Source organism: Staurois parvus, unplaced genomic scaffold (genome assembly GCF_062004578.1).
Source record: "Staurois parvus isolate SC_StPar_1 unplaced genomic scaffold, SC_StPar_1.0 ptg001345l, whole genome shotgun sequence".
NCBI lineage: Eukaryota > Metazoa > Chordata > Amphibia > Anura > Ranidae > Staurois > Staurois parvus.
The window spans coordinates 1-59,412 of record NW_028319141.1 but is presented as its reverse complement, the minus strand read 5'-3'; the positions used below and the strand labels follow the sequence as shown (position 1 = coordinate 59,412).

The 59,412-nt window shown below is 48.3% G+C and overlaps 2 protein-coding genes across 2 annotated transcripts; one reads left to right on the top strand and one right to left on the bottom strand.

The window, feature by feature from the left end:
• Nucleotides 1-3,389: 3,389 nt before the first annotated feature.
• On the bottom strand, nucleotides 3,390-6,067 carry LOC149436760 (uncharacterized). The gene has a single exon (XM_089661473.1). The coding sequence runs from the start codon at nucleotides 6,001-6,003 to the stop codon at nucleotides 4,624-4,626; it is 1,380 nt and encodes a 459-aa protein (XP_089517599.1). The 5' UTR covers nucleotides 6,004-6,067; the 3' UTR covers nucleotides 3,390-4,623.
• A 29,342-nt stretch (nucleotides 6,068-35,409) lies between these two features.
• On the top strand, nucleotides 35,410-48,140 carry LOC149436759 (uncharacterized). The gene is made up of 6 exons (XM_089661482.1): nucleotides 35,410-35,421; nucleotides 37,416-37,640; nucleotides 37,710-37,916; nucleotides 38,017-38,158; nucleotides 40,310-40,420; nucleotides 46,550-48,140. The coding sequence occupies exons 1-6, from the start codon at nucleotides 35,410-35,412 to the stop codon at nucleotides 47,683-47,685; spliced, it is 1,833 nt and encodes a 610-aa protein (XP_089517608.1). The 3' UTR covers nucleotides 47,686-48,140.
• The last annotated feature ends 11,272 nt before the right edge of the window (nucleotides 48,141-59,412 follow it).

Below are 59,412 nucleotides of genomic sequence, written 5' to 3'. Positions count from 1 at the left end.
GATTTGGGGTGTCACCAGAACAGGATCAGGAAGAGGACTCCCTATGACACCATTGTATGTAGGGGGCGCTCTGCAACTAGATTTCACACCATCGTATATAGGGGCAGCTTTCCAAATATATTATTACACACTGTACAGTATTCTCTCTCCACCCTCTACATTGTAACCCCCCCGGGACACCCCCCATGTGTACATCTGGAGGTCATCTTTCCAGAATCATTCCAATGATAAAACACACACCACCCGATTAATACAACACGTGTACTGGTGGTCCAATCAGAACCCTCCAGGCCCCAGCAGTGCACACCCCCAGATTAATACAACACGTGTACTGGTGGTCCAATCAGAACCCTCCAGGCCCCAGCAGTGCACACCCCCAGATTAATATTACACGTGTACTGGTGGGCCAATCAGAACCCTCCAGGCCCCAGCAGTGCACACCCCCAGATTAATATTACACGTGTACTGGTGGGCCAATCAGAACCCTCCAGGCCCCAGCAGTGCACACCCCCAGATTAATACAACACATGTACTGGTGGTCCAATCAGAACCCTCCAGGCCCCAGCAGTGCCCCCAGCCCTGAATTCTCACCAATGGGACTCTCCAGTGAAATCTCCTCTCATCAATTACTAGCCGGATTCTCTCTATTACCTCCTGTATGTACAAAACTCCCCCAAATCTCTCCCCTCCTCACCATCCACTAGAAATTGGAGGAATTGTTTCTTCTTCCTGAAATCCAGACCTAGAGAGGAATAGAAAAGAACCAACAAACCCCACAAAGTCTTTTTATAGAGATTTATTCCATCAAATCCAAACTATTCTACACATATTTATTCCATGGAATATGAAGAGATTTTTCTATCAATAATCCCATCAAATCTGCGTGTTTATTGGACTTTATTCCCAGCAATAATCAATCAGGAATCCATGCCAGCAATCATCAGATCAATAGGAATGTTTCCAATATCCAGTGATCACGGTTTGATCCCCCAACATAACCAGTGCACAGAATGATAAATCTATCCCATGAAATGGATCTTATTGATTGGTTGATGTCCTTTATTGATCTATTGATTCCCTTCTATGATAGAATAGATTGATTTCTCCATGTATTGATCATCCTCTCCATATATCTCTTCACCTTGTCTAACATCATACAAATCCTGAATGCTATAAATCTCAGTCCTGTCCATGAATTGTATGTGACTCGGGTCTTTATAATACCATATACTGGACTGTTACTTCATTCCCTATTTTTATATCGTCTTCTTACACCTGTCCTGATGAAGTGACACTTTGAAGCCATGAAACGCGTTGATGGTGTATTTTACATTCACTTGTCCAGTAAACACCGACCTTCTGAAGAAAACATTTCAGAGTTTCCTCCTTTACTATGGGGCTCCTCTGCTGACCTCACCCTCATTTTTTATTGGGGTGAAAGTTCTCCACCGGGATCCAAATCCTGCTTAGTATATGATGATCCGGAATTCCCCCAAAATTACCAAAACTTTATTCTCCAGGGCCTCTGCTAATAGATGTTTGGGGGTTTATCTCATCTTCAGGCCTAAAATCTGCATTTTCCCATGTGTGCAAAATCATGCAGAAACAGCTCTGGCAGTGAGAGGGTTAATGTGGGCTAGATGGGATCACTCTGCTGGGGTCACACTGTACACATTAGAGCGCCCCCTAGCTGCAGCCTGGTAATAACATTGCTGGGAGGTCTATTCACTGCTACATACTTCCCACCTTTATAGAAACATATTCTGCAGCACAGTGGCTCAGTGGTTAGCACTTCCTCCTAGCAGCACTAGTATCATTGGTTTGAATGCAGAACACTGACCTACCTGCCTGGAGTTTGCATGTTCTCCCTGTGCCTGCGTGGGTTTCCTCTGGGTACTCCGGTTTCCTCCCACACTCCAAAGACATGCTGGAAGGTAATTGGCTCCTGTCTATATTGGCCCCTAGTATGTGTATGTATGAATGTAAGGGACCTTAGACTGTAGGCTCCTCGGGGGCGGGGACTGATGGGTAATAAATATGTAAATTGATGGCCCTATATAAGTAGCTGTAATCATCTAGGAGTCTGTTCATAAAACAATTGCACAGCAATACACCCGGTGAATGTGCCTGTCATTCCCTCTGTGTGAATGGGATGGGGGGAGTAGAGGGATTAGGCTCTGTGCTGGGCGGGGTGAATGGTTTCCATGGATATAAAATGGAGAATACCACATTTGGCAATAAGATGGTTCTAATTTCTATGATACTTAGCGCCATCTAAAGGCCAGAAAAGTATGACATTTATTTATTGACTTTGTAAAATCATCCTTGCCCCTAGGTGGATGCTGCACCCATCCCCCGCTGGCTCCAAGTGTGAGAACTCAGCGATCATGTGATTGCTGACCATGAGTTCTCACAGCCATTCTGAGCAGAGAGTGACGACTGTCAGTCACCGCTCTCTGCCCTGCCCCCCCCCAGACTCACTGGGCTGTGGAGGGGGAGGGTGCAGCTGGTCCAGACTCTGATGTCGGGATCTTTCCCCAGACTGGACCGGCTGAGTGACATCAGCTGACAGCGGGCTTCACCTGAAAATGGGTCACAGGAGATCAGAATGAACTGCACTCCTCTGATCCACAGGAGAAGTACAGACAAAAGAGCTTTGCCTGAACTTCTCCTTCAAAGAATATGTTCCTCCAACATGTCCTATTCCTGATCTGTGCCGGCTGTCCCATGTCCTGGTATGAAGACGTCTCCTCTTCTCTCTGTATTGCTTCCTTTGTGTGAGATCCCCGGTGATCCTGCCAGTCCTTCTGATTTCCTATTAAACCTGACCACACTAGGCATGAGAGATCAGCGTGGTCAGTTCTCTAACTGTGCTGGGAGCTCAGTCTGCTCTCCTTTAATCATGAGACTTGTCCTGACATCCCCCCTACCCGCACAGCCATTCACTGGGAAGACCAGTGAACTGAAAATAAGTGATCACATGAATAGTAGTAATTAGAATGTCACTTCCTGATATCATTGCTGACTATCAGTGAAATCTGTGAATGATCACCGAGGTCACATGGTACAGGGCTATTCACAACAGACTTGTATCATGTGACAAGCTGAGACCAATCACAGCTCTCACAGTATTTCTCAATGGCTGCAGGAATGCAGCCGGAAAGAAGGAGAAATTATTGATTTTACAACCTTTATGGGTATAAAAAAACATAATAATATAAAAAAAAAAAATGTAATTTTTTTTAATTATATCTTTTGGTTATAAACTAATTTTGGTTATTTTTTTTTAATAAAAAGATATCTGAATACATTTTGGCCGATTTATGAAGAAAGATTATTTATTTGCAAAATTTTATAAGGAAAACACTTTTTATAAAAATCTTTTTGACATTTCCATTTATATAGCAAAAAAAAAAAAAATTCCAGCAATAATTAAATACCACCAAAGAAAAGTTTTATGGGTCTCAGAGTGCGGGAGTGTGACCTCAGAGTGCGGGAGTGTGACCTCAGAGTGCGGGAGTGTGACCTCAGGGTGTGGGAGTGTGACCTCAGGTTGCGGGAGTGTGACCTCAGGGTGCGGGAGTGTGACCTCAGAGTGCGGGAGTATGACCTCAGGTTGCGGGAGTGTGACCTCAGGGTGCGGGAGTGTGACCTCAGGGTGCGGGAGTGTGACCTCAGAGTGCGGGAGTGTGACCTCAGAGTGCGGGAGTGTGACCTCAGAGTGCGGGAGTGTGACCTCAGGGTGGGGGAGTGTGACCTCAGGGATTAGTATGGGGGCGTGCCTGATGAAGGAAACCAAGGGCTCTATTTATAGAACATTCATTAGACCAATGAGACAATCATTCCTCCAGCTGTGACAACATCCAGCCATATGTTAAGTAACACAGTGATTTCCTATGATCACCGGCTCCATCTAGTGGCCACAATGAGGTGATTTTTCTGAAATCTCTCCATCAGTAAAACTGGCTCAATATGATATTATGGCCACTAGATGGAGCCAATGATCATAAGAAATCAAATAGGGCCAAAACTCCTCCCAGCTGGAGAATGCAGGTCACATCCGTTCAACATTGTTCTCCATAGACCTCCAAGTGTTTGTGAAATCTCCCACCACAAAATGTACTCAGCCAATCACAGGTCAGGACTCCATTTTTATTCTTCTCCTGCTATCAAAGGCCAACCCGGTCCCACACTTCATCCATGTCTTTGGGGACCTCTGATCTCCTTATGAACTGTTTCTTCCATGATGAAGATCAGCCATGGAGTATATCTGAGGTGTATATCAGGGTGTGCTTCTTCCCCACATGAGAGCTGGGATGTCCAGCAACATTCATCTAGAAGACATTTCCCGCACTCAAGGCACTAATACACCTCCAGGGTTGTGTGGGACCCCTGATGTACAGGAAGACAGGACTTCAGTGAGGAACATTTCCCTCACTCAGGATAGGAAAGAGGCTTCTCCCTCGTGTGAGATCTCTGATGTTTGTAAAGATTGGACTTTTCAAAAAAACATTTCCAGCACTCAGGACAGGAATACAGCTTTTTCCTTTTGTGAGACCTTTGATGCATGACAAGATCTGCTTGTTTTACAAAACATTTCCCGCACTCAGAACAGAAAAGTGACTACTTCCCTGTGTGCAATCTCTGATGTGTGTAAAGATAGGACTTCTGTGAAAAACATTTCCCACACTCAGGACAGGAATATGGCTTCTCCCCCGTGTGCAATCTCTGATGTGTGTGAAGACTGGACTTCTGTGAAAAACATTTTCCGCACTCAGGACAGGAATACGGTTTCTCCCCCATGTGAGATCTCTGATGGCTGTAAAGACTTGACTTCTGTGAAAAACATTTCCCGCACTCAGGACAAGAATACGGCTTCTCCCCTGTGTGAGATCTCTGATGATTATGAAGACCGGACTTCTGTGAAAAACATTTCCCGCACTCAGGACAAGAATACGGCTTCTCCCCTGTGTGAGATCTGTGATGTTTGTGCACACTTGACTTCTGTGAAAAACATTTCCCGCACTCAGGACAAGAATATGGTTTTTCCCCCGTGTGAGATCTCTGATGCTTCTGCAGCCTGGACTTCTCTGAAAAACATTTCCCGCACTCAGAACAGGAATATGGCTTCTCCTCTGTGTGAAATTTTTGGTGTCTGTAAAGATAGGACTTCAATGAAAAACATTTCCCGCACTCAGGACAAGAATACGGCTTCTGCCCCATGTGAGATGTCTGATGCCTGGAAAGATGGGACTTCAGTGAAAAACATTTCCCGCAATCAGGACAGGAAAATGGCTTCTCCCCCGTGTGAGATCTCTGATGTTTGTGCAGACTGGACTTCTGTGAAAAATATTTCCCACACTCAGGACAAGAATACGGCTTCTCCCCTGTGTGAGATCTCTGATGTTTGTGCAGACTGGACTTTTGTGAAAAACATTTCCCACACTCAGGACAAGAATACGGCTTCTCCCCTGTGTGACATGTCTGATGCCTGGAAAGATGAGACTTCACTGAAAAACATTTACCGCACTCAGGACAGGAACATGGCTTCTCCCCCTTGAGAGATTTCTGATGTTTGTGCAGACTGGACTTCTCTGGAAAACATTTTCCACACTCAGGATAGGAAGATAGCTTCTCCCCTGTGTGAGATCTCTGATGTCTGTAAAGACTGGACTTCACTGAAAAACATTTCCCGCACTCAGGACAGGAATACGGCTTCTCTCCTGTGTGAGATCTTATATGCATTTTAAGACGGTATTCATGATGGAAACATTTCCCGCACTCAGTACAGGAGAACCTCTTCCCTGTTGGAAGGCCGGCCCGGTCCCACACAGTCTGAGGTTCCTCAGGATACGAGAACTCCGATGGTCCATCTACACTGGGTGGTGCCGGATGGACATTGGAGGGAGCCGGGTTTTCTCCTGGACTATACTGTGTGATGTCCTCATCTTCTACTTTCCAGTCTGGAGACAAAGTGAGACAATCCTCGGAGGTTTTCCTCATCTCCCGGCCATGGACTAAAATACAAAGACAAAGAGGATTACTAGACAGGAGCTGATTGGTTCAAATCCCCCCAAATGTCAGGACGGTACAAATCCCCCCAAATGTCAGGATGGTACAAATCCCCCAAATGTCAGGACAAGACAAACCCACACAAATGTCAGGATGGTACAAATCCCCCTGTAAGGGAAAAATGTCTTATTAATTGGCATCCATTGTAGATGTGTGAACAAGTTAGTTTGGTGTTTATATGTCACTTGTAATGACTTTTTGTTTCATGAATTCAGTTTCCATTCTGTAGATGGAACTGCCTTATATGGTGGTCTTCAGTCATTTGTGGTTGTTATCTTTCCTGATAAGAGTGCAATATATCATTGGTCATTACAATAATTCGTTGGTCATTACAATATTTTGTTGGTCGTTACAATATATTATTGGTCATTACAATATATCATTGGTCATTACAATATTTTGCTGGTCATTACAATATATCATTGGTCATTACAATACATCATTGGTCATTACAATATTTTATTGGTCATTACAATATTTCGTTGGTCATTACAATATATCGTTGGTCATTACAATATTTTGTTGGTCATTACAATATTTCGTTGGTCATTACAATATTTCGTTGGTCATTACAATATTTTATTGGTCATTACAATACTTCGTTGGTCATTCTGCATTTGTAAAACCTGCTCGCACGCATTAAACGTTCAGAGATTTAGTTTGCACACTTCGGTGTCCGGAGCTTTATTCCTCCTGAGCTCAGAGGGCAGAAATTACCGAAGACATTTAAAGGGCTACAGACACAGGTTGAATCCTTGCAATCTGGTGTCAGAAGTCGGGATTAAAGGTGAGGCTGGTCAGGTAAGCTGAGCTATTTTGTCTTAGTTTTGCCGGATCAATTCCCTTTAAAGACCCCGGGACAGCAGCCAAAGTTTCTGTTTGATATTGTTGGATCTCACGGAGAGTCCTTGAGGTGGGTCCTCATAGGAAATTCAGAGGTTTTGGAAGCCTCTGGGGAAAAATTGCCTCGGCAGATGTATTGTGAATTCACAGGAGTCCTCGGCTATTTCTGCCATTTTAGAAGTAGAAGTGCCTATTTGCTGTGTGTTATGGAACTGCTATGTAGTATTTGTGTTTCTTCAGAACAGGTTTATTACAAGGATTTGTACTTTTAGGGGTTAAACTCCTGAACTGTGGAGAAGGCTTTGCTGACATGACAACCTCTCCGCTTCAGGGAATAACTACTGATATTGTAATCATTTATTGCTTTGCCTAACAGCTGTTTCCTCTTCCAGTATGGGAAAGATCCAAAGTAAGGGATCTCTGACAAAAATTCCAAGGCTTCCGCATAAAGTGCTAAGTGATATTGCTGAGAAAAAGAAAGAAAGACAAGAGAATCCAGAATTGTGTAGGCTAACTTGTAAAGAATATGTGATCAGAGTATCACCATGGGACGATTACTATGTGGTTCCTTTCATAGACAATATTGCAGAATGGTCCCTGGATATGAAAAGCAGTGGTCCTTTCCTAGAGATGGGTCTAATGATAAGATTCATATGGACATGAGAAGGGGACTGTGTTTAGGAGATAAGACATCTTTCAACTTGCCCGAGCTGGGACTATAAATACATGAAATCTGCGGGTATTCACTGGCTCAGATATGAGTCTGGTTACGCTCCGGAGCCCAGGAATTTTAATCTCCACTCTTTAACCCAGCATCTGCCCCGCCAACTTCTACACAAGTATATCCAGCATTACCAAAGACAGAGGATGATGATTTCCTCATATCTTTGAGAACAGATAGACCACTACAGCCTCCCATAGAACAAGCAGCGGAGATACAGAGTCCGGATAGTACAGTACGGGAGGAGGACGGAGGGGCTGTAGGAGGAAGAGAGAAAGGAGACAGATCAGATGGCGGTCCCGAGGAAGAGAGGAAGGAGACAGATCATATGGCAGTCCCGAGGAAGAGAGGAAGCAGACAGATCGGATGGCAGTCCCGAGGAGGAGAGGAAGGAAACAGGTCAGATGACAATCCTGAGGAAGAGAGGAAGGAGACAGATCAGATGGCGGTCCCGAGGAAGAGAGGAAGGAGAGAGAACAGATGGCAGTCCTGAGGAAGAGAGGAAGGAGACAGATCAAATGGCAGTCCCGAGGAAGAGAGGAAGCAGACAGATCAGATGGCAGTCTCGAGGAAGAGGAAGGAGACAGATCAGATGGCGGTCCCGAGGAAGAGGAAGGAGACAGATCATATGGCAGTCCCGAGGAAGGAGACAGATTGGATGGCAGTCCCAAGGAAGAGAGGAAGGAGACAGATCGGATGGCAGTCCCGAGGAAGAGAGGAAAGAGACAGTTCAGATGGCAGTCCCGAGGAAGAGAGGAAGGAGACAGATCAGATGGTGGTCCCGAGGAAGAGAGGAAGGACACAGTTCAGATGGCAATCCCGAGGAAGAGAGGAAGGAGACAGATCATATGGCAGTCCCGAGGAAGAGAGGAAGGAGACAGATCATATGGCAGTCCCGAGGAAGGAGACAGATTGGATGGCAGTCCCGAGGAAGGAGACAGATTAGATGGCAGTCCCGAGGAAGGAGACAGATCGTATGGCAGTCCCGAGGAAGAGAGGAAGGAGACAGTTCAGATGGCAGTCCCGAGGAAGAGAGGAAGGAGACAGATGAGATGGTGGTCCCAAGGAAGAGAGGAAGGAGACAGATCAGATGGCGGTCCCGAGGAAGGAGACAGATCGGATGGCAGTACCGAGGAAGAGAGGAAGGAGACAGTTCAGATGGCAGTCCCGAGGAAGAGAGGAAGGAGACAGATCAGATGGCAATCCCGAGGAAGAGAGGAAGGAGACAGATCAGATGGCGGTCCCGAGGAAGAGAGGAAGGAGACAGATCAGATGGTGGTCCCAAGGAAGAGAGGAGGGAGACAGATCAGATGGAAGTCCCGAGGAAGGAGACAGATCAAATGGCAGTCCTGAGGAGGAGAGGAAAGAGACAGATCAGATGGCAGTCCCGTGGAAGAGGAAGGAGACAGATCAGATGGCGGTCCCGAGGAAGGAGACAGATCAGATGGCAGTTCCGAGGAAAAGGAAGGAGACAGATCAGATGGCAGTTCCGAGGAAAAGGAAGGAGACAGATCAGATGGCAGTTCCGAGGAAAAGGAAGGAGACAGATCAGATGGCAGTCCTGAGGAGGAGAGGAAAGAGACAGATCAGATGGCAGTCCTGTGGAAGAGGAAGGAGACAGATCAGATGGCGGTCCCGAGGAAGGAGACAGATCAGATGGCAGTTCCGAGGAAAAGAAAGGAGACAGATCAGGTGGCAGTTCCGAGGAAAAGGAAGGAGACAGATCAGATAGCAGTTCCGAGGAAAAGGAAGGAGACAGATCAGATGGCAGTTCCGAGGAAAAGGAAGGAGACAGATCAGATGGCAGTCCTGAGGAGGAGAGGAAAGAGACAGATCAGATGGCAGTCCCGTGGAAGAGGAAGGAGACAGATCAGATGGCGGTCCCGAGGAAGGAGACAGATCAGATGGCAGTTCCGAGGAAAAGGAAGGAGACAGATCAGATGGCAGTTCCGAGGAAAAGGAAGGAGACAGATCAGATGGTAGTCCCGAGGAAAAGGAAGGAGACAGATCAGATGGCAGTTCTGAGGAAGAGGAAGGCGACAGATCAGATGGCAGTTCTGAGGAAGAGGAAGGAGACAGATCAGATGGCAGTCCTGAGTGGCAAATTACCAGAACAACACAGAGTCCACTAACCATTACATTTACATCTACAAAGAGGACTGCAGCCCCCAATGACAGGACTTTGATAAGCAATGTAAAAGGCAAAAGTTAAAAAGGGAGAAAATTTAGCTTTCCCATATATTGTGATGGGAAATGATATCGTAATTAAACCCATGGATATGACCAAATGAATGACATCATAAAAAATAATCCAGACCCCAGAAAGAATCCAACTGCCTGCATAAATTTTTTAAAGAGAGCCACCTGAGGCAGAGTGTTCACAACAGGACATGAAATTAATAATTGACGGAATTTTAGGATATAACATGGACTCGGGGTTTGACTGGACAGTTGATTTAGTTCATCCTGGAACCCTGGCAGCCACTCATACATGGCTGAAAGAAGACATTGTCATGGAAATTTTGTATTTACAGGTTGAACTTTAAATGTGTCATATTTTAGTGTTATTCATATGTCTCTCATGTGGCTTAATTAAGGCTCTGAAGGCTGCAATTGGGCCATGCGCATGTACAATGTATGTATTACAGTACTCAGCTTGGTAATGGATGAGATGGCAGATCTGCGCTTATAGACCAGCGTGTATACCACCACAGCATTCGATGCGAATGCCGCCGGCGGTAGGCCACGGGCCTGTATCCACATATCAGCAGCATAGTACCACATGGACTTCGTACCGCAAGGCGCCAAGCGGTGTGAACTCCGTGTGTAGGCTCATGGATATCTCACAAACCATTACCAACCTGAACTGTATCTGGATGGATGTGTTTTAATAAAGATCGTATCGGGCCCATTCAGATACAGACTGTCACTGTTTAATCTAGGGGATGCTTGTACAGAGAATTTACATACCACTATGAGCTAATAGGAGGGGGAAGGTTGCTTCCCTCAGAGAGCTCATGGGGGGAGGGGAGGACTGGTGATAGATAATAGGAAAGGCTACGCTCCAATCGGAATGTACATCCTGTGTATAGGCACTCCCCATTGCATTGTTCTGTGGGAGGGGATTGACCTGACTCATGTGGGGGGGGGGGCGTGTGCGTGTGTGTAATAAAACCAGAGGCTGAGAATGAAAACTTCCTCTATGTGAATTCCAACAGCAACCTGAGAGTGTCGCCTGATCATTCCTGAGTATAGGGAGCTCCATTTCCTCATATCTCAACAGAGCTAAATCAGTTGGAGGCGCAAGAATCGTGTAGTTTAGCTGCAGTCGTGGTAAGCGAGATTCGCACAGCTTTATGGGGGATTTCTGCGCATCCAACTGCGAGTACTCACGGTAAGGAGAAATTTGTTTAAAAGCGAATTTCCAAGACAACACTCAGAAAAAAGTATGGGAAGAGGTGACAGCCGAGATGGAGAGAATATGGAAAAGTAGGAAATCGTTAGCAACTGGTGTTACTTGTAAGCAAGGGACAAAAGACGGTGACAGAGCATGTGAAAAGATTTAGGAAAGTTTGGAAGGAAGAAGCTGGGATGGATATGGCTAGTGCAGAAATGGGCATTATATATATATATATCCAAACCTTGATGGCAGGATTCACACCTGAAATTACACTGGTAATAAGACAGCTTATTTCAGACTGGATAGAGATGGATGCAAGTAAGTTTGAAAAGCAAATGATGGAGAAAGACGCCTCTGGATGTTTTGAGGTTCCTAAATCCACCAACAAAGCACATTTTCAGGGATTACAACATAGTTACAATCCCAGAGAAAGAAGTAGAAATGGAAACAGGGAGAGAAAAGATATAAAGGTAGAGGAGGTGGGAGACCCAAAGATGACAGATGTTTTATATGTGGACAGGAAGGTCATTGGAAGAAGGATTGCCCACAACTTAGAGGGAACAAATCCATACCACAGGAGACAAAGTGCAGAAATCCACCCGTCAAGTACTCGATCAGTTGGCAGAACCAAGGTCCACAATAGATCTGCCCCGAAGGTAATAGCTCCCTCACATGTCCAGTTGTCTCACATACTCCTGAACAGGAACCTTTAATGGTTCTAAGAGTAGCAGGAAAAATATTAGCATTCGTAGTTGACACGGGTTCAACTCGTTCAGTTATAAAGGAAGAAAATGATGTGGAACCTCTCTTTTTATGTGAACCTTCAATGGGAATTAGTGGAGCAGTTCTCCCAACTTTTAAGACCCCCCTTTGCCTGTGCAAGGGGACCCTGACAAAAGAGGGAGGAACAGATTATTTGACATGAATTTACTGTAATCCCTGATTGCCCAGATAGTCTGTTAGGAAGAGATTTACTTAGTAAAATGAATGTTATCATGGCAGTCAATGAAGAAGGTATATTTATGATTACACCTTTTTTGGCATTCCCCCAACTGACTGCTAGCCATGATCAGCGACCCAAATTACACTAATGGTCGAAGGCACAAAAATGGATTTCTTAACTGACATGGGAGCTAGAAGGTCCAGTTTAAGGGAGGATCATTGTGAGAGAACAAGAGTAGAATGTGAACCTTCAATTGGTATCACTGGGACATGTGCCAAAACCTGGGAGACTCCCCCTTTGTGTGTTTCTGATTCTCATGGAGAAAGTTCCATAGTGAAACATTCTTTCAAGATCATATCAGGATGCCCTGTGAATGACTTTGGTAGGCAGAGTATCCTCTGATTTGGTTACCGGAATAGCAGGCAGAGCAGGTTTTGGGCAATACCCAATGTGCAGCAGGGCAATGTAGGTAGCCAGGACACAGGACAGGAGCAGGGTCATAGAGTAGCCAGGGTCATCAACCGTCGGGCAGCGAGGTACAAAATCAGCAGGAGAAGCCAGAGTCAAGAACAGAGCCAGAGTCAGGAACCAGGAGCAGGAGAGTAGTCGGAATCGGGTCAGAAGCAAGTCGGGTCAGCAACAAGGAAATGTTCAGAAGCAAGCAGGACACGGGGGGGAAGCTGAAGACCAGTCAGCACTGAATCAGCACCCAGGTACTCTTTAAATAGCCCGCCCAGCGCTCACAGGCGTGCCTGGCTCCTAGTGCCTGCCCGGCACCATCATTGGTGACAGGTGCGCCTGGGTCCTAGTCCCTGCCCGGCGCCATCATTGGTGACAGGTGCGCCTCGCTCCTAGTGCCTGCCCGGCGCCATCATTGGTGACAGGTGCGCCTGGCTCCTAGTGCCTGCCCGGCGCCATCATTGGTGACAGGTGCGCCTGGGTCCTAGTGCCTGCCCGGCGCCATCATTGGTGACAGGTGCGCCTGGGTCCTAGTGCCTGCCCGGCGCCATCATTGGTGACAGGTGCGCCTGGCTCCTAGTGCCTGCCCGGCGCCATCATTGGTGACAGGTGCGCCTGGCTCCTAGTGCCTGCCCGGCGCCATCATTGGTGACAGGTGCGCCTGGCTCCTAGTGCCTGCCCGGCGCCATCATTGGTGACAGGTGCGCCTGGGTCCTAGTGCCTGCCCGGCGCCATCATTGGTGACAGGTGCGCCTGGGTCCTAGTGCCTGCCCGGCGCCATCATTGGTGACAGGTGCGCCTGGGTCCTAGTGCCCGCCTGCCTGTATGCCTTGTCGGGATCCTGCACATGCACAGATTCATGCGCTGCGGTGATCTCTTTCGTGCATGCGCATTCCCAAACGCAATTCTTTTAGCCGGAAATCCCTTACACTCTGGGACATAAAACCATCCTTCACACCACACATCATATACTACATGTCCTTAAGAACCTCACTACGCAGCACATGACAGCACAAAGGGCAAGCGGTTATCAAGTGATTTTGACATCAACTACAAATTTGGAAGTGAAATATGTAGGTTCAAACTCAGGTCCCTTAGCTATGTTAAATTGTTTGCTAGGGATAAAAGGTGAAACTGACAACCCACCCGAGGAACATGATTGTGTTCAGGTCATACATGAAGATACCTCTCCCAGAATAGACATACAACAAACACCCATTCCGGAAGCTCTGGATATATTTGTAGATGGTTCTTGTTCCAGACCTTCTGATGATACCTTTATACCAGGGTATGCAGTGGTCCAGTTACCTGACATTGTTCATGAGGCATTACCCCTCACTCACAAATCGTCCCAAGCCGACAACCCACCCGAGGAACATGATTGTGTTCAGGTCATACATGAAGATACCTCTCCCAGAATAGAGATACAACACCCATTTTGGAAGCTCTGGACATATTTGTAGATGGTTCTTGTCCCAGACCTTCTGATGATACCTTTATACCAGGGTATGCAGTGGTCCAGTTACCTGACATTGTTCAGGAGGCATTACCCCTCACTCACAAATCAGCCCAAACTGACAACCCACCCGAGGAACATGATTGTGTTCAGGTCATACATGAAGATACCTCTCCCAGAATAGACACACAACAAACACCCATTCCGGAAGCTCTGGACATATTAGTAGATGGTTCTTGTCCCAGACCTTCTGATGATACCTTTATACCAGGGTATGCAGTGGTCCAGTTACCTGACATTGTTCAGGAGGCATCACCCCTCACTCACAAATCAGCCCAAGCTGCAGAATTGATTGCACTAACAAGGGATTGTGAACTTTGTGAGAATCAAGATGTAAATGTTTACACAGATTCTAGGTATGCTTTTGGAGTTGTCCATGATTCTGGTAAAATATGGCAGAGAAGGGGATTCTCCACTGCAGATGGAAAAGGAGTATCACATGCGGACCTAATAAACAATCTTTTGGAAGCCATTCATATGGAAGACCAGGATGCTTCAATAGCGGCCTTCAGCTCTTCTGCATTGTTCGGTCTCATGTCTCTCATCTTTCTCTTGACAATGCCCCACAGATTCTCTATGGGGTTCAGGTCAGACGAGTTTGCTGGCCAATCAAGCACAGTAATCCCACGGTCATTGAACCAGGTTTTGGTGCTTTTGGCAGTGTGGGCGGTGCCAAGTCCTGCTGGAAAATGAAGTCAGCATCCCCATAAAGCTCGTCTGTGGAAGAAAGCATGAAGTGCTCCAAAATCTCCTGGTAGACAGCTGCGTTGACCCTGGACTTAATGAAGCACAGTGGACCAACACCAGCAGATGACATGGCTCCCCAAATCAACACAGACTGTGAAAACATTGTCAACACAGTGGACTTCAAGCATCTTGCAGTGTGTGCCTCTCCATTCTTCCTCCATACTCGGGGTCCTTGTGCCTCTCCATTCTTCCTCCATACTCGGGGTCCTTGGGCCTCTCCATTCTTCCTCCATACTCAGGGTCCTTGGGCCTCTCCATTCTTCCTCCATACTCGGGGTCCTTGAGCCTCTCCATTCTTCCTCCATACTCGGGGGTCCTTGGGCCCCTCCATTCTTCCTCCATACTCAGGGGTCCTTGGGCCCCTCCATTCTTCCTCCATACTCAGGGTCCTTGGTTTCCAAATGAGATGTTGTTCTCATCAGAAAAGAGGACTTTGGACCACTGAGCAACAGACCAGGTCTGTTTTTCTTTAGCCCAGGTAAGACGCTTCTGACATTGTTTGTTGTTTAGGAGCGGCTTGACAAGAGGAATATGATATTTGAAGCCCATGTCCAGGATCCGTCTGTGTGTGGTGGCTCTTGATGCACTGACTCCAGCCTCAGTCCACTCCTTGTGAAAGTCCCCAACACTTTTGAATAACCTTTTCCTGACAATCCTCTCCAGGCTGCGGTCATCCCTGCTGCTTGTGCACCTTTTTCTTCCACACTTTTCCCTTCCACTTAACTTTCTTTTAATGTGCTTTGATACAGCACTTTGGGAACATCCAACTTCTTTTGCAATTCCCTTTTGAGGCTTTCCCTCCTTATGGAGGGTGTCAGTGATGGTGTCAGGTCAGCAGTCTTTCCCATGATTGTGATTCCTACTGAACCAGACTGAGAGACCATTTAAAGGCTCTGAAACCCTTTGCAGGTGTTATGGCTTAATTATCTGATTAGAGTGGGACACTTTGAGCCGAGAATATTCCACCTTTTCACAATAATTCTCATTTTCTGAGATTGTGGATTTGGGGTTTTCATGAGCTGTAAGCCATAATCATCACAATGATGACAAATCACGGCTTGAACTATCTTGCTTTGCATGGAATGAGTCTATCTCATATATTAGTTTCACCTTTTAAGTTGCATTACTGAAATAAATGAACTTTTGCACGATATTCTAATTTTTTGAGTTTCACCTGTATATGGTGATGTCTCTCTCTCATTCCCTCTTCCCACAGATGATACAACCCACCCGTACAAGCCAGGAGATCGGGTATTGGTTAAGGATCTTCACAAGAGCACAGATCCGCCATACGAAGAAACTACCATAGTGACGGCTGTGATGAGAACCGCAGTTCTGACTGCTGATTCCAACATCTGGATACATGCTTCTAGAGCAGTGGTCGGCAAGCCGCGGCTCGCGAGCCACATGCGGCTCTTTACCCACTCTAATGCGGCTCTTCTGTGTGCCGGGCGCCTGCTCCCCTCCCTCCTTTCGGTCGGCCGCTCCCCTGCCTCCTCTCGGTTGGCAGCCCCAAAAGTCCGCGCGGACCTTTTAATCCGGCCCGCGGATGTGGCTGTCAGGATGTGTGTAGGCGGGGCAGCGTGCCGAACGTGAGGGGAGGGGAGCTAGGCTCCTCTCACAGTCCACCCTGAAGACCCGAACGGCGCGGGAAGACAGCGAGAGGAACGCAAAAGGTAAGTGAATTGACACGGGGGACTTGGCTTACTAGAAGGGGGGGGGGGGGAATAGTACTGTGGGGGATGAAATACTATATGAGGGATGAAATACTATATGAGGGATGAAATACTATATGAGGGATGAAATACTATATGGGGGGATGAAATACTATATGGGGGATGAATTACTATATGGGGGGATGAAATACTATATGAAGGATGAAATACTATATGGGGGGATGAATTACTATATGGGGGGATGAAATACTATATGAGGGATGAAATACTATATGGGGGGATGAAATACTATATGAGGGATGAAATACTATATGGGGGGATGAAATACTATATGAGGGATGAAATACTATATGGGGGGATGAATTACTATATGGGGGGATGAAATACTATATGAGGGATGAAATACTATATGGGGGGATGAAATACTACATGAGGGATGAAATACTATATGGGGGGGATGAAATACTATATGGGGGGATGAAATACTATATGAGGGATGAATTACTATATGGGGGAATGAAATACTATATGAGGGATGAAATACTATATGGGGGGATGAAATACTATATGAGGGATGAAATACTATATGGGGGGATGAAATACTATATGAGGGATGAAATACTATATGAGGGATGAAATACTATACGGGGGATGAAATACTATACGAGGGATGAAATACTATACGGGGGATGAATTGCTATGGGGGATGAATTACTATATGGGGGATGAATTACTATATGGGGGATGAATTACTATATGGGGGATGAATTACTATGTGGGGGATGAAATACTATATGAGGGATGAAATACTATATGGGGGGATGAATTACTATATGAGGGATGAAATACTATATGGGGGGATGAAATACTATATGAGGGATGAAATACTATATGAGGGATGAAATACTATATGGGGGATGAAATACTATACGGGGGATGAAATACTATACGAGGGATGAAATACTATACGGGGGATGAATTGCTATGGGGGATGAATTACTATATGGGGGATGAATTACTATATGGGGGATGAATTACTATATGGGGGATGAATTACTATGGGGGATGAATTACTATATGGGGGATGAATTACTATATGGAGGATGAATTACTATATGGGGGATGAATTACTATGGGGGATGAATTACTATATGGGGGATGAATTACTATATGGGGGATGAATTACTATGGGGGATGAATTACTATGGGGGATGAATTACTATGGGGGATGAATTACGATGGGGGATGAATTACTATGGGGGATGAATTACTATATGGGGGATGAATTACTATATGGGGGATGAATTACTATATGGGGGATGAATTACTATGGGGGATGAGTTACACTATGGGGGATGAATTACTATATGGGGGATGAATTACTATGGGGGATGAATTACTATATGGGAGATGTATTTTCAGTGTTAAAAATGTGGCTCTCAAAATAAATTTCAATCGTGGTTTTGGCGAGATTTGGCTCAGTTGAAAAAAAAGGTTGCCCACCACTGTTCTAGAGTAAAGAGGATCCCGGAACATCCAAGGAACCAGGAGCAACAGACGGAACAGGTAAAGGAGACAGACCTACCAGTGTTCTTCAATCTCCAGAATGCTACTTCATCCAAAGACAGCCTAGAAGAACTTTCTTTTGGTTGTCTCTCAGTGATAACTTTTTCAGTGGCTTACTGGGCTAGTCACTGCTACTATCATCCAGAAGAATGGCCACCAATCTGTGGCCATAACATGAAGACTGTAAATGACAGCGGACTAATAAAAAAGGAGCAGAAAAGATCATTGACTGAGAATATGTCACTATTGAAATGTAAGTATAGGCATGCCAAGCTCTCGGGATTTGAGAGTTGTTGGGTTTGCAGTATACTCCACCCCGAAACTATGAACATTCCTTTGTATGCGGCGCCAAAAAATGTGACGTCAATGTTTATTGGTAATCTGAGTATCATCCTCACAAATGTTACTACAAGGCTGAAATCTAAAGTGTTGGGAGTTATGATGGAACCTGAATGGTGTTTTCATTGAGGCAGCAAATCAAATGAAGAAGAAGAATGTTGTAGTCAGTCTAAACTTAATGTCACTGGGAAGCACCTGAGGACGGGGACTTTGTACAAGTAAACACTACTAAGAATGGATGGAAAATACATAGAAAACATTCCTAACAATGCATCCCACAGGAAATACTATGGAGTAGGGCGAGTTTTCATTAACCAGGCACTTATACCCCCTTATTTACCAGGCCAATTTTCAGCTTTCAGCGCTGCCGCAATTTGATTGACAATTGCGCGGTCATGCAACATTGTACCCATATGAAATTTTGATCATTTTTTTCTCACAAATAGAGCTTTCTTTTGGTGGTATTTAATTGCCACTGGGCACTTTACTTTTTGCGCTATAAATAAAAAAAGTGCAAAAAATTTGAAAAAAAAAAAAAAAGTTTCTTTGTTTCTATTATAAAATTTTTCAAACAGGTATTTTTTCTCCTTCACTGATGTGCATTGATGAGGCAGCACTGATGGGCACTGATAGGCGGCACTGATGGGCACTGATAGGCAGCACTAAAGGGCACTGATAGGCAGTACTAATGAGGTGGCACGGATAGGTGGCGCTGATAGACAGCACTAATGAGGTGTCACGGATAGGCGGCACTAATATGCAGCACTGATAGGTGGCACTGATAGGTGACACTGATGATGGGTACTGATAGACGGCACTGACTGGCATCACTGCTGGGCACTGACTGGCGGCACTGACTGGCACAACCCCTGGGCACTGACTGGTGGCACTGACTGGCAGCACTGCTGGGCTGCACTGGTGGGTGGCACTGGTGGGCAGCACTGGTGGGTGGGCACAGGTGGGTGGCACTGGTGGGCTCAGGTGGGTGGGCACAGGTGGGTGCACTGCTGGGCACAGGTGGGTGCACTGCTGGGCACAGGTGGATGATCTGTTGGGCACAGGTGGGCGGAGCTAGTGGGCGCACTGCTGGGCACAGGTGGGCGGAACTTGCGGGTGGCACTGCTGGGCACCGATCATCAGGGCACTGATCATCAGTGCCCTGATGATCGGTGCCGATCCTCGCTCTGACAACTGCCGGTTCTCGGCAGTACTTTCCTCACGATCTGACAGCGTGAGGAAAGTGCAGCCGAGAACCTGCACTTGCATTTCCCTCTGATCAGCGTGTCATTGGACACCGCTGATCACGTGGTAAAAGGCCGCTGTGATTGGCCTTTTACCACATCACGTGATCAGCTGTGTCCGTAGGACACAGCGATCACGGAGATCGCCGGGTGCGTGCCCCCTGGGGCGCGAAGGAGAGCGTGTTCTGGGAGGACGTCATATGACGTCCACTCAGAACTGGCCGGCCGCAGTGCAGCCGTCATTTGGCTATCTGCGGTCGGCTACTAGTTAACCCAGACTTAGTTGGTTACCCTAACCCAAATGTAAGTCAAGTATGGAAAGATCAATCAGTAGCTTTTACTGAAGGGGTCCAGGTATGTTGTGGGAAAACTTATAATCCATGGACCCCCCAAGGACAGGAAGGATGGTGTTACTTAGCCACCTTGGTACCAGTAATGGATGTCATGGGGGACACACACAGTGATGCTTTACTAGCTAGTAGTCATCCCTGATATCCTATGAAATGTAGGCATGAGAGGGACTTGTATAAAACAGAAGACCAAGCCTGGCCATGGTTCCTGCATGGACTGGGTGGGGATAGAATGGAGGAGAAGGTTAAACAATTATTCACTTATTATGGATCAGATTATAAATGAAACACAACTAGAAGTAAGTCTTGTGAATGTTGAACTACAGGCATGAAGAAAACAGGTACTCATGAATGAAATGGGAATAGCCCCAGCTCCATCCATAGCCGAAGATGACAGGGCTGTGTGAGTCTACTACTGACTATGAGTGTTGTACATGGATACATAACACGTCTGCTGGGATCCCAGACTACTATGAAGTCATTGAGAATCACAGAGACCAGGTAAATGCTTTACAAGCCCCAGCTCCATCCATAGCTGAAGATGACAGGGCTGTGTGAGTCTACTACTGACTATGAGTGTTATACATGGATACATAACACGTCTGCTGGGATCCCAGACTACTATGAAGTCATTGAGAATCACAGAGACCAGGTAAATGCTTTACAAGCCCCAGCTCCATGCATAGCCGAAAATGGCTGGAACCCTTTTAAAGTGTTGGGAAGTTTTGGAGATTTTTTTGGATGGTTTAAGAAAGTAGACATGCTGATTTCATTATGTTTTTTTCTAATAGTTATGTTTTATGTTGCTGCTAAATTTTGCATGTGCATTTTTAACAAGTTTTTTGCAAATCAGGATGCATATTAGAAACAATAACTGTGAAATTTGATGTGTCGTCACCACGTGACAAAAGGGAGGAACTGTAAGGAAAAACGTCTTATTAACTGGCATCCATTGTGTTTAATGCCTCCATTGTAGATGTGTGAGCAAGTTACAGGTGAAACTCGAAAAATAAGAATCTGGTGCAAAAGTTGATGTATTTCAGTGCAGCAACTTAAAAGGTGAAACTAATATATGAGACTCATTCCATGCAAAGCAAGATAGTTCAAGCCGTGATTTGTCATCATTGTGATGATTATGGCTTACAGCTCATGAAAACCCCAAATCCACAATCTCAGAAAATGAGAATATTGTGAAAAGGTGGAATATACTCGGCTCAAAGTGTCCCACTCTAATCAGCTCATTCAGCCATAACACCTGCAAAGGGTTCCTGAGCCTTTAAATGGTCTCTCAGTCTGGTTCAGTAGGAATCACAATCATGGGAAAGACTGCTGACCTGACACCATCACTGACACCCTCCATAAGGAGGGAAAGCCTCAAAAGGGAATTGCAGAAGAAGTTGGATGTTCCCAAAGTGCTGTATCAAAGCACATTAATAGAAAGTTATGTGGAAGGGAAAAGTGTGGAAGAAAAAGGTGCACAAGCAGCAGGGATGACCGCAGCCTGGAGAGGATTGTCAGGAAAAGGCCATTCAAAAGTGTTGGGGACTTTCACAAGGAGTGGACTGAGGCTGGAGTCAGTGCATCAAGAGCCACCACACACAGACAGATCCTGGACATGGGCTTCAAATGTCATATTCCTCTTGTCAGGCCGCTCCTGAACAACAAACATCAGAAGCGTCTTACCTGGGCTAAAGAAAAACAGGCCTGTTCTGCTGCTCAGTGGTCCAAAGTCCTCTTTTCTGATGAGAGCAACTTTTGCATGTCATTTGGAAACCAAGGACCCCGAGTATGGAGCAAGAATGGAGAGGCCCAAGGACCCCGAGTATGGAGGAAGAATGGAGAGGCCCAAGGACCCCGAGTATGGAGGAAGAATGGAGAGGCACAAGGACCCCGAGTATGGAGGAAGAATGGAGAGGCCCAAGGACCCCGAGTATGGAGGAAGAATGGAGAGGCACAAGGACCCCGAGTATGGAGGAAGAATGGAGAGGCACAAGGACCCCGAGTATGGAGGAAGAATGGAGAGGCACAAGGACCCCGAGTATGGAGGAAGAATGGAGAGGCACAAGGACCCCGAGTATGGAGGAAGAATGGAGAGGCCCAAGGACCCCGAGTATGGAGGAAGAATGGAGAGGCCCAAGGACCCCGAGTATGGAGGAAGAATGGAGAGGCACATACTGCAAGATGCTTGAAGTCCAGTGTGAAGTTTCCACAGTCTGTTTTGATTTGGGGAGCCATGTCATCTGCTGGTGTTGGTCCACTGTGCTTCATTAAGTCCAGGGTCACCGCAGCCGTCTACCAGGAGATTTTGGAGCACTTCATACTTCCTTCCGCAGATGAGCTTCATGGGGATGCTGACTTCATTTTCCAGCAGAACTTGGCACCTCCCACACTGTCAAAAGCACCAAAACCTGGTTCAGTGACCGTGGGATTACTGTGCTTGATTGTCCAGCAAACTCTCCTGACGTGAACCCCATAGAGAATCTATGGGGCATTGCCAAGAGAAAGATGAGAGACATGAGACCGAACAATGCAGAAGAGCTGAAGGCCGCTGTTGAAGCATCCTGGTCTTCCATAACACCTCAGCAGTGCCACAGGCTGATAGCTTCCATGCCACGCCGCATTGAGGCAGTAATTGCTGCAAAAGGGGCCCCAACCAAGTACTGAGTACATATGCAGCTTCTACTTCTCAGAGGTGCGATATTGTTCTATGTACAATCCGTGTTTTATTGATTGCATGGAATATTCTCATTTTCTGAGATTGTGGATTTGGGGTTTTCATGAGCTGTAAGCCATAATCATCACAATGATGACTAGAGATGAGCGAATCGAAGTAGGCGAAGTGGAATTCGTTTCGAATATTGGAAAAATTTCGATTCGCGCCGAATCCGAAAAATAGCATACTTCGGATGCGCGAATCGAAATTTTTCCTAAAATGGCGGCGACATGTGCGGCGACGGAGCGGGGATCTCTGGGAAGGCACTCAGACAAGGCGCGCTGACCCATAATGCATTCATTAATGACATGTGATCGCATTAGCCAATCAGCAGCCAGCCAGCCAGCACTGTGTAATGGTCGAGCTATAAATGGCAGCCATTTTAGAATTCTCCATTTGCCTCCAGTCATTCAAGAGAGGCAGACCTCTCTGTATTAGGGACAGAGTTAGGGCCACAGAAACGTTACTTAGGGACACAGAATTGTTACTCCGGGACAGACACAGAATTGTTACTCCGGGACACAGAGGGCCACAGAACCGTTACTCAGGGACACAGAATTGTTACTGAGGGCCACAGAACCGTTACTTAGGGCCACAGAAACGTTACTCAGGGACACAGAATTGTTACTCAGGGACACAGAATTGTTACTTAGGGACACAGAATTGTTACTGAGGGCCACAGAACCGTTACTTAGGGCCACAGAAACGTTACTCAGGGACACAGAATTGTTACTGAGGGCCACAGAACCGTTACTTAGGGCCACAGAATTGTTACTCAGGGACACAGAATTGTTACTGAGGGCCACAGAACCGTTACTTAGGGCCACAGAATTGTTACTCAGGGACAGACACAGAATTGTTACTGAGGGTCACAGAATTGTTACTGAGGGCCACAGAACCGTTACTTAGGGCCACAGAAACGTTACTCAGGGTCACAGAATTGTTACTGAGGGCCACAGAACCGTTACTTAGGGCCACAGAATTGTTACTCAGGGACACAGAATTGTTACTGAGGGCCACAGAACCGTTACTTAGGGCCACAGAATTGTTACTCAGGGACAGACACAGAATTGTTACTCAGGGACACAGAATTGTTACTGAGGGCCACAGAACCGTTACTTAGGGCCACAGAAACGTTACTCAGGGACACAGAATTGTTACTGAGGGCCACAGAACCGTTACTTAGGGCCACAGAACCGTTACTTAGGGCCACAGAATTGTTACTCAGGGACACAGAACTGTTACTGAGGGCCACAGAACCGTTACTTAGGGCCACATAATTGTTACTCAGGGACACAGAATTGTTACTGAGGGCCACAGAACCGGTACTTAGGGCCACAGAATTGTTACTCAGGGACAGACACAGAATTGTTACTCAGGGACACAGAATTGTTACTGAGGGCCACAGAACCGTTACTTAGGGCCACAGAAACGTTACTCAGGGACACAGAATTGTTACTGAGGGCCACAGAACCGTTACTTAGGGCCACAGAATTGTTACTCAGAGACACAGAATTGTTACTGAGGGCCACAGAACCGTTACTTAGGGCCACAGAATTGTTACTCAGGGACAGACACAGAATTGTTACTGAGGAACACAGAATTGTTACTGAGGGCCACAGAACCGTTACTTAGGGCCACAGAATTGTTACTGAGGGCCACAGAACCGTTACTTAGGGCCACAGAATTGTTACTCAGGGACAGACACAGAATTGTTACTCAGGGACACAGAATTGTTACTGAGGGCCACAGAACCGTTACTTAGGGCCACAGAAACGTTACTCAGGGACACAGAATTGTTACTGAGGGCCACAGAACCGTTACTTAGGGCCACAGAATTGTTACTCAGGGACAGACACAGAATTGTTACTCAGGGACACAGAATTGTTACTCAGGGACACAGAATCGTTGAATTAAAGAGTATGTCAGACAACATGCAGAGGAGTGGCAGAGGAGGCAATGTTTTAGGAGCGAGCAGACGTGGCAGCAGAGGAAGGGGTCGAGGCAGCACTAGTCGCAGCCAGAGGCCAGTGCTCCCGGTGTCATCCAGCGGTCATGTCTCCACCGACAACCCTGCCGTCATCGATTGGTTGGCTCGGTCGTCTTCCTCTTCCCAGGTCACCTCTGACACCTACAGCCAACGGTCGGTGTGTACGTCAGACACAACCGTTAGTTGGCATGGCCCGGGAGCAAGCCCACTGAAATCACGTGTCCTCTACCTGCCCCTGTCCTTTGCTGTTCCCTCACCAAGCGAAGTATCGCATGCTGTGGGCTCAGCCCCACTGTACAGTGAGGAAGAGCTAACAGAGGGCGGTCAGGAACGGGGGGAGACATCCGCCTCTTCAGCAGCCAGGCGAAGAAGTACTGGCGAGGAGAGTGGCTCGGTAGCCGGTCTAGAGACAGGTCTGTCTCCTGACCCACACGCAGCCGAGGGGGCTAGTAGTGAGGCGGAGAGCCTACTTGATGATGAGGAGGTTGATCGCACTTGGCAGCCTCGTCGTCATCAGGCAATTTCTTCCGCATCATCAGGAGAAGAGGGTGCCAGCTTGGCAGCGAGCGAAACAGTCGGTGGGTTGCCCAGGAGGCAGCAGGGTCGCAGCAGTGTCAGTGGAGCCAAACGGCCACGGAGTAGAGCACCAGCTCCACTGCAGCCTACCACCACGGCCAGTAGTGGTGCCGGTGCGCACGGAGGAAGTAGCAGTCAGCCAGTGAGGAGTAGCGGGGGCAAAGTTTCCTACTCGGCGGTGTGGCAATTTTTTGTCAAGCCGCCCGAGGAAGTAAACGTAGCCGTATGTCGACTATGTGGCCAGAAAGTCAAGCGTGGCCAGGGGGCCCATGTTGGAACTACAGTGTTGCGTCAGCATATGCAGCGTAGCCATTTGGTGGCCTGGGAAAACCGTGATAAAGATACGGCGGTTCTGCCTGACCCAGCCCCCGCTCCATCACCCGCTCCGTTACTTGCTCCGTCACCCGACGTCAATCGCCCTCTATCAGCCAGTCAAGGCTCCAACACCTCTGCTGAGGGGAGTTGTCGCTCGTTGGCATCTTCCGCTCGTTCAGATGCTCCTTCTCCTGCTACTCCTCTTCACGGATTCCGTCAGCAGTCTTTCTTGGAATCCGTTTCCAAGAGACAACAGTTTGCGAGCACGCACCCAACGGTGCAAAAGCTGAACGTCCTCCTGTCCAAGTTGCTGGTGCTGCAGTCCCTCCCTTTCCAACTGGTGGACTCAGCACCTTTCCGAGAAATGATGGCTTGTGCCGCGCCGTGGTGGAGAGTGCCAAGCCAGCATTTCTTTGCCATAAAGGCAGTGCCAGCCCTGCATTCACATGTAGAAGAGATGGTGGGCCAGTCTTTGAGCATGTCGGTCTCTGCCAAAGTGCACGGCAGCGCCGACGTGTGGAGCTGTAACTACGGTCAGGGACAGTACATGTCATTTACGGCCCACTGGGTGAACGTGGTGCCGGCACAGCCGCACCAGCAACTTGGACAGGTCACGACGCTTTTACCTCCACGTTTGCACGTCCTTGGTCCAGCAAACATGTCCGCCTCTACCACCTCTTCTTCCGCCGTGTCCTCAGCCGCCACCCCCGTGCCAAGTCCCATTACCCGACCGGCATATCACATGTGCAGGGCGCAACGGTGTCACACTGTGCTGCACCTGGTATGCCTTGGCGAACGTAGTCACACAGGGGAGGAACTTCTGAGTGTAATGAACAGAGAAATCGACAGATGGCTGTCTCCGCGCAAACTGAAAATCGGAACCATGTTGACCGACAACGGAAAGAACATGGTGTCTGCTCTGCGTTAAGGAAGGTTGTGCCATGCGCCATGCATGGCTCACGTGTTCAATCTGGTTGTCAAGCGGTTCCTAAAATCCACCATCCCACTGCAAGACATCCTTGAAATGTCACGTAAACTGTGCATGCATTTCAGCCATTCCTACACCGCAAAGAACACCCTCATTGAGCTGCAGCGGCAGAACGGAATTCCACAGCATCGCCTGATCTGCGACGTTGCAACAAGGTGGAATTCAACCCTACACATGTTAGACCGCCTTTACGAGCAGCAAAAGCCATCACCGATTTCCTGATGTTACAAGCGGATAAAGGTACTCCCCTGTGTAACTTCGATGTCAGCCATTGGCAGCTCATGCGTGACACCTGCCGCTTGCTCAGACCCTTTGAGGAGGCCACGCTATTCGTGAGTCGGCAGGACTATGGGATGAACGACGTCATTCCTCTGTTGCACGTCCTGGAACAAATGCTGTTAACAATGGCTGGTCAGGGTGCGGTAGACGTGGCGCACAGATCTCAACGCCACATGACCCCTGTGGGGGCAGGACAGGAAGAAGAGGAGGAGGTAGAGGAGGACATTTGTGCTCAGGAATTATTGAGTGAAATGGGTGGTTTTTCCACTCAGCGGACAGGAGTGGAGGAGCAGGAGCATCTGGTAGAGGAGGAGGAGGAGATAGAGGACCCAGACGCACCGTGGCAGTATGCTGTGGAGATGGAGGCAGGGAGTCCCTCGCATTCCTTGGCACAAATGGCCCATAGCATGCTCGGTTGCTTGCGTAGCGACAGCCGAATAATAACCATCAGACAGAGGGATGACTTTTGGCTGTCCACCTTGTTGGACCCTCGCTACCGTTCCAAAATGGTGGCCTTTTTCAAACCTGCTGAGAGGGAGGCCAAAATAACGTACTATAAAAACCACCTATGTAGTCAGTTGGTCTCTGCCTTTTGTGCGCCAACGTCCATCCTCAGACACTGTGGGCCCTGTGCGCTCGCGTTCCGCTGCCATGGCAGCAGGGGAGGGGTGGGGTGGTAGGAGCAGTGGCAGCTCCACCAGCAGCGGCTGCCTCAGTCTGCAGTCGATGATGAGTAGCTTTCTTCACCAGCGCAGTGAGGAAACTACTAACCAGCAGCAGCAGCATCAGGTGGACCTGGAGCAGGAGCTCAAACAACAGGCTTGGGCCTACTTGGACAGCACCCTGCCAACCGAGGTAGACAATCCCCTTGACTACTGGGCAACGAAACTTGACCTTTGGCCCCAACTAGCTGAATTTGCCCTTGAAAGGCTGTCATGCCCGGCCAGTAGCGTGGCATCGGAACGCGTGTTTAGTGCGGCAGGAGGTATTGTAACTCCGCGGAGGACACGACTGTCCACCCAAAGTGTGGAGAGACTCACGTTTGTGAAAATGAATCAGGCGTGGATTAGTCTGGATTTCAAACCACCAGTTCCTGACACAACTGACTAAATCCGCCATGAATCATGCCACAAACATGTGCCACTTTCAGGTCTCCTCACACTGCTGCTGGGTTCCATTTTGTCATAGGGTGCTGGCAGATTACGGGCCTCCCATTGCTGCTGCCAGGCCCCTAATCTGCCATGGGCCCCCGTACCGCCTCCTCATGCTGCTGCCAGGTCCACAGTGTGTCATGCCATGTGCCACTTTCAGGTCTCCTCACACTGCTGCTGGGTTCCATTTTGTCATAGGATGCTGGCAGATTACGGGCCTCACATTGCTGCGGCCAGGCCCCTAATCTGCCATGGGCCCCTGTACCGCCTCCTCACGCTGCTGCAAGGTCCACAGTGTGTCATGCCATGTGCCACTTTCAGGTCTCCTCAAACTGCTGGTGTGTTTCATTTTGTCATAGGATGCTGGCAGATTACGTGCCTCACATTGCTGCGGCCAGGCCCCAAATCTGCCATGGGCCCCCGGACCACCTCGTCACGCTGCTGCTGAGTCCACAGTGTGTCATGGGTCCCTGTACCGCCTCCCATTGCTGCTGTTTCCATCGCCACACTCTGCCATGTGCCACTTTCAGGTCTCCTCACACTCCTGCTGGTTTCCATTTTGTCATAGATTGCTGGCAGATTACAGGCCTCCCATAGGTGCTGCCAGGCCCCAAATCTGCCATGGGCCCCCGTACCGCCTGGTCACGCTGCTGCTGGGTCCACAGTGTGACATGGGTCCCTGTACCGCCTCCCATTGCTGCTGTTTCCATCACCACACTCTGCCATGTGCCACTTTCAGGTCTCCTCACACTCCTGCTGGTTTCCATTTTGTCATAGGTTGCTGGCAGATTACAGGCCTCCCATAGGTGCTGCCAGGCCCCAAATCTGCCATGGGCCCCCGTACCGCCTGGTCACGCTGCTGCTGGGTCCACAGTGTGACATGGGTCCCTGTACCGCCTCCCATTGCTCCCACTCTGCCATGTGCCACTTTCAGGTCTCCTCACACTCCTGCTGGTTTCCATTTTGTCATAGGTTGCTGTATGGCCTCCCATTGCTGCTGCCTCCACCGCCACACTGTGGCTCCAAACTCTGGTTTTGGCCCCGTGACTGGCCAAATGAGTGAAGTGTGCGGTGATTCTAAGATCGACGGCACTCATCTGCATGTCATACTGACTGACAGTATTATTTCTCTTCCCCAGCAGACTCCAAGGGCATTTAAATTAAAGGTACAGTGTTCTGCACTAATATAAAGGCTCTCTGAAGCCTAGAAACACCCTTTTTTAAGTTAAATTCACAGCGAATATATTAGACTCGAATCGAATATTTTCCACGAATTCGCCGAATCAGTCGAATCGAATTTTTGAATACTTCGCTCATCTCTAATGATGACAAATCACGGCTTGAACTATCTTGCTTTGCATGTAATGAGTCTCATATATTAGTTTCACCTTTTAAGTTGCTGCACTGAAATAAATGAATGAATGCACCAGATTCTCATTGTTCGAGTTTCACCTGTAGTTTTGTGTTAACAACCACTTGTAACAACTTTGTTTCATGAATTCAGTTTCTATTCTATAGAAACGGAACTGCCATATATGGTGGTCTTTAGTCATTTTTGGTTGTTATCTCTCTGTATACGAGTGCAATATATCATTGGTCATTACAATATATCATTGGTCATTACAATATTTCATTGGTCATTACAATATATCATTGGTCATTACAATATTTCATTGGTCATTCTGAATTTGTAAAAACTGCTAGCATGCATTAAACTTTCAGAGATTTAGTTTGCACACTTCGGTGTCTGGAGCTTTATTTCTCCTGAGCTCAGAGGCTAGAAATTACCGAAGACATTTAAGGGCTACAGACATAGGTTGAATCCTAGCAACGCCTGTGCTAAAAATCAACATTTTGCTGCCAGCTGAACCCCAGAACCTCCATAAATCCAGTCTAGATACATAAATTGTGTCTGCAGCACAGAGAAGGAAGATTATCCGAGAGAAATCCAGGAATACAGGACGGGGAACACAGCTCAGGAAAGTGACCAGGGGATTACAGGCTGATATCACCCAGTCCCCGCCCTACTCTGGACCAATCAGTGAGCAGTATGGGTGGAGGAATGGATTTAGTGTTCATGACCCACCTGTGCTGATCTCTGTAGGAGTGTCCTCCTCTATAAATGTCCCCGTTATTCCATCCTCCTCCATAGACTGCTGATCATCCCTCACATACGCCTCTTCTTCTTCTGCTTTCACCTCAACTTTTATATCTATCAGATCTTCAACCTAAACCAAGAAAAGTAGAGAAAATATCATCTGTAAGACATAAGCGTTAATATTGTTACATCACATAAAAAATCCACACATTGTCTCTAGGAGTCCATGCTCTGGATGCTCCATCCCACCAACCTTGTAACAATGAGGGATGGTGTGACCTTCCTGTGTGGAATCACAGGAATACAGAGGACGGGGACATCTCTCTGGTGGGTTCCTGGTATTAGGTGGCTCCATCATATCCTTGTGTCCTTCTGAAAACTCCTCCATCACTCCATACTCCTCATCCTCCTCTTTATACTCTTCTTTAACATCAATATTATCATCCCCGAGGATTCCACTCTGAAAGATATAATAAAACATTCATTGTAACAAACATGCTGTGTATAAATCACAACTACCAATAATTGTCATCATCTACCTGATGATGGTGAGGGATGGTGTGACCTTCCTGTGTGGAATCCCGGGAATACAGAGGACGGGGACATCTCTCTGGTGGGTTCCTGTAGCTGGATGACTCCACCATGGTGTCCTGGTACAGATCTTTGTGTTCTTTTAGAAGCTCTGACTCCTCCATTCCCCCATCCTCATCCTCCTCCTCTTTTATCTCTTCTTTAACCTCAACTTTAAGATCTCTCAGGTTTCCACTCTGAATATATAATAAAAACGACATCAATGGTAACAATGCAGATAATGTACAGATCTTAATGATACTATCAGTGATTGTTCCTCATCTACCTGATGATGGTGAGGGATGGTGTGACCTTCCTGTGTGGAATCCCGGGAATACAGAGGACGGGGACATCTCTCTGGTGGGTTCCCATGACTGGATCCATCTGTAGGAAACACACACACTGACTGAATCCATTGTTTCTATGTGTTTATCAGATGATGGGGGATCTAGGTGGATCCTCCGTACTGCTCTCTCCTTTACAATAAAGTCTCCTCTTACCCGGTGATGTGAGGGGCGGCTGATTGTCCATCATGACGTCCTTGTAGAGATCCTTGTGTCCTTCTAAATACTCCCACTCCTCCATGGAGAAATAGACAGTGACACCCTGACACCTTATAGGAACCTGACACACACAATGATACAGTCACCATCCAGACACATCCCTTGTCTGTTACTGGAGAATGTCCCAGAATTCCCGGCACCGCTCACCTCTCCTGTCAGCAGCTCAGTGATCTCTCTGGTGACTTCTAGAATCTTCTTCTTCTTTCTCTCTTCTATCAGGGAGGGAGGTGGAGGCAATGTGATGTCATATGATCTCCAGACTTCACAGGAGGAAAACTCTACATCTGAACACAAATAGTCACATCAAATGATATTCCCAGAATCCTCCTCACCTCTCCATTCAGGTCTCCATTTTATTAAAGCCCCACTTCAGGCTGAGGTATATAGCACATCCAAGAGACCAAGCCGGGGTCACTACACAGAAAATCAATCCAAGGAAACAACAGGCAGGACGAGGAATAGCAAGAAGGAGCTGAGAGACAAATGAGAATATTGCTCAGCCAATGGGAGATGATCTCAGCAGGACTTCCATCATGAAGGAGATGAGGGGGAGGGGAGGAAGTCACTGAAGGTGACCATAGATCCATGGAAATTCAGCTGGTTCAGCAGGGATCGCTCACATTTCCATCCATGTATGGCCACTGCCAGATAAAAGCCACTCCCCCAGCGGCTGCAGCCAATAGCTTCAGTGCTGATCTGTGTATTCTGAGAGTGGAGGAGCCCCCCATTGTCAGAATCCAATGTGTGGATGGGGGAATCACTTCAGTTTTTATGGTCATCCCGCTGGCTGAATGATAAATCTGAACCATGTAGGCCAGCTTTGGGAGCAAATATATTAATCATGATTATTTTATATTATTATTATACAGGATTTATGGCGCCAACAGTTTGCTCAGCACTTTACAATATAACAGGAGACAATACAGCAACAATACATTTCAATACAAGAGGGTTAGGAGGGCCTGATCCTGGGAGCTTACAATCTAGGAGGGAGGGGCTGGCGGTACAAAAGGTAATAACTGTGGGGGATGGACTGGTAGGAGGAATAGAAGATTCCGTTATTGGCTGAAGGCAGGATAGGCTTCCTTGAAGAGATAGGTTTTCAGGGATCGCCTAAAAGGGAACATAATAAGTGATAGTCAGATATATTGGGATAGAGAATTCCAGAGGATTGGGAAGGCTCTGGAGAAGTCTTGGAGTGTCACTGGATTTTCATTTGTGACTTCACTCATATTTGATTTAATTTTTTTTTTTATTGCTATTTATATAGCAGTATAGTCCCAAGTTTGGGGACTGGAGCACGGCAATTTACACTTTGGTACATGTGGGAACTTGTTGAGTGGTGGTCACACATTTATGTTGAAGGATTCATTATAGTCCTTTTAGATTGTCTTATAGTCAGGGATAATTTATCCTGACCATTCTATTGGTTGTTTCTATAGGCACAATAGTGCCATTTGTCAGTCTATTTCCACTGCACCTTTGGGCATTCACTTATGCCAAGTGTTTTATCACGTGTGGTTTAGTACCGGTTTGTGATTTCACCCTGTTTAGGGACACAAGTGGGTTTATGTATTGTGTTTTTATGTGTTTTGCACATTTATATTTTATTTCATATGGTTTATCAAACATCACTGTATAAGATTGTATAATAATATGAAGAATTGGGTTTGTGATAATTACACTCAGGAGGATTCACTAGGGGTGTCACTGAAACCTCATTTTGATGTAATTATTTATATAAGTGCAAGTGTGGGAGCGCAGCACCAATTGTATCATAATTTTCATGCCAATATGTCACTTAGTATTATTACTATTATTATACAGTATTTATATAGCGCTAAAAGGTTTGCTCCGTGCTGTACATTATAGTGGGGGAGTAATGTGAGTAGGTTAGTAATGCAAGAGGAGACTGAAGGGGTGAGGTGAGGAGGAGACTGAAGGGGTGAGGTGAAGAGGAGACTGAAGGGGTGAGGTGAGGGGTAGAAAGATAGATTTGTGTGTCATCAGCATAGAGATGGTACTTAAAGCCATGGGAGTTTATCAAGTGACCAAGGGAGGAGGTATAGATGGAGAAGAGAAGGGGTCCAAGTACAGAACCTTGAGGGACCCCTACAGAAAGAGGGAGTGGAGAGGAGGATATATATATATGAGGAGTTATAGGTTATGCTAAGGAGAGCTGCAATAGGTAGGAGGAGAACCAGGAGAGAGCAGAGTCTTGGAGGCCAAGAGAGGAGTTTTTTGAGGAGGAGGAGATGGTCAACAGTATCAAAGGCCATGGAGAGGTCAAGTAGTAAGAGTATGGAGTAGTGGCCATTGGTTGGGATGAGTATGGAGTAGTGGCCATTGGTTTGGATGAGTATGGAGTAGTGGCCATTGGTTGGGATGAGTATGGAGTAATGACCATTGGTTGGGATGAGTATGGAGTAGTGGCCATTGGTTGGGATGAGTATGGAGTAGTGGCCATTGGTTGGGATTAGTATGGAGTAGTGACCATAGGTTGGGATGAGTATGGAGTAGTGGCCATTGGTTGGGATTAGTATGGAGTAGTGGCCATTGGTTGGGATGAGTACGGAGTAGTGGCCATTGGTTGGGATGAGTACGGAGTAGTGGCCATTGGTTGGGATTAGTACGGAGTAGCAACTATTGGTTGGGATGAGTACGGAGTAGTAGCCATTGGTTGGGATTAGTATGGAGTAGTGACCATTGGTTGGGATGAGTACACAGTAGTGACCATTGGTTGGGATTAGTATGGAGTAGTGGTCATTGGTTGGGATGAGTACGGAGTAGTGACCATTGGTTGGGATGAGTATGGAATAGTGGCCATTGGTTGGGATGAGTATGGAGTAGTGGCCATTGGTTGGGATGAGTATGGAGTAGTGGCCATTGGTTTTAGCAGTTAGTAAATCATTAGTGAGTTTTAGTAGGGCAGTTTCAGTGGAGTGAGCGAAATCCAGACTGTAAAGGGTGAAGAAGGTTGTTGTCGGTGAGGTAGGAGCTCAGGCGATTGTAGACTAAGCGTTCTAAGAATTTAGAGGTAAACAGGAGCAGGGAGATGGGTCTTAATTGTTCAAGTTGGTGGGGTCCAGGGAGGGCTTGTTAAGTATGGGAGTGATGTGCGCATGCTTTATAGGGGTGGGGAAGGCACCAGTAGAGAGGGAAAGATTGAAGATGTGAGTGAGGGAGCATAGGATGGAAGAGGGTGACCGTAGTAGTTGTGAGGGGACAGGATCCAGGGGGCAGGTAGTGAGATGGGCTTCTGAGAAAACCTTAGTGACCTCTTCAGCAGTAGCGAGGTCAGAAGAGGAAAGTGTTGAGGGAGGTTTAGTATAAGGTATGCTAAGTGGGATGGATGTCTGTGCAGTGGAGATGCCCCTATGAATTGCATCAATCTTGTTTTTGAAATGATTTGCAATCTTGTGAGTGAGGTACTGGGTGGGGGTGGAGGTGGAGAAAGTAGAGAGAGAAAAGTAGAGAAGAGACGACGAGGACTGGATGACAAGGTATTAATAAGAGTGACAAAGTCGTCTTGTTTGGCAGCATGGAGGGAGGAATTGTATGTGAAGAAAGCAGATTTATATCGGGTGAATGCTTGCTGGGATTTGGTTTTACGCCACAATCGCTCCAGCGCACAACTATGTCATTTAAGATGTCCGGTGTGGTCAGTCTGCCACAGATGTAATGGTCGGGGCCTGATGCTTCGTGTTGTTAGAGGAGCAAGTGAGTCCAGTGTGGGTGACAGTGAACTGTTGTAGACAGCAGTGGCCAGGTCAGGGCAGGACAGGGGAGAGATTCTGTCATAGAGTTGGTCAGTTGCAGAGTGGAAAGGAGCCGGGTTCAAGTTGTGAAGGTTTCTGCGGGTAATTGTTTGCTGCTTGGAGGGATAGGTGTTTGAAGATGAGGAGATTGTGATCAGAGAGAGGAAAGGGGGTGTTTGTGAGGTTGTAGGGAGTGCAAAGATGGGAGAAAACAAGGTCTAATGTATTCCCGTCAGAGTGAGTGGAAAACGGCGTCCATTGTGTTAGAGCAAAGATCAACTCATCCCCCTGAAGGGATTCATATACAGATTACCTCCTCCGCTTCCACTTTGCATCTACTTCAATCACTCTCCACCCTTTACTCCCAGCTGGGGGGCTTTGTATCCATATTCCAGATGTTCTACATGACTAAAACTGCAATCAATGTTACTGCAAAATCAAGCCTCTATGGAAGACAGGAAGTGATGTCAGGTACAGACAGGAAGTGATGTCAGGCATAGACAGGAAGTGATGTCAGGTACAGACAGGAAGTTCCATGAATAAGGAAGTAGAAAGGTGACATTCCTGGATCTGGCAGCAGAGGAGGTTATACGTAGATGAACCCCTTCAGGGGGAGGAGTTGATGATAATATATTTGCCCCCAAAGCTGGCCTACATGGTTCAGTTTTATCGTTCAGCCAGCGGGATGACCATAAAAACTGAAGCGATTCCCCCATCCACACATTGGAGGTGGATGGGGGAATCCTCCCCACTGCACTCTTGTATTCTGACAATGGGGGGACTCCTCCGCTCTCAGAATACACAGATCAGCACTGAAGCTATTGGTTGCAGCCGCTGGGGGAGTGGCTTTTATCCGGCAGTGGCCACACATGGATGGAAATGTGAGCGATCCCTGCTGAACCAGCTGAATTTCCATGGATCTATGGTCACCTTCAGTGACTTCCTCCCCTCCCCCTCATCTCCTTCATGATGGAAGTCATGCTGAGATCATCTCCCATTGGCTGAGCAATATTCTCATTTGTCTCTCAGCTCCTTCTTGCTATTCCTCGTCCTGCCTGTTGTTTCCTTGGATTGATTTTCTGTGTAGTGACCCCGGCTTGGTCTCTTGGATGCGCTCGTCTGTTGCTTGCCCTGACCTTTCTCCTCATTCCTGGATCTCCTCCTCATCTCTCCTCCATATCCTCTTACACAGCTTTTCTCCACACCTGCAGTGACCCTGGGGGGAGGCAACTTGGCACCAGCACGCCGCCAAATCCATCCCCACCATTAGGGGCTCTGGAGACAATTGTCTGCTATTTACACTCCGTTCCTCCGCACGTCACCTGATCACATGACAGCTTACTTCCACAGATTCCAGACAGATTTCTGGATGGTAAAGGTCAAAGTTCACTCTTCAGTTTAGGAGAGGTAGGACGCACCCAGGAACTAGGATTTGGTTTGCATGGGAGCCTAATATAGAGGACCCCTCAAGTCTCCCCATCCAAATGTCCCTCCATCCATCTATATGTCCTATGACATCACACTGACCTCACAGCTCCTCCTCCCAATGTCTCTACATCCAGAGTCAGAGAATCCTATGAGGTCACACTGACCTCACAGCTCCTCCTCCCAATGTCCCTCCATCCGGAGTCAGAGAATCCTATGACATCACACTGACCTCACAGCTCCTCTTCCCAATGTCCCTCCATCCAGAGTCAGAGAATCCTATGATGTCACACTGACCTCACAGCTCCTCCCAATGTCCCTCCATCCAGAGTCAGCGAATCCTATGACATCACACTGACCTCACAGCCCCTCCTCCCAATGTCCCTCCATCCAGAGTCAGAGAATTCTATGACATCACACTGACCTCACAGCTCCTCCTCCCAATGTCCCTCCATCCAGAGTCTATCTGTCATAGGATTCTCTGACTCTGGATGGAGGGACATTGGGAGGAGGAGCTGTGAGGTCAGTGTGATGTCATAGGATTCTCTGACTCTGGATGGAGGGACATTGGGAGGAGGGGCTGTGAGGTCAGTGTGATGTCATAGGATTCTCTGACTCTGGATGGAGGGACATTGGAAGTAGGGGCTGTGAGGTCAGTGTGATGTCATAGGATTCTCTGACTCTGGATGGAGGGACATTGGGAGGAGGAGCTGTGAGGTCAGTGTGATGTCATAGGACATATAGATTAACCAAAATTATTGGTAGTTGTGATTTATACACAGCATGTTTGTTACAATGAATGTTTTATTATATCTTTCAGAGTGGAATCCTCGGGGATGATAATATTGATGTTAAAGAAGAGTATAAAGAGGAGGATGAGGAGTATGGAGTGATGGAGGAGTTTTCAGAAGGACACAAGGATATGATGGAGCCACCTAATACCAGGAACCCACCAGAGAGATGTCCCCATCCTCTGTATTCCCGGGATTCCACACAGGAAGGTCACACCATCCCTCACCATCATCAGGTAGATGAGGAACAATCACTGATAGTATCATTAGGATCTGTACATTATCTGCATTGTTACCATTGATTTCATTTTTATTATATATTCAGAGTGGAAACCTGAGAGATCCTAAAGTTGAGGTTAAAGAAGAGATAAAAGAGGAGGAGGATGAGGATGGGGGGATGGAGGAGTCAGAGCTTCTAAGAGAACACAAAGATCTGTACCAGGACACGATGGTGGAGTCATCCAGCTACAGGAACCCACCAGAGAGATGTCCCCGTCCTCTGTATTCCTGGGATTCCACACAGGAAGGTCACACCATCCCTCACCATCAGGTAGATGATTGCAACTGAAGTTCTGCTTTATAAACAGGTTTGTTTGTTACAATAATTTATTTATTTCAGAGTGGAATCCTCGGGGATGATAATATTGTTGTTAAGGAAGAATTTATAGAGGAGGATGAGGAGTATGGAGTGATGCAGAAGTCCTCAGAAGGGCACAATGATATGATAGAGGCACCTAATACCAGGAACCCCCCAGAGAGATGTCCCCGTCCTCTGTATTCCCGGGATTCCACACAGGAAGGTCACACCATCCCTCACTATTACAAGGTTGGTGGGATGGAGCATCTAGAACATGGACTTGTGGAGACAATTTGTGCATTTTTCATGTTAGTTTATATTTTACAGATATTATTTTCTCTTATTTTAGGGTGAAGATTTTATAGATTTAAAAGTTGAGGTGAAAGCAGAAGAAGAAGAGGCGTATGTGAGGGATGATCAGCAGTCTATGGAGGAGGATGGAATAACGGGGACATTTATAGAGGAGGACACTACTACAGAGATCAGCACAGGTGGGTCATGAACACTAAATCCATTCCTCCACCCATACTGCTCACTGATTGGTCCAGAGTAGGGCGGGGACTGGGTGATATCAGCTTGTAATCCCCTGGTCACTTTCCTGAGCTGTGTTCCCCGTCCTGTATTCCTGGATTTCTCTCGGATAATCTTCCTTCTCTGTGCTGCAGACACAATTTATGTCTCTAGACTGGATTTATGGAGGTTCTGGGGTTCAGCTACATATTAATTCATTGACTCTGCTAAACCTAGGCACCTAATGCAATATCTCCTGCGCTCCGGGACCCAGGCCGGTGGTAAGTGGATGGAATCAAACTCCAAAAAGGAAGGGACCACCGGAATAGACAAGGTCGTGCAGCTCCACATCAAGGCTGGGGAAGCCCAAACAAAACTGTGAAGGAGAACAACAAAAGAGAAGCGCACCAACCTTGCGCATTACCTCAGTAACCAAAAATTTTATTGAATAAAAGAATGGTACTCACAAACAGCGAATAAAAACAAGCATGTAAGTCCTCAAGGGGACTTTAGAGGCAAGATGCCAATGCGAATCCCGTCATGGAGGAAGCCACTCAGTACAGCTGACGCGTTTCAAAGGACGTGCCTTCTTCCTCAGAGCTGACTGGACTGAGAGTGTGTGTTCCCATTTATGCCTCCAGACTGAAATAGGGCCCTCCCCTAAGGGTTGGGCTGTCATGGGCAGGGAGGAGGGGCCTGGGTGTCAATCACTTGCAATACATGATCATCAAATTTTACATAGAACCATATAAAAACACAATATATATACACAAAGGGAAACAAATAGTACTAAAAAATGCTAAAAAAATGCTAAAAGTTTTTTCATTCATAAATAAATGCAGTTTGTGAATGCACTAATAAAAAGTTAAAAGATTCCAAAAATTCATTAATTGACTAGTTGCAAATATTTCATCATTATTATCATTGTCATTGCACTGACGGTCAAGTGCATGAAATAAATGAAATATAGAAAAAGAAAGAGAGGACCTCTCGCAGTTGGATGACTCATTCCTGGCCAGTGATTTCACAATTGTTATCACAAAGAGGACAATGCAGCCAAAGTGTTTTGCTACACCTGGTAAGATCAATAGTGACAGTGTTGCTTTGAAAATATATATATATATGATTGATTGATTGAACATAACTTGTAGAAGGAGAAATTATATTCATATGATCCAGCAAAGGAATAGCCTCTAAAGATGGTGAGGGGGACGTAGTAAGTTCAAAACGAATCCGCATTACCTGTATTGTTGGTGTGTATTGATTGTTCAGCAGCAGAGGGAGAACTTGCCCACATGATGCGGCTATAGATGGAGTCGTTCGTGGAACGCACGCCGCTGTGGCGTGGCAGCGGAAGCGCATGCGCAGACCATCTCGCGCCTGCGCACTAGGACGGCATCAGCTGTACTGAGTGGCTTCCTCCATGACGGGATTCGCATTGGCATCTTGCCTCTAAAGTCCCCTTGAGGACTTACATGCTTGTTTTTATTCGCTGTTTGTGAGTACCATTCTTTTATTCAATAAAATTTTTGGTTACTGAGGTAATGCGCAAGGTTGGTGCGCTTCTCTTTTGTTGTAAACCTAGGCACCTGTCAGAGCCTGGACTTGAACCCAGGAACTCTACTGTGTCTGGCAGTAACTCTTCTCACTGAACTACCTGATATAATGGACGGCACTTTGCTTATCCATTGCTGTGTTTTCTGCTGAACCTTGAACTCTTTGCTCCTCCCATGAACTTCCTGATTTAAGCCATGTCTCCACACTTCCTGTTTGGCAGATTTTTGTGCCTTCTCCATCCAATATCTTGCCCTTGTCTCTCCTGCTGCCTTCTGTACCTTCACTACTGACCTTTGTCTTGTTCCTGGGCTATGATTCTGGGAACCTCCCAACCTGGAACCACTTGTTACCATCCCTTGGCTTGTTTATTGACTACTACTACTGTGACCTGGTACTAACACGCAGCAAAACCCATACCCACCATCTGGAGCTCTGGTGATACTGGTTAGTGCTTAGACCCCGCACCTCAGGTGAGCCCACGTCATCTGTCAGGGTGACCTGCCTGTATACCTATCCTGTTGGTTGGTCTTCTGCTATAACTACTGGTCTCTGAGCCTGACCTCTGACCGGCACAGGAAAATCTGACCCAAACATGGAGGCCGCTATAGCAAATGCCGTGGCTCCTTTCAGGCAGCAACTTTCAGAACTGCAAGAGTTCGGTGTTACCTACCAAGAAAAATGTTCTGGTAAGTGTGGTAAAGGGGCAACAGGAGGAAATCCATGCTCTGCAAAGACGATTGCCGGACTTATGTTCCCGCGATGTTGCTAACACAGGCATGCCTCTGTCAGTCAAGTTCAATGGAGACCGACGCCATTACAGAGGTTTCCTTAACCAATGCCACATTTTTTTTCCAGATGCAACCTGCTGCATTTAATTCTGAGAAATAGAAAGTATTGTTTGTTATAAACCTCTTGACTGAGGAAGCCCTAGCTTGGGCCTCTCCCCATATAGAACAAGACCACATTGAACCAGGACTTTGAGGATCCCAACCATTGTACTACTGCTGAAGCAAAGCTGCATAGTTTACTGCAGGGTAGGCGCTCTGTTTCTGAGTACACAGCTGAATTCTGATGATTGATCTCAGATACCACCTGGAACTCAGCAGCACAAAAGAATCAGTTCTGTCAAGAGCTCTCTGAACAGGTAAATGATGAGCTCACCAGAGTAGAGATTCCTAATGATCTGGAAGCTTTCATCCAATTATGCGTCTGAATTGATCAGAGACTTACAGAAAGGAGGAAGGAGAGTCTGGGAATGTTTGGAAGTAATGGTGACATACGTTTCTCTACTGATCAGTTCATTCAGAAGGATCTAAAAGTTTCCCCAGATTCTAACACATCCAACCTATGCCGGTAGATGCTATTAAGTAATCCAATTCTACTCAAAAGAAAGAGAAGATGTTTGGAGAACGTATGTCTGTATTGTGGGGACTCTGGACATTACGCAGTTAATTGTCACAGCAAAGTTAAAAGAACAATTGCTGCGATTGATAGTATATTATTATTATACAGTGTTTATAAAGCGTCGATAGTTCACTCAGCGCTGTACTTTACAATGGGTGACAGAACATGTGACAGAACAATACCAATACAATGCAATACATGAGGGGATTGAGGGTCCTGCTCTTTCGAGCTTACAATCTAGGAGGGAGGGGATGGTGGCACAGGAGGAGATAGCTGTGGGGGATGGAGTGGTAGGAAGAGTGGAGGAGGTCGGCAAGTTAGCAGGCAGTGGGGTAGGCTTCCCTGAAGAGATGGGTTTTCAGGGTGCACCTAAAGGAGAGGAGAGTAGGTGATAATCTGATGGGTTGGGGCAGGGAGTTCCAGAGGATGGGTGACACCCTGGAGAAGTCCTGGAGGCGGGCATGGGAGGAGGAGACCAGGGAACTAGAGAGAAGGAGGTCTTGTGAGGAGCGGAGTGTGCGTGCTGGGTGGTACTTGGATATTAGGTCAGTGATGTAGTTCGGGGCAGTATGGTGGACAGCTTTGTATGTCAGCGTTAGGATTTTGAATTTGATCCATTGCGCAATCGGAAGCCAGTGGAGGGATTGGCAGAGGAGGGTGGCAGAAACGGAGCGGTTGGAAAGGTGAATGAGTCTGGCAGCCATATTCAGGATGGACTGAAGCGGGGATAGCCAGTGGCGAGGCAGGCCAGTGAGGAGGGAGTTGCAGTAGTCGAGTCGTGATATGATGAGGGAGTGGATGAGCTGTTTAGTGGTTTCTGGGGTTAGGAACGTGCGGATTTTGGCGATGTTGCGGAGGTGGAGTCTGCATGTTGCGGAGGTGGAGTCTGCACGAGTTTGTTAAAGATTGGACTTGGGGCTGGAAGGATAGGTTGGAGTCCAGAATGACACCAAGTTCTCTGGCCTGCGGGGTGGGTTTGATGGTGGCATTGTTGGATGTGATGGAGAAGTCAATGGGGGATGGGGTCCGGGCTGGGGGGAAGACAAGAAACTCGGTTTTGGAGAGGTTCAGTTTAAGGAAGTGGAGCAACATCCAGTCTGATATGTTGCTCAGTAGGTGTGTGATTCGGGCGGAGACCGAGGGGGTGAGGTGGGGGGGCGGAGACCGAGGGGGTGAGGTGGGGGGGTAGAGAGATAGATTTGTGTGTCATTGGCATAGAGGTGGTAGTTGAAGCCGTGAGAGTGTATGAGTTGGCCAAGGGAGGAGGTGTAGATGGAGAAGAGAAGGGGCCCAAGGACGGAGCCTTGAGGGACCCCAACAGAGAGGGGGAGTGAGGGGGAGGTGGTAGCATTATAGGTAACGCTGAAAGAGTGTTGTGACAGGTAGGATGAGAGCCAGGAGAGAGCGGAATCTCTGAGGCCGAGGGAGTGTAGTTTTTTGAGGAGGAGGGGGTGGTCGACTGTGTGGAAGGCCGCAGAGAGGTCAAGGAGTAGGAGCACTGAATAGTGGCCATTAGCTTTGGCAGTTAGCAGGTCATTGGAGAGTTTGAGTAAGGCAGTTTTGGTGGAGTGTAGGGGACGGAAGCCGGACTGTAGGGGATCGAGGAGGTTGTTGTTGTTGAGGTGAGAGCTTAGGTGGGTGTATACTAGGCGCTCGAGGAGTTTAGATGTAAATAGGAGCAGGGAGATGGGTCTGAGGTTGTTCGGGTCATTGGGGTCCAGGGAGGGTTTTTTAAGTATGGGGGTGATGTGTGCATGTTTCAGAGGGGAGGGGAAAGTGCCGGAGGAGAGGGAGAGATTAAAGATGTGGGTGAGGGAGTGTAGGATGGAGGGGGAGGGAGGTCGTAGGAGTTGTGAGGGGATAGGGTCAAGGGGGCAGGTGGTGAGGCGGGCATCAGAGAAGACCTTGGAGACTTGCTCGATGGTAGTAAGGTCGAAGGTGTGGAGTGTTGAGGGGGCTTCCGTGTGAGGAATGTTGGGTGGGGTGGAGGTCAGAGCAGTGGTGGGGCCGTGGGAGAGGGGTGATGAGGGGGTAGCTGTGTGAGAGGGGACGGGTTTGGGGGGAGTGTGAGCTGTGGCGATGTCCTTGCGAATTGTGTCAATCTTGTTTTTTAAGCGATTGGCAATCTCAAGGGCGGTGAGTGAGGTGCTGGGTGGGCCTGGGGGCGGAGAGAGTAGAGAGTTGAAGGTGGAGAAGAGTCAGCGAGGATTGGAGGAGAGGGTCTTGATGAGGGTCTGGAAGTAGGCTTGCTTGGCTGCATGGAGGGAGGAGGTGTAGGTGTGGAAGGCAGATTTAAAACGGGTGAAGGCTTGTTGGATCTGGTTTTGCGCCATAGTCGCTTGAGAGTTTTGGTGTGGTCAGTCTGCCAGGGCTGGAGCGGTCGGGGTCTGATGTTTCGTGTGGTTAAAGGTGCTAGTGAGTCAAGGGCTGTTGACAGCGCGTTGTTATAGGCGGTCATAGCCAGGAAAAGGCAGGACAGGGGGAGGATGCTGTCATGGAGTTGATCAGCTGCAGAGTAGAGGGGAGCAGGGTTCAGGTTGCGGAGGTTACGACTGGTGGTAGTATGACATTTAGAGGGGTAGGGGTTAGAGGACAAGGAGATAGAGAAGGTAATCAGGTTGTGGTCAGAAAGAGGGAAGGGAGTGTTTGAGGTTGTGAGGAGCGCAGCGGTTGGAGAAGACAAGGTCCAGGATACTTTCGTCGGAGTGGGTGGTGGATTGTATGCACTGTGCAAGTGCAAAGGAGGAGGTTAAGTGGAGGAGTTGGGATGTGGCCAGGTTGTCAATGTTGACAGGGATGTTGAAATCCCCAAGTATAGTGCCTGAACAAATATACTCCATTACCAGTCTATCTCCCCATTGATTTATGAAGACATAAAAGTGTATTCTATGCAGTCTCATTTTGTTGTCCCTATCAATCTTATCACTGAGGGCCATGAAATCCCATGTTCTGCTATGCTGGACTCTGGGGTCGGGCGGAACTTTATGGACATAGAATTTGCCCACAACAACAATAATCTCCCAAGAAACAAATCTGCCCCATTGATATGGAGACGGTTGATGGTTCACCTTTAGGACCGGTGTTTCCCATGAAACGGTTCCCCTGGTACTCTAATTTGAGGCTGACCATTATGAGACCATCAGCTCTCAGCTGATTACATCCCCTAAATTTCCTGTCATCTTGGGCATTCCTTGATTTTCTACCCATAACACCTCCACCAATTGGGGAGAACGGACTATACATTTTATGTCCCCTCATTGCAAGGAGCATTGTAGGGAACCATGTTGTACAAGTTTTCTACCAATCAGGGAATCACAAGTTGATGTGGTAAGTACCCAGTCATATGACAACCTGCCTCCACAATACTATGAGTTCTGAGATGTCTGTGATAAAAAGAATGACGATCAATTACCTCCTCCTCACCCTTACGATTGTCCCATTGAACTGCTTCCAGGGTCAGAAATACCATTCAGCCGCCTTTTCAATCTGTCAGAACCTGAATTAAAGGTGCTCAGGGAGTGGCTTGATGAGAATTTGAGAAGGGCTTTATCAGACCCTCAACATCTCCTGCAGGGGCAGCCCTGTTCTTTGTTGAGAAAAAGGATTGCACCTTGTGTCCATGCATCAATTTCAGGGACTAGAATAAATCACTATAAAAACCGTTACTCCCATTAAACATTGAAATTCTGGAGACTCCGCTCTGCCAAAGTCTTTACAAAACCTGACTTACGGGGGGCATATAACCTTGTATACATTCATCAAGGAGACAAATGGAAAGCCACCTTTACAACCAGATATGGGCACTTCGAGTCCCTAGTTATTCCTTTTGGCCTATGCAACGCTCCCGCGACTTTTCAGCACTTCATCAATGATGTGTTTTGACATCTGTTGGACCAGTTTGTTATTGTATATCTGATGATATTCTCATCCTTTCCGATAACTTGGAGGATCATCTCAAGTGTGTCTGCACTGTATTCAAAAGATTAAGGAAGAACCGACTTCAAACTGGAGAAATGTGAGTTTGAACAAACCCAGATCCAGGTCTTGGGATTTATTATCTCTTCAGAAGGAGTGAGCATGGATCCCGAGAAGATCAAGGCAGTGGTGGATTGTCCTGTACCTGGAAACGTGAAGGAAATATAATCTGTTGGATTTGCCAATTTACAAGAAATTCATAAAAAACATCTCTAAGGTAATCGCACCAATTACAGAGCTGACAAAGAAAGGAGTGCCCTTTGTATGGTCACCTGAGGCACACACTGCTTTTAGTAAGCTAAAGTTTATTTTTCATTTCTACACCAATATTGGTACATCCTGATCCTGAACTACTCTTGTTGTCTCTCACCTTGACTATTGTAACTCCCTCCTCATTGGCCTACCTCATCGCAGGCTATCCCCTCTTCAGTCTATCATGAATGCTGCTGCCAGACTCATCCACCTTACTAACCGTTCTGTATCTGCCACCCCTCTCTGCTAATCCCTCCACTGGCCTCCATTCAGTGTCCTCCACCCCTCTCTGCCAATCCCTCCACTGGCCTCCATTCAGTGTCCTCCACCCCTCTCTGCCAATCCCTCCACTGGCCTCCATTCAGTGTCCTCCATCCCTCTCTGCCAATCCCTCCACTGGCTTCCATTCAGTGTCCTCCACCCCTCTCTGCCAATCCCTCCACTGGCCTCCATTCAGTGTCCTCCACCCCTCTCTGCCAATCCCTCCACTGGCCTCCACTCAGTGTCCTCCACTCCTCTCTGCCAATCCCTCCACTGGCCTCCATTCAGTGTCCTCCACCCCTCTCTGCCAATCTCTCCACTGGATTCCCATTGCTCAACGAATAAAAGTCAAAATATTAACAATAACATATAAAGCCATTTATAACTCTGCCCCAAGTTACATCACTGATCTTGTCTCCAAATATCACCCAAACCGTCATCTCCGCTTCTCCCACGACCTCCTGCTCCTGCTGAGATAGGAGTCAATACCCCAATGATGGTGGTTTTCAGGATCAGTCCAGTCTTCATCTTGGTTGTTCTCCCCCCATCCTCACTCTCTGACCTCTGGTGGGGCTCAGCCCCGCTGTTCTTCATGACTAAATCATGGACTAAATAAGGAAGTGCAGTACTTCTTGTGTTGGGAAGATGGCGATGAGTGATAGAGGGGGTGGGGACCCTCGTCCTATAATCCCCTCATCACTGTCCCTCCTATAAAAGACAGTTCTGGTTGTTTCCTCACTCTCTGACTAAGGTCCATGAATAAAGAAATGACCTGGTAGGAGATCAGAGGAGCCATTTCCTAGTTCCCTTGAGGGTGGAATTGTAAGCTCTTCAGAGACCAAGCTGCCTGATGTGGGCGGAGTCCTGGTTTGGGGGAACCAATCAGCTCCTGTCTAGTAATCCTCTTTGTCTTTGTATTTTAGTCCATGGCCGGGAGATGAGGAAAACCTCCGAGGATTGTCTCACTTTGTCTCCAGACTGGAAAGTAGAAGATGAGGACATCACACAGTATAGTCCAGGAGAAAACCCGGCTCCCTCCAATGTCCATCCGGCACCACCCAGTGTAGATGGACCATCGGATTCCTCGTATCCTGAGGAACCTCAGACTGTGCGGGACCAGGCCGGCCTTCCAACAGAGAAGAGCTTTTCCTGTACTGAGTGCGGGAAATGTTTCCGTTTTAAATATGATCTCAAGGTGCATAACAGAATTCACACAGGAGAGAAGCCGTATTCCTGTCCTGAGTGTGGGAAATGTTTTTCACAGAAGTCCCATCTTTGCAGACATCAGGGATCTCACACGGGAGAAAAGCCGTATTCTTGTCCTGAGTGTGGGAAATGTTTTTCACGTAGGTCCTATCTTCAAATACATCAGAAGTTTCACAGAGGTGAGAAACCACATTCCTGTCCTGAGTGTGGGAAATGTTTTTCACAAAAGTCTAATCTTTACAAACATCAGAGATCTCACAAGATCAATAAGCCATATACCTGCCCTGAGTGTGGAAAATGTTTTTTAAAGATCTCCCATCTTTCCACACATCAGAGATCTCACGCTGGCAAGAAGCTGTATTCCTGTCCTGAGTGTGGGAAATGTTTTGAACAAAAATCAGAACTTGTTACACATCAGAAGAGTCACATGGGGGAGAAGCCATATGTCTGTTCTGAGTGCGGGAAGTGTTTTCGTGTTCACTCCAAACTTAAGGTGCATAAAAGATCTCACACGGGGGAGAAGCCGTATTCCTGTCCTGAGTGTGGGAAATGTTTTTCACAGAAGTCCAATCTTAACATACATCAGAGATCCCACACGGGGGAGAAGCCATTTTCATGTTCTGAGTGCGAGAAATGTTTTTCAGATAAGTCCAGCCTTAAAAATCATCAGAGACTACACACAGGTGAAATGCCGTATTCCTGTCCTAGGTGTGGGAAAGGTTTTGTACGAAAATCGGAACTTGTCACACATCTAATGTATCACACGGGGCAAAAGCCATATTCCTGTTCCAAGTGTGGGAAATGTTTTGTACGAAAAACGGTACTTGTCAAACATCAAAGGTCTCACGTATAAATACTGTATTCCTGTCCTGAGTGCGGGAAATGTTTTTCAGACAAGTCCAGTTTTTACAGACATCAGAGATCTCACATGTTTTTCAGACAAGTCCCATCTTTACAAACATCAGAGATCTCACACGGGGGAGAAGCCACCTTCCTGTCCTGAGTGAGGGAAATGTTCCTCACTGAAGTCCTGTCTTCCTGTACATCAGGGATCCCACACAACCCTGGAGGTGTATTAGTGCCTTGAGTGCGGGAAATGTCTTCTAGATGAATGCTGCTGGACATCCCAGGAGATCAGAGGTCACCAAAGACATGGATGAAGTGTGGGACTGGGTCGGCCATTGATGGTAGGAGAAGAATAAAAATGGAGTCCTGCTCTGTGATTGGCTGAGTACATTTTGTGGTGGAAGATTTTGTAACCATGTAGGGGTCTAAAAAAAATAAATCGAGGAACAAATGTGACCAACATTCTGGCTGTATTTATTTTCTATGAACATTGCCTCCATCTAGTGGCCATAATGTCATTTTCTATAAATAGCCCCCTTCTCTTCCTTGGTCAGACATGGCTTCATCCTCATCCCTGAGATCACACTCCGACATGCATGAGTACTGTAGACTCTGCAGCACACAAGTCAATGACACCAACTATTGATGTAACATGGAAAATACCACACTTGGCCTTTAGATGGCACTAAGTATAATAGCAATTAGCGCCATCTAGTGGCACATGTGGTATTTTCCATATTAAATCATGGAAAACATTCAAGCAGCAGATCTAATAACATCCATTTCCCCCCATTCACACAGGAGGAATGGACATGCACTTTCACCAGGTGAATGGTTCTACACATTCTTTATGAATAGACCCCCAAATGTCAGGAGATGTTTATATAAAGACGGGAAGTATGGAGCAGAGAAATGAAGAGACCTCCCAGCAATGTTATTACCAGGGGGGGACTGACAACTCATGGGGCCCCCAGGCAATAGGGGATCATGGGGCCCCTGTGTCCTTGCCCAAACTCAAAAAAGCCTATGAAAAAGGTACCAGGGGCATCTCATGAGGCCCCCTACTGACCCTGGGCCCTCGGGCAGTGCCCGAGTTTCCAAATGGTCAGTCCGCCCCTGGTTATTACCAGGCTGCAGCTAGAGGGAGCTCTAATGTCACCCCAGCAGAGGGATCCCATCTAGCCCACATTAACCCTCTCACTGTCAGAGCTGTTTCTGCATGATTTTGCACACATGGGAAAATGCAGATTTTGGTCCTGAAGATGAGATAAACCCCCAAACATCTATTCTGTGACATCAGAGGCCCTGGAGAATAAAATGGTGGTGATTGTTAAGGTGTTCCCCGTACACAGATTCCCCTTCATATCCGCCTTTATTTCCTCCTTTCCCCCATGCAATCAGTAAGGTGGGGGAAGGGGGCCAATTATAAGAACTGTTCTCCTGTCCATCTCTCCCTGCATCCGCTGAAAGCTCCCCCTCTTCTTCCCACTGCCGGCTTTTAGTGGCTGCAGGGAGAGATGGACCAGGGATCGGTTCTTGTACTTGTACCCCCCCATTCCCCCACCACACTGATTGCATGTTCCTGTCCACCATCTGATTTATCCTGTTTTCCAGCCCCCTCTACCCCCATCTGCCTCCTCCCAAACGCTGCCTGGCTTTCCCTCCCATCTCTCCTGCCCCTACCACTGGCTGCTACAAGCACATGGGGATGTTTCAGGATGGAGAGTGGGGGAAGGGGTCATTAAATATTTCATTTACTGGCCCCTTCCTTTTCAGAATGAGCGCACTGGCTGTGTCCATCCATAACTGAAGCATAGTACACATTATTTCCCTGGTTTCAGCCTATGATTGAACAGGAGTCTGTAGCGTGCCCCTGCTCATTCATTCTGCAGTACATCTGAGGATACAGAGAATCAAATTAAGGAATGTTCCCAATCCCTTTCTCCATCTCAGAAGTGAGACATCGGGGGTCTGTTTAGACCCCTAGTGGTTCACAAATGCCCCCATAAAATATATTGTGAAAAAATTGTAAAAACTTAAAAAAATTCTAACATTTAAAACAATTGAAAAAAATGTCAAAAAGAATTGGGGCTCATTTAGATTTGCAGTATTATATGTTTCCATAATACATTTTTATTTGGTTTTACGAATATAGTTACAACAACATAACAAAAATCGGACAGTGAAAAGCGACAAAATATCACAGTCTAGGTGCTGCGTTAAAGTTTAACAAAGAGAAAAAAGGAAATATTGAATAATTCCTAACAATCCTTCTAGTTCCAGGAAATAATCATTTTAGAGTATCCGGTTCTGAACCCGGTGGACCGGGGAGTCCAAGCTTTGTCAGATTTGGTCATATTTCGGTCTGCTAAAGATTTCTCATAGGTGAAGTGGGTCTGGACCCGCTCAATGACGTCTTTTAGAGAAGTCTTTTTTCCAGTGTCTAGTAATGGTAAGTACTGATGCTAGGAGAATATGTGTCACTAAGGCCCTGATTTACTACATAGACGGCCTCTAGGCACATTTCCGAGGGCTAACGTCTATTTTTCTTTGGAATCCGTCTACTTTTAGGCGGCAAAGACATTTATTAAAGAAAGAGTCTAACAAATAGACGGGAAAGTGAATTTACTAACCAGGCACAATCCAGGAATCCGTATAAGAAAGCAGACGTCCTAGAAGCACGTCTAACCCAATGAACAATCACTGCACAAACGTTCACATTGAAATTTGCTTTCCCAAATATCTGGACTTCACTTTAAACAATATATTCCTGTTAAAACATTTTTTCAGTGGGTAAAAAATAGTTTTTTTAGGGAATTCATGACAGTCAAGAACTAGATGCTTTTCCAACGTCTATGTAGGGATATACAGTGAAGGAAATGAGTATTTGCTCCCCTGCTGATGTTGAATGTTCGCCCCTCACACAGAAATGATCGGTCTAACAATGGAATGTTCGGTGTAACACTGAGAGACATAATACAACAACAAATTCAGCAGAAATGCGTCTAACAAATGATGACTGATCTGCATGTTCATGAGGGAAAGAAGGATTTGATCCCCTATCATTCAGCAGGATTTCTTGCTACCAGGTGTCTCTCATACAGGTAACAAGCTGAGATTAGAAGCAGTCTCTTAAAGGGAGTTCTGCTAATCTCATTGTGTTACCTGTATAAAAGACACCTGTCCACAGGAGCAATCAAACCATCAGATTCCAAACTCTCCACCATGGCAAAGACCAGAGAGCTGTCCAAGGATGTCAGGGACAAGATGGTAGACCTACACAAGGCTGGACTGGGCTACCAAACTATCACCAAGCAGCTTGGTGAGAAGGTGACAACATTTGGTGCAATCATTTGCAAATGGAAGAAACACAAAAAAAAGTCAGTCTCCCTAGGTCTGGTGCACCATGCAAGATCTCACCTCGTGGAGTGTCAATGATCATGAGAACAGTGAGGAATCATCCCAGAACTACACGTGAGGATCTTGTCAATGATCTCCAGGCAGCTGGGACCACAGTCACCAAGAAAACAATTGGTAACACACTACGCCGACAAGGACTGAAATCCTGCAGTGCCCGCAAGGTCCCTCTGCTCAAGAAAGCACATGTCCAGGCCCGTCTGAAGTCTGCCACTGAACATCTGAATGATGCAGAGGAGGACTGGTGGAAGTGTTGTGGTCAGATGAGACCAAAATCCAGCTCTTTGGCATCAACTCAACTCGCCGTGTTTGGAGGAGGAGGAATGCTGCCTATGACCCCAAGAACACCATCCCAACTGTGAAACATGGTGGTGGAAACATTCTGCTTTGGGGGTGTTTTTCTGCTAAGGGGACAGGACAACTGCACCGCATCAAAGGGATGATGGACGGGGCAATGTACCATCAAATCTTGGGTGAGAACCTTCTTCCCTCAGCCAGGGCATTGAAAATGGGTGGTGGATGGGTGTTCCAGCATGACAATGAACCAAAACACACGGCCAAGGCAACAAAGGAGCGGCTCAAGAAGAAGCACATTAAGGTCCTGGAGTGGCCTAGCCAGTCTCCAGACCTTCATCCAATTGAAAAATCTGTGGAGGGAGCTGAAAGTTTGAGTTGCCAAACGTCAGCCACCAAACCTTAATGACTTGGAGAGGATCTGCCAAGAGGAGTGGGCCAAAATCCCTCCTGAGATGTGTGCGAACCTGGGGGCCAACTCCAGGAAACGTCTGACCTCTGTGATTGCCAACAAGGGATTGGCCACCAAGTACTAAGTCCTGTTTTGTGAAGGGGATCAAATCCTTCTTTCCCTCATGAACATGCAGATCCGTCATCATTTGTTAGACGCATTTCTGCTGAATTTGTTGTTGTATTCTGTCTCTCAGTGTTACACCGAACATTCCATTGTTAGACCGATCATTTCTGTGTGAGGGGCGAACATTCCATTGTTAGACCGATCATTTCTGTGTGAGGGGCGAACATTCAGCATCAGCCGGGGAGCAAATACACATTTCCTTCACTGTATATGAGCATGTGCAGGACACAATTTAGCCGTCTGCTGCGGGCGCTTTCTTTTTAGATGCTCTTCAATAGTAAATCTCAGTGTGGAGTCCTCTGACAGCCGGCACTCAATTACATCTCCTTTGTGTGGAGTCCTCTGACAGCCGGCACTCGGTCACGTCTCCTGTGTGTGGAGTCCTCTGACAGCCGGCACTCGGTCACGTCTCCTGTGTGTGGAGTCCTCTGACAGCCGGCACTCTGTCACGTCTCCTGTGTGTGGAGTCCTCTGACAGCCGGCACTCGGTGGCGTCTCCTGTGTGTGGAGTCCTCTGACAGCCGGCACTCGGTCACGTCTCCTGTGTGTGGAGTCCTCTGACAGCCGGCACTCGGTCACGTCTCCTGTGTGTGGAGTCCCTCTGACAGCCGGCACTCGGTCACGTCTCCTGTGTGTGGAGTCCTCTGACAGCCGGCACTCGGTCACGTCTCCTGTGTGTGGAGTCCTCTGACAGCCGGCACTCGGTCACGTCTCCTGTGTGTGGATTCCTCTGACAGCCGGCACTCGGTCACGTCTCCTGTGTGTGGAGTCCTCTGACAGCCGGCACTCGGTCACGTCTCCTGTGTGTGGAGTCCTCTGACAGCCGGCACTCGGTCACGTCTCCTGTGTGTGGAGTCCTCTGACAGCCGGCACTCGGTCACGTCTCCTGTGTGTGGAGTCCTCTGACAGCCGGCACTCGGTCACGTCTCCTGTGTGTGGAGTCCTCTGACAGCCGGCACTCGGTCACGTCTCTTGTGTGTGGAGTCCTCTGACAGCCGGCACTCGGTCACGTCTCTTGTGTGTGGAGTCCTCTGACAGCCGGCACTCGGTCGCGTCTCCTGTGTGTGGAGTCCTCTGACAGCCGGCACTCGGTCGCGTTTCCTGTGTGTGGAGTCCTCTGACAGCCGGCACTCGGTCACGTCTCCTGTGTGTGGAGTCCTCTGACAGCCGGCACTCGGTCACGTCTCTTGTGTGTGGAGTCCTCTGACAGCCGGCACTCGGTCACGTCTCTTGTGTGTGGAGTCTTCTGACAGCCGGCACTCGGTCACGTCTCCTGTGTGTGGAGTCCTCTGACAGCCGGCACTCGGTCGCGTCTCCTGTGTGTGGAGTCCTCTGACAGCCGGCACTCGGTCACGTCTCCTGTGTGTGGAGTCCTCTGACAGCCGGCACTCGGTCACGTCTCCTGTGTGTGGAGTCCTCTGACAGCCGGCACTCGGTGGCGTCTCCTGTGTGTGGAGTCCTCTGACAGCCGGCACTCGGTCACGTCTCCTGTGTGTGGAGTCCTCTGACAGCCGGCACTCGGTCACGTCTCCTGTGTGTGGAGTCCTCTCACAGCCGGTACTCGGTCGCGTCTCCTGTGTGTGGAGTCCTCTGACAGCCGGCACTCGATCACATCTCCTGTGTGTGGATTCCTCTGACAGCCGGCACTCGGTGGCGTCTCCTGTGTGTGGAGTCCTCTGACAGCCGGCACTCGGTCACATCTCCTGTGTGTGGAGTCCTCTGACAGCCGGCACTCGGTCACGTCTCCTGTGTGTGGAGTCCTCTGACAGCCGGCACTCGGTCACGTCTCCTGTGTGTGGATTCCTCTGACAGCCGGCACTCGGTCACGTCTCCTGTGTGTGGATTCCTCTGACAGCCGGCACTCGGTCACGTCTCCTGTGTGTGGAGTCCTCTGACAGCCGGCACTCGGTGGCGTCTCCTGTGTGTGGAGTCCTCTGACAGCCGGCACTCGGTCACGTCTCCTGTGTGTGGAGTCCTCTGACAGCCGGCACTCGGTCACGTCTCCTGTGTGTGGAGTCCTCTGACAGCCGGCACTCGGTCACGTCTCTTGTGTGTGGAGTCCTCTGACAGCCGGCACTCGGTCACGTCTCTTGTGTGTGGAGTCCTCTGACAGCCGGCACTCGGTCACGTCTCCTGTGTGTGGAGTCCTCTGACAGCCGGCACTCGGTCGCGTCTCCTGTGTGTGGAGTCCTCTGACAGCCGGCACTCGGTCACGTCTCCTGTGTGTGGATTCCTCTGACAGCCGGCACTCGGTCACGTCTCCTGTGTGTGGAGTCCTCTGACAGCCGGCACTCGGTCACGTCTCCTGTGTGTGGAGTCCTCTGACAGCCGGCACTCGGTCACGTCTCCTGTGTGTGGAGTCCTCTGACAGCCGGCACTCGGTCACGTCTCCTGTGTGTGGAGTCCTCTGACAGCCGGCACTCGGTCACGTCTCTTGTGTGTGGAGTCCTCTGACAGCCGGCACTCGGTCACGTCTCTTGTGTGTGGAGTCCTCTGACAGCCGGCACTCGGTCACGTCTCCTGTGTGTGGAGTCCTCTGACAGCCGGCACTCGGTCGCGTCTCCTGTGTGTGGAGTCCTCTGACAGCCGGCACTCGGTCACGTCTCCTGTGTGTGGATTCCTCTGACAGCCGGCACTCGGTCACGTCTCCTGTGTGTGGAGTCCTCAGACAGCCGGCACTCGGTGGCGTCTCCTGTGTGTGGAGTCCTCTGACAGCTGGCACTCGGTCACGTCTCCTGTGTGTGGAGTCCTCTGACAGCCGGCACTCGGTCACGTCTCCTGTGTGTGGAGTCCTCTGACAGCCGGCACTCGGTCACGTCTCCTGTGTGTGGAGTCCTCTCACAGCCGGTACTCGGTCGCGTCTCCTGTGTGTGGAGTCCTCTGACAGCCGGCACTCGGTCACGTCTCCTGTGTGTGGAGTCCTCTGACAGCCGGCACTCGGTCACGTCTCTTGTGTGTGGAGTCCTCTGACAGCCGGCACTCGGTCACGTCTCTTGTGTGTGGAGTCCTCTGACAGCCGGCACTCGGTCACGTCTCCTGTGTGTGGAGTCCTCTGACAGCCGGCACTCGGTCGCGTCTCCTGTGTGTGGAGTCCTCTGACAGCCGGCACTCGGTCACGTCTCCTGTGTGTGGAGTCCTCTGACAGCTGGCACTCGGTCACGTCTCCTGTGTGTGGAGTCCTCTGACAGCCGGCACTCGGTCACGTCTCTTGTGTGTGGAGTCCTCTGACAGCCGGCACTCGGTCACGTCTCTTGTGTGTGGAGTCTTCTGACAGCCGGCACTCGGTCACGTCTCCTGTGTGTGGAGTCCTCTGACAGCCGGCACTCGGTCACATCTCCTGTGTGTGGAGTCCTCTGACAGCCGGCACTCGGTCACGTCTCCTGTGTGTGGAGTCCTCTGACAGCCGGCACTCGGTCACGTCTCCTGTGTGTGGAGTCCTCTGACAGCCGGCACTCGGTCACGTCTCCTGTGTGTGGAGTCCTCTCACAGCCGGTACTCGGTCGCGTCTCCTGTGTGTGGAGTCCTCTGACAGCCGGCACTCGATCACATCTCCTGTGTGTGGATTCCTCTGACAGCCGGCACTCGGTGGCGTCTCCTGTGTGTGGAGTCCTCTGACAGCCGGCACTCGGTCACATCTCCTGTGTGTGGAGTCCTCTGACAGCCGGCACTCGGTCACGTCTCCTGTGTGTGGATTCCTCTGACAGCCGGCACTCGGTCACGTCTCCTGTGTGTGGAGTCCTCTGACAGCCGGCACTCGGTCACGTCTCCTGTGTGTGGAGTCCTCTGACAGCCGGCACTCGGTCACGTCTCCTGTGTGTGGAGTCCTCTGACAGCCGGCACTCGGTCACGTCTCCTGTGTGTGGAGTCCTCTGACAGCCGGCACTCGGTCACGTCTCTTGTGTGTGGAGTCCTCTGACAGCCGGCACTCGGTCACGTCTCTTGTGTGTGGAGTCCTCTGACAGCCGGCACTCGGTCACGTCTCCTGTGTGTGGAGTCCTCTGACAGCCGGCACTCGGTCGCGTCTCCTGTGTGTGGAGTCCTCTGACAGCCGGCACTCGGTCACGTCTCCTGTGTGTGGATTCCTCTGACAGCCGGCACTCGGTCACGTCTCCTGTGTGTGGAGTCCTCTGACAGCCGGCACTCGGTGGCGTCTCCTGTGTGTGGAGTCCTCTGACAGCTGGCACTCGGTCACGTCTCCTGTGTGTGGAGTCCTCTGACAGCCGGCACTCGGTCACGTCTCCTGTGTGTGGAGTCCTCTGACAGCCGGCACTCGGTGGCGTCTCCTGTGTGTGGAGTCCTCTCACAGCCGGTACTCGGTGGCGTCTCCTGTGTGTGGAGTCCTCTGATAGCCGGCACTCGGTCGTGTCTCCTGTGTGTGGAGTCCTCTGACAGCCGGCACTCGGTCACATCTCCTGTGTGTGGAGTCCTCTGACAGCCGGCACTCGGTCACGTCTCCTGTGTGTGGATTCCTCTGACAGCCGGCACTCGGTCACGTCTCCTGTGTGTGGAGTCCTCTGACAGCCGGCACTCGGTCACGTCTCCTGTGTGTGGAGTCCTCTGACAGCCGGCACTCGGTGGCGTCTCCTGTGTGTGGAGTCCTCTGACAGCCGGCACTCGGTGGCGTCTCCTGTGTGTGGAGTCCTCTGACAGCCGGCACTCGGTCACGTCTCCTGTGTGTGGAGTCCTCTGACAGCCGGCACTCGATCGCATCTCCTGTGTGTGGAGTCCTCTGACAGCCGGCACTCGGTCACGTCTCCTGTGTGTGGAGTCCTCTGACAGCCGGCACTCGGTCACGTCTCCTGTGTGTGGAGTCCTCTGACAGCCGGCACTCGGTCACGTCTCTTGTGTGTGGAGTCCTCTGACAGCCGGCACTCGGTCACGTCTCTTGTGTGTGGAGTCCTCTGACAGCCGGCACTCGGTCACGTCTCCTGTGTGTGGAGTCCTCTGACAGCCGGCACTCGGTCGCGTCTCCTGTGTGTGGAGTCCTCTGACAGCCGGCACTCGGTCACGTCTCCTGTGTGTGGATTCCTCTGACAGCCGGCACTCGGTCACGTCTCCTGTGTGTGGAGTCCTCTGACAGCCGGCACTCGGTGGCGTCTCCTGTGTGTGGAGTCCTCTGACAGCTGGCACTCGGTCACGTCTCCTGTGTGTGGAGTCCTCTGACAGCCGGCACTCGGTCACGTCTCCTGTGTGTGGAGTCCTCTGACAGCCGGCACTCGGTGGCGTCTCCTGTGTGTGGAGTCCTCTCACAGCCGGTACTCGGTGGCGTCTCCTGTGTGTGGAGTCCTCTGACAGCCAGCACTCGGTCACATCTCCTGTGTGTGGAGTCCTCTGACAGCCGGCACTCGGTCACGTCTCCTGTGTGTGGATTCCTCTGACAGCCGGCACTCGGTCACGTCTCCTGTGTGTGGAGTCCTCTGACAGCCGGCACTCGGTCACGTCTCCTGTGTGTGGAGTCCTCTGACAGCCGGCACTCGGTGGCGTCTCCTGTGTGTGGAGTCCTCTGACAGCCGGCACTCGGTGGCGTCTCCTGTGTGTGGAGTCCTCTGACAGCCGGCACTCGGTCACGTCTCCTGTGTGTGGAGTCCTCTGACAGCCGGCACTCGATCGCATCTCCTGTGTGTGGAGTCCTCTGACAGCCGGCACTCGGTCACGTCTCCTGTGTGTGGAGTCCTCTGACAGCCGGCACTCGGTCGCGTCTCCTGTGTGTGGAGTCCTCTGACAGCCGGCACTCGGTCACGTCTCCTGTGTGTGGAGTCCTCTGACAGCCGGCACTCGGTCGCGTCTCCTGTGTGTGGAGTCCTCTGACAGCCGGCACTTGATCGCGTCTCCTGTGTGTGACAACCAGCACTCGGCAGATCTTTATGTAATCTATTTGATTTCCTTAGTTCTATTGATTCAGTTTTTGTTTCTTATCCTTTATAATTATTTCTGTAATGGAATATCCCACAAACAGCGCTCTCAACCTACTAATATACCAAAATGAATATAACCAGTATATAAATGAATATAACCAGTGTATAAATGAATATAACCAGTATATAAATGAATATAACCAGTGTATAAATGAATATAACCAGTATATAAATGAATATAACCAGTGCATAAATGAATATAAATGACATATGTAAAATTATATAAGAAAATATATAAATAATAAAATAAAACTGCCACCAAATAAAGTGCCAATATGTGCCAAAAATATATATATAATTAAATCATACAAAAAAGTCCAGTAAGTGAAGTCCAAATATATATATAATCTTTCTTCAATGAAGATATGAAATCTTTCTCTAATAGAAATCTTTTCTCCACAATGGTGAATATTTCAGTGCTCAACACCCCATCAAAGTGCCAACTCACCACATTCTGATGATTAACCAGCATATCTTTCACATATCAATGGATGTGGAACATTCAGCAGCATAACAATAATCCTCCTTCATCAGATGACTGATCTCATTACTCTCTGTCATGGTAAGTATAAGACACATGTGAATAGATAGAACACTCACTTTAGCATCATTCCATTTTAATGTTTATTCTTCAAAATTCCCCCTTTAAAACACTCACATTCTGCAAGTAAATATACAGCCTTTTTGTATAGAAAACCGTCTGCAGCCTGCAGCACACAATCTCCTGCTCCCAGCACACACAGTGGAGTCTCACCAGCCGTAGTCGGCAACAGATGATGCGGTTGTGGTCATGTGGTCCACCCATGTGGTAGCGGCATACATGATGATGTCACTGCTCGATCACGCTAACGCGTTTCGTCACACGACTTCGTCTGAGGGTGTCACCTCATATGGATAATGATATCATCCTAAAGACCCTGCCCCCTCTTTTACATTTAGCGTATAGGGACCAGAAGCCATCATTCATGGTCAGTGCAATAATGGATCATATGTATTCTCTGGAGTTGTCATCATGACTGATGATGATCTGCATTGCTGGACAACATGATTCATGATGCATTTACAATGCTGGAGATTGTAAAGACTTTTTATTTCTTAATAAAAGTGTTACTAAACCCTGGATCCTGGATTCACTATATCCACTCTCCCCGGACCCCGCATTCACTATATCCGCTCTCCCCGGACCCCGCATTCACTGTATCCCTCTCCCCGGACCCCGCATTCACTGTATCCCCTCTCCCTGGACCCCGCATTCACTGTATCCGCTCTCCCCGGACCCCGCATTCACTATATCCACTCTCCCCGGACCCCGCATTCACTATATCCGCTCTCCCTGGACCCTGCATTCACTATATCCGCTCTCCCCGGACCCCGCATTCACTATATCCGCTCTCCTCGGACCCCGCATTCACTATATCCGCTCTCCCCGGACCCCGCTGTCAGGAAAGGACTCACCGTTGGGTGTGCTGGGGCTCACCTGCTGTGTGGGCTGCAGTACCAGTTCTCACCAGCGGGTGCTTTTCAGCAGCCA

Excerpts from the sequence above, each read along its gene's own strand:
- LOC149436760 (XM_089661473.1), bottom strand. The coding sequence starts at position 6,003 with ATGAGGAAAACCTCCGAGGATTGTCTCACTTTGTCTCCAGACTGGAAA.
- LOC149436759 (XM_089661482.1), top strand. Across the intron at positions 37,917-38,016 it reads CCATCCCTCACTATTACAAG|GGTGAAGATTTTATAGATTT; the intron begins GTTGGTGGGATG and ends CTCTTATTTTAG. Across the intron at positions 40,421-46,549 it reads CTACCAAGAAAAATGTTCTG|TCCATGGCCGGGAGATGAGG; the intron begins GTAAGTGTGGTA and ends TTTGTATTTTAG.